At 40.2% G+C, this 72,089-nt stretch overlaps 2 protein-coding genes across 3 annotated transcripts; both read right to left on the bottom strand.

Moving 5' to 3' along the window:
- Nucleotides 1-9,095: 9,095 nt before the first annotated feature.
- LOC131251061 (co-chaperone protein p23-1-like) lies at nt 9,096-26,918 on the bottom strand. Of its 2 annotated transcripts, XM_058251541.1 has the most exons (6): nt 26,762-26,918; nt 13,211-13,391; nt 12,609-12,762; nt 12,227-12,264; nt 10,023-10,080; nt 9,096-9,296 (listed from the first exon to the last, which is right to left on the bottom strand). In XM_058251541.1, exons 1-6 carry the CDS (start codon nt 26,764-26,766, stop codon nt 9,214-9,216), a joined length of 519 nt encoding a protein of 172 aa, XP_058107524.1. In that variant the 5' UTR covers nt 26,767-26,918; the 3' UTR covers nt 9,096-9,213. The 2 variants fall into 2 exon arrangements, with proteins under 2 accessions (XP_058107524.1, XP_058107525.1); XM_058251542.1 differs by lacking the exon at nt 10,023-10,080.
- A 17,602-nt stretch (nt 26,919-44,520) lies between these two features.
- Nucleotides 44,521-70,932, bottom strand: LOC131251060 (uncharacterized). Its single transcript, XM_058251540.1, has 3 exons — nt 69,467-70,932; nt 44,728-48,170; nt 44,521-44,619 (listed from the first exon to the last, which is right to left on the bottom strand). The coding sequence occupies exons 1-2, from the start codon at nt 70,821-70,823 to the stop codon at nt 44,746-44,748; spliced, it is 4,782 nt and encodes a 1,593-aa protein (XP_058107523.1). The 5' UTR covers nt 70,824-70,932; the 3' UTR covers nt 44,521-44,619; nt 44,728-44,745.
- Nucleotides 70,933-72,089: the final 1,157 nt, after the last annotated feature.

Below are 72,089 nucleotides of genomic sequence, written 5' to 3'. Positions count from 1 at the left end.
GGATGAGGCCAGGGCTACACCTAAACCGCAATGCATGCCTCCAAAACGTGGCAAACTGACTTTGTTAAGTCCGAAGAAGATTTTATTTTGGCGGGTTATTCGATACTCTGTAAGCCCACCGTACTTGATACACAGGCACTAGGTGGCACATGTTAACTCATATCCAAACCGACGAAATTGTGTAACCTTCTTTCTATGAGGTATAAAATAAAAATCAGATTGTTTTGAATAGTCATGGACACTGATTTAGTGGAGACGTTTTTATTGAATAAGGACCATTGGATATTTTAATTTTTAACTCATGTCCCCAAATCCGATGGTTAATTTGCCGAATAAGCTTTGATTTTTAATACATGATACATATAAATTAAAAACCTTAATTTGAGCGGTTTAACTTGAATTAATTACATATTATCGTGTCGAGGCAGGATAGGCCATCTACCCGTCTATCTTGTGAAGAACATTGATGATGAGAAGGGGCCCACCCATTTCCAATATAACCATACAGCCAATTACTTGAGTTCGATCAACTCCATGAGATCAATGGCCAGATGCAACTCCAATGGCACGTGCATCCCGGGCAATCCCAAACTACCATTCTGTGAGATTGAACGGTGGATATCTCCCGTATGGCTCGGCTGGAGTGCTCGTGAGCCGTAAGCCATTCATATAAGAGTGTGGGGCCGGGTGTTTGTGCTCATCAAACTGCAGAAATAGAGTGGCCCAGAGTCCAGCTTGTGGGGACTCGGATTCGGTGGTTAATGCTAGAAAACACCTGCAGGCCCCACCATGATGTTTGTATTTTATCCACTCCGTCCATCCACTTTTCCAGCTCATATTAGTGCATGAGATAAATATGAGGATGATCCAAATATCAGGTGGTCCACACCATGAGAAATAGTTGTGATTAAATGCCCACTATTAAAAACTTTGATCGCCACCGTTTCTTGCGGTGTGGTCCACCTAAAATTTGGATCTTCCTCATTTTTGGGCCATACCCTTATATGAGCTCGCAAAATGGATGGATGGAGTGGATAAAACACATGAAGCATGGTGCGACCCGTGGAGCTTTTGCATTATTGACAATACTGAGGTGGGTACTGTGCACCGCACTGAATCCGAGTCTAGAATAGGAATGAATCCAAATGGGGCCCACACGACCATTTGCAGCCAATGCATCAATTAATGGTATTAACATGCATAGAACCACGAGGGACAGCTACGAGGACTAAGATTTCTTCAGCCGGACTGCAGGGGAATTCCTACAGCACTAAGCTATGTGGGGCCCACCATGAAATATGTGTTATATCCACTCTGTCCAATTGCTTGTGGTGCTTATTTTAAGACATGAGCCCAAGTGCGTAGATCCAAAGCTTAAGTAGACCACACCAACCAAGGAATAGTGAGGATAAAAGATGCCAGCATTTAAAAACTTTCATAGCCCACACATGATGCTCATGGACTTGGACTGTGATGACCCCAACACCACCATGTAGCAGGTGGAAAAGCTCCCATCACGACGCATGTGTTTTATCTACGCCGCCAATTCATTTTTTCCGGCTCATTTTAGGGCATGAGCTAAAAAATGATACAGATCCAAAGCTCTAAATAAACTACACCACGGGAAACAGTAGAGTTAATCCACTATACCTTCTTACCATGTTTGTATTTTCCATCCATCATATTCATAAGGTGATTACTGATTACATGCCTTTAATGAAGGGGCTCGCTATACCTTCTTACCATGATCGTATTTTCCATCCAACATATTCATAAGGTGATTACATGCCTTAAATGAAGGTGCTCACAAATAACAGCTTGATCTAAAACTTCTGTGGCCCTCTGGAAAGATTTCAATGGGCACATGATCCCCACCGTTTCCTTGGTTTGGTCCACTTGAGCTTTAGAGCTTCCTCATTTTTGGACTGATGCCCTAAATTAAGCTAGCAAAATGAATGGAGAGCGAATAAAACATATACATTATGGTGGAGCCCACGGATCATTTCCAATCCAATACAAGTTTACTTCAACCTGGATGAAAGGAAAACACAAGAAGTTTTCAACTGTGGGTGTTTAATCTTAAGCCATAGCTCGCTTTGAGCTTTGGGATATTTCTTATTTTTGGGGCCATGTCGTAAAATGAGTTGAGGAGTGGATATAGCACATACATCACACTAGGACCCACAGAGCTTAGGTTGAAGTGCCCCAGCAACTCTCAGTTGTTGGATAGCAATCATCGATCCTGACCATTTAAATCTTAAGGCGAGACTGTGGTTTGCTACTTCCACATGCAGCAGTCTCCACATGCACCTTCACATCTTACACGTGCCAACCTGCACGTGTATGGAACATCCAACCCATGAATAGTTTATTCATGATATTCTCTGCAGGGGCTGCCTCATGCAGTAACTAGGCCAGTCTGCTCATCAAGCCCCTTACATTTATTTTGAACAGCTGCAAGTCTTTCAATAGCCGTCCGTTGTTCCATTGATGGTATGCATGCAGTATGCCTTCTGATGGTTATACCACCCTCATTTCATGCAAGTTTGTCTTTTCAGTATAACCTAGACTGACTGTCATTGGCACGTGCAGAGCGTGCAAAATTATGTGTGTAAGGTTTATGTGGGTCCAGTATAACCTAGACTGACCGTCATTGCCACGTGTATGCTCGGAAGCGTATTGGCTGGTGTACCACACACCCCCTACCGGACTGGTGTGTCCACGTCACCAAGTTTTGTGGGTCCATCATAAGTTATATATTATATCCAAACCGTCCGTTCATTTGAGGCTTGAGCTTAAACACAGTACTACAAATCCAAAGATCAAGTGGACCACATTGCAAAGAGCAGTGGGATTGAATGTCTATCCTTTAAATTCTTTTGGGGTCATAGAAATTTTAGATTAATATGATATTTATTTTTCTTCTTCTTCCAAGTCTGTGTGACCTTATGAATAGATTGGACGTAAAATAAACATTATAGTGGTCCCTACGAATATTTTAACAGTGAGAATGAGTGTCCCCACTTCTATTTTTAGTGTAGTCTACCTGAGGTTTGGATATGACTCCTTTTTAGTTCATAAATGAAAAATGAACTCCCCAAATGGATGATCGGTATGGATATAATAAATAAATCATTGTGGGACTTATGTAACTTTGATATTCTTTGAACCATCAATGCAAGGGCTCGCCGTGATGTTTGTTAGAAATACATCACCTTCACCCGTTTTGCAAGCTCCTTTTAACTACATTTAACCAAAAATGAGGTGGATCCAGGGCCACACGAGAGGAAATTTTAGGGAAAGAAATTTCCACCGAAATCCATCACCTTCACCCGTTTTGCAAGCTCCTTTTAAATACATTTAACCAAAAATGAGGTGGATCCAAAACTAAGTGAACCACATGAGAGGAAAATTTAGGGAAAGAAATTCCCACCATTAAAATCCTCCTGAGCCCCACTTTAATATTTATATGCCTTCCAAACCCTTTATAAGGTCATTCCCACTGGGACAAAGTAAAAACACAAAAATTAAGCTTGATACAAAACTTTTGTGGTGATAATAATGTTTCAACAGTGCTAATTAAATCAACACTGTTTCCTCTCGTGTGGCCCACTTGAGTTTTGAATCCACCTCATTTTTTGGTTGAATGTTCTAAAGTGAGCACGCAAAACAGATGGACGTGGTGGATTTCTCACAAACATCGCGATAAGGCTTTGGCGGGGAATTTGCGTCCTTTAGCTGGTACCCCAGCTATTCGCATCCCTCTGCAATACAAAAGATTTTTTTTTGAAGGATTTGGCTTAAAATAGCAAAAGAAGTGGGGCCTACCTTTCTCGAGTGTGTTCGTCCAACTTGTAACGCTTGAACGCACTCGAGGAAGGTGTACTCCACTTTGATGCCACGACATTCTCTATTTTAGGCCTTATTTGAAAATAGGGGCCCACTAGTGTCAGCTGGAGAATCTATTAATTGGGAGAAGATTAGGTGATACGTGGATCCACCAAGGTGAATGCGATCCCTGACTGTGAGGGATGTATGTGACAACATCTATACCGTCCACCGGTATTAAAAGCTCATTTTAAGGCATGATAAAATTAAAAAATGAAATAGATCCAAATATCAGGTGAACCATAATACAGAAAAAGGTGGTAATCTACCATTAAATACTTCTCATGGGCCACAAAAGTTTTGGACCAAGCTGATATCTGTGTGGTCTCTTCATCCAGAACTTTGTGACCTTATCAACAGGTTGGATGGCCAACAAGCATTCCAGTGGCCCCATGAAGTTTTTAATGGTGGGGATTCGATCATTACTGTTTTCTGTATTATGTTCCCATAAGATTTAGATTTCTTCATTTTTTTAGATCATGCCATAAAATGAGCTTTGAAAACAGTTGGACGGTGGGGATTTAAGTCACATACATCATTGTGAGCCACGAAGTCAGGGTCCCACCTACCTTGGTGGACAGGAGTCTCACCCAACCTGTTCCTGAAAGTTTTTAAAAATATATATATAGAATATTTAGGCCTAAAATAGCGAATGACGTGGCATCAAAGTGGGGCCCACCTTTGGCACGTTTATGGAAGAATCATAACGCCTGTACGCACTTGAGAAAGGTGGACCACTTTGATGCCACGTCATTTGATATTTTAGGGAAGCGGATTGGCTTGTGTACCTGTCATCAGCTATATATAGCTGCTGTATGGACGTAAGCAAGTTCTGTGGATCTGATTATGATGTATGTGTTATATCCAAACCGTCCATCTATTTGGCGAGATCGTTTCAAGGGTTGAGACGAAAAATAAGACAGATCTAACAATCAAGTCAACCACACTACAAAAAGCAGTGGGGGGATTGAACGTCTACCATTGAAACCCTTTTTGGTATAGCAGAAGTTTTGGATCAATATGAAATTTGTTTTTCCTCTTCATTCAGGTCTTTGTGACCTTATGAACAGATTAAATGGAAAGTAAATGTTATGGTGGGCCCAACGAATTTTTTAACAGTGAAAATCACTATCCCTGCTGCTATTTGTGGTGTGGTCCAAATTATAGTTGGATATGATTCATTTTTTGGATAATGCTCTAAAGTGATCTCTAAAAATAGATGAAGGGTGTAGATATAATAAATACGTCACCGTGGGGCCATGTAACTTTGATCCCTTTGAACAGTTCGTACAACTGGGAGCTGGAGGAGCGTCAGTGCTCGTCTTCGCACGACACGTACCCACAGCAGCTATATTGTGTGGTACACTAGCCAATCCGCTTCCATATTTTAGGCCTTGTTTGGAAATATCCGGAGGCGGATTTCCTGCTAAAGCCTTTGGCATAAAATTCTGGCGAATGATGTTGGGTGGGGCCCATTGCAATGTAAGTGAGAAATCCATTCCGTCCATCTGTTTTGACAACTCATTTTAGGACGTACGAAAAAAAGTTAGTGGATAAAAAAAAAAACTCAAGTGTGTCACGCGAGAGAGAAAATTGGGGAACGAAATTGCAAAAGTTGAAACCTTCCTGCGTTTCATCTTGATGTTTATATGCTATCCAAACCGTTTATAAGGTCACTCTCAATTGGATTAAGTGAAAACACCGTAAGGATAGCCTGATACGAATCTTTTATTGCCATAAGAATGCTTCATCTATGCTCACTGAATTCCCATTGTTTCCTCTCGTGTGGCCCACTTAATTATTTGATACACCTCATTTATTTTTTACACGTCCTAAAATAAGCTCACAAAACATATGGACGGAGTGGATTTCTCACAAACATCTTGATGGCCCCCACCCAGCATCCTTGCGCATGAACTTCATGTGAAAGAGACTTTCACAGGAAATCCGCGTTGGAAATATCATATCCTCCAAGATATCTTTTATGGCGCTAGTGTCAGCTGGACCATTTATTAATTCACAGCGGACTGAGTGAGACCCGAAATCCATTAAGGTGGGCGGGACACCTATACTGTAGAGCCTACGGTGATGTTTGTGCCTTAAATCCACACTGTACAACCATTTTGAAAGCTGATTTGAAGGTATTATCGTATAAATGAAATTGACTCAAATCTTAGGTGGACCACTCCAAAGGAAACAGTCTTGATTGAATCCCCACCATTAAAACTTCATGGGTGGATCAATCGGAATGTTTATTTTCCATTCATCCTATTGATAAGGTCATGAACACCTAGATGAAGAGACCATACAATTATCATCTTGATTCAACACTTTTGTGGCCCACAAGAAGTTTTTAATGGTCCACTGTTTCCTGTACTATGGTCCATATGGGATTTGAAACTGCTTCATTTTTTAGATCATGACCTTTTAATAGGGATGGATGGCATGGATGTAGTCACATACATCATAGTGGGCCCCACAATCAGGGGTCCCACCCACCTCGGTGGATCCGGGGTCTCACCTAATCGTCTTCCCTATTAATTTATGATGTTTTGGTGGACCCACCTAAACCTTTACACGTTCTGCACGGGAGAATACACAATTCTCCATTGGAGTAGGTTAGGTGTGAGGCCCTGAATGTGGGGCCCACCTTAACATACATTTTATATATCCAATCTGTACATCCATTTTAAAAGCTCGTTTTAGGATATTATTCCAAAAATGAAGCACATCCAAATTTCGAGTGGACCATACCACAGGAAACAGTGGTGATTAACCGTTAAAAACTTATATAATGGCATTTATTTCTTTTAATACCTTGATTTTATTATTACCCACTTCACAAATAAGAGTGAAAATAAGTTGGGTGAGGTTGAAATCTTGATCCAATCCATTTAACCAGTTCTATATGTTGGGGTCATACCCAAACCTCTAACATTTGGGGCGGGTCCAAATCAAGACTAAGTCAAAATAGGCCGGCCCACTTAGCTAATGGTTTGGATTGAGAATTTGGGTCTGGCCAGGGCCAAGACACTCTCACATAATCTTAAATGGATGCATAGCACATATCTTATACAAGTATGCATTAGTGGGATGTATGACCAGAAGTTCCCACTCATGCAGGCAACTAGGCTAAGTAATATTGCTCATGGGGAAGTTTTTCTTTTATTTTCTTTTCTTTCTCCTTTCCTCATTTGATGAAGTAATCAGAAGCAACGGTTGTATGTGAATTTTTCACATTCATTTCATTTTTTAGTTTCCAGACGACACGTCACGTCCAAGAATATCTATTTAGATTATTTTCTAATTGACTAAATATAATTTCGTCTTATTTTTTATTAGACAATAATTATAGATAGCGTCTCCGCCGAGCCTATTTGATATGCATTGGCAATTACCATATAATTCATGAGAATTAGAATCACTAATTGTGCTAGGTAACCTACACTATCTGGAGTGGTAAATGCATGCAAATGGTGGTTAATAAGTAATAATGCATTTATTTGATATTTGTTGCAATAAAGATGTTGACCGGCATGGATTTTGGATCTATCCCACCAGGATCTGTGTTATATCTATGTCCATTCATTTTTTTCAGATTATTTTAGGGCATGAATCTAAAATTGAGGTATATCTTGAACTTTTGTAGACCCCAAGAAATTTTCAATGATAGGCATTCAATTTTTCAATGATAGGTGTTCAATATCTGCTTTTTTTTTTGTATTGTGGTCCACTTGTGATTTGGATATGCCTCATCTTTCAGCTCATGACCTAAAATGATCTGAAAAATGAAATGGCCGGCATGGATATAACACATACACTATGGTGGGGCCCACTTGTTATGAGGTTAAGTTTTGCCTAATTTTTATAGTGAAATTCAGACTTTTAAAAAAAAATGAAATAAAGGCAAGCATTTATCATAATTACCTATTTATCACTAGTTATATTCATTTACAGCTAACTAAATTAGCATAAATGTATTTAGTAAATTATATTTGGAATGCATTGGCCAGAGTGAGAGAGAGGGTGCAACTTGCAAATCTAATTAGAATCTATGTGAAATGGAAGCACTTGACTTTGTTGTGTTTTTTTTGTTTTTTTATTTTTAAGGCTTCTAGCATATTTTATATGAATTAGATTACAATTCATATGAAATACACTCCCAAATGCACCAGCTCCCAAAAGACTCCGAATTCTCATTGACCACAGGTTAACTACCTTTGTGTGTCTGGCTGGGTCTGGGCTACCATCAAGACCATTTCATGGTGGTCTAAACTGGTGGACCTATTTAAAAATTGAGTCCAGCTGAGCCAGACTGGGTAAATTCTGGGAGGTCCCATATATGGCTTAGACTCCTTTTAGTAATTGGGTCGAGTACGTCGCAAGCCTGTTTCAATTGGGTCCAATGACTCATACGGTCAACTGGACCCATATGGTTTGAATTGACTCGCAATTAGTTTAGTTTTGGGCGCGTTTGGTTGGCCCAAATATCATGAATTGGCTGCAAATTGCCATGGACACAAGGGAATCTCATTACAGTTTGGTCATTTCCTCTTTTTGAAAGTCTGTTGGACCACAAAATATATGGACCATGCCCCAAAAACCTTCTCCCTGGGAGAATCCTGACCATTCAATCTAACTGATATTACAAGCCAGGATCTTTCTATTGGAGGGATATTCAGGGCATGGTCCATCAAGACAAATTGATGGTCCAGATCAGGTTCTCATTCAAACCAGAGCCTTGAATATACTGGGCCCTTAGTGTATTTTGATCATTACCATTTTATATTATGTATGGGTTAAGATCTGTTGCAGTGTGATCCATCCAGACTAGGGCCCACCTGATCTCAGTGCATATTTTCTACTTGCAAAATAAACCAATCACAGACTGTGTCTGTCACCATCTTTACTAATAACCCAATCTTCACACATGTGGCAAACATGTAGAAGATCAGAGCCGTTCATCCGGTAGGCTCTACCTTGGATGGATCATAACACAAAAATTACACCAATCAAACAATCCTATCCCAACACTATTGTGGAAAGAAATGTTTAGGTACTGCAACTGCCCAATTTTTTCCTAATCCAAGGGTTAGGATTCACCCAGTCAGTCTGAAATTGCAACCCAACCATCCAAACAGGGCTTACCTGATGGATGGTTCTGATCTCATCAAAGTTTTGAGCCAATCTACGCATTGTGCACTATCTAATTCAAAGATGAACATAGACAAATGCATCATCTAATACAGACATTAGATTGAGCTTTCTTTATATCACAATTTCAGCTAAAGAGAAATCTCAAAACCTTATCTCTTGCAAATGCAATCAGGCCTTAATCTCATCAGCAACCGCCGAAGTGGGTTCTCCTTCCTTCTCGATCGCCGCCTCTTCTGCTCCTTCTTTCCCTTCTGCGGAACCAGTAGTAGCCCAATTGAAGGTTAGAGAACATCTAGGCCTGTTTGGATGCTCAATCAAACTGAATTGCAATAACCCAATTCTATATACAGGAAAATTCACAACCCCCCAAATCCAATACTCTTAAATCATGGTTTTAAGACTCGGACGAGTCTGAAGAGACTCGTTCAAGTAGACTCTGGCTCGGTCTGACCTGATCCTATTCAAGTACCACGAGCCACCCCCACCCAGCCCCAACTCGGGCGAGTAACGACTCAAAAGTCAGGGCTGAGCGAATTGGATCAAGTCACTGACTTCTTAAGCCATGCTCTGAATTCGAGCAGCTAGCTTTTAGTCCCTTGTTCTAGGGTTCTGATTATTGTCAAAAAACCAAATCAAGTCGGTTTCTATGGTCCTCAAAATGAGTCACCAGACGGATGAAACACGAGATAGAGATGGAGTGAGATTGGTGCAAACGAACACTTGCACTGAAATCGCTATTTAAAACCACTTTATGGTCATTTGCACTTCACTTTATTGAATTACAACAATTCAATTCAACCAAGCATCCAAAAAAAGCTTGAAAAACAATCAGGATTGCAATCTACTGATCAAAAGAACACAAGAAAATCCTATAGCTTCTCATCATGCAGCATTGCAATTCACAAACAGAAAAGACAGTATATTAGGAAACATAGAAGAGGTTTTTCATGCAAGTGTTATTTAATATGAGTTCTAACCTTGGTCTTCATTAGCATCATCATCCATATCAAAATCATCCCCACCCATGCCTAATTTCTGCACAATATCCATCTTCTCCCGTCAGCACTTAAAAAAGAAAACGATTTCAACTGAAGAGGAATGCTATTTCCAAAGGCCTGACTTCAAGTGGGAAACAAGAACGCCCTCCCACATGTCAACTTGACTCGGGTGCAAAAAACCCAGTCCACACATCATAATTTAAAAACTTGAAAACTCAAGTGGTGAGTCAGAGTTTAAAAACTCGACTCGACTCGATATCCAGGTTGTCTTAGAGACTCGTCTCAACTCAGAGACTCATCTAGACTTGATATTTAATAATTAAAATAGGAATTTAATTCCACTATTAAAATCGTATGAATATAAAAATATGCAGTTTAAAGCATGAAAGCAGCATATAGTCAGTTGGCAGATGTTGTTTGTTGCCTTGGTTGGGGTTTTGTCTCACCACCGCCACTTTCTTTTTACTTAAAAAAATCTTGATGCAAGCAAGCGTCTCCCTTTGAATCATGTTGAGTAGACCCATGTTGAGTTGACCAAGTAAGCCAACCAACTCAAAGAGTCAAGCCGACTTTGAACTGAGTCAAACCCATGAGTTCCACAGTAACTCGGTTCGATTTCTGGTCGAGGCAAGTTGACTCAGCTCTGAGTTTCAAGTCAAATCGCCGAGTATCAACTGGGAGCATGTCCTTTTACTCCCTCTGGAGAATGTCCTCAACCAATCATTAAAGGTGCGGCGGGGTGCATATGGAAGGTTAGGAAGTGACAACATACATCACTTCAAATAGGATGACGAGTGGCCAACGCCATTTTTAGGATATATAGGATGAATGCTCAAGATCACAGACGTGTGCCAAGTTGGCACTTGTAGAGGCACCAGTGGCTGGGATAGCATTCATCTTAAAACATCACTTCAGCGAGAGCCTTTAGTTGCAGAAATGTTAGATGGCATATGGGACAAAGAAAGCATTTCAAAGTGAAGTATGGCTATTGGACAAAGAAAGCATTTCAATGTGAAATACGGCCATTTTCCCCCTTCGATGAAGGCATTGAAAATTCATGAGGTAGGAGGAAGGGCTTGCTCAATGCGCATTCCAAAGTGAAAAAGGACCACTTTCATGTTTCTCAATGTGCATGCCATGGAGCAGCCCACCATACAACCTTCTACAATCTGATGAGTCTTGGTAGTGTGTCATGTCATTGCGGACCATTTTAAAATATAATCATGGAATTCAGATCCTAAAGACAGAACCTTATACTTGAGTTAAACAAGCTTGAGATATGTTTAGGATAGCATTGGGAATTGAGGTGAACGAAATGCAATTCTGTGTGTTTTTAAGTATTACTCAAAGCATAGACGACCCTGCCATTCAGTTCTGGTTTGTTTGCTGCACGAGACGATCAGCTCAAAACAGAGATGCCCCCACCAAGCAGAAGTCAATTTCAACACCAAACCATGAAGCAATCATACAATCCTCAGTCCAAGAATAACAGTAGAGTAATCTGGGTTGCACTATGTAGATGTAGGGACCACCGTTCTGATAGTTGTGATTTCTCCTCTCTAAGAATGGAAAGATTATATCAATCAGAACTATCACATTCAGTGATCAAGGCCAGTGGTCTACTTGGCCCCACCATGGGTTGTACCTGAAAAATATCATCAATACGGCAATGGTATCCTTTCACCTTGTGGATTGCAAATGGACGGCTAAAAAGAGAGTATGGCCAGTACATATATCCAATGCTAAGAAAAAAAAAAAAACTATATCGAGTAGTTAGGATCTTCCAATCTTAATGATTTGTTGCATATTATCCATCCACAACAGGCCAATGGTCTGCATCACTAAACCACTCAGTGCCCAAACTGAAATCCTAGTATGCTTCTAATCCCCCTCCCGAGGGACCTTTTGGATAAGAGTGAATCCAAAATATGGAAATGAAAAATCCCTATGGAATCCTCAGGAAATGGGAAACAGCAATCCAATAGTCATTCTGTTGTTTGGTTATGAGTGTTGTTTCCATGGAAATGTTAAAAGATCAACGGTCAAACAACAGGATCTGCCTTTCTTAACCATTGAAATTTACAATTAACATGTTTTTTTGGAAATGATCCATTTTTAAAGGAAAATCTAGGAAAAGGAAATCAATGAAACACCACACTTAAGTATCAGTGTTTATGGCGTACCGAGAAATCCATGTCGTCGAAATCCATCCCAGCTTTTTCTGTTCAGAAGAAAGATAATGCCATTTCAGTGAAACAGGGAAGTTATGGAAGTAAGAAACAGAAATCTTAATCATTTGAGTACAAGGAGTTGTTTGGCTGACATGTTAGGCTTAATGCCAATAGCAAGTGAGATATGCATGCTTGGGATCTTCACATACATATCTTACTCATCATTTGTGGTGGAAAAGGCAGGAAAATGGGACCCACTTAAGGCGGATTCTGTTTTCATACCACCCAAATGCCAAGTCCTCCTTGTTTTCTCCAAGTCCCACCAACAACAACTTGGTGATAGATCCAAATACACACCTGCAACTTTCCCATCAGATCTATTGCAGCCACTTACCGTTCTCATCCTCTTCATCAACCCATTTATCCCAGTCCACTTTCAGGAACACAGGCGGTTTTCCTTCCTGCTTGAGTAGCCTGCCCCACCATTTCTTCTCGGTCTTCTTTATAACATAGACGATGTGCCTCACACCAATACTAACCTTGCTTTCCTGAATCTCACTCGTGGTAATTCAATGCCCCAAAAAACAAAATTAAAAAAAAAAAAAAAAAAGACATATACACACAAAAGGAACACCACCATGATGCACACAATTCATGAAGTTCCCCCAAGTGCCACAACCAAAGCACCCACACAAGTTCATTGTATATGTGGCGTTTGTGCTCGCTGGTTGAGACCATTGATTCACCAGACTAAGATGTGGACGGGTAATGAACCAAAAGGCAATCATCATATAGTTGTCCAATCACAGTAATTTTCAGGCTTTCAGCCAATACTCAATCCATGTGGTGGCCTGCCACCAGCTGGATCAATAATTCCAATCACCATACAAGTTGGTTTGGTCATTGGTGGGAACAGAATTTCATAGAAGTTCCATGGAGCATGCATCATAATAGCATTTCTTATATGTGAAAAGCTTGATAACCAAATACACATACCTCAGTGTCGATTTTATCAAACAACTCAATGTCGACCTCATAGGGAACGCCATCCTTAGTAGCAGAAAAGATGAACTTGCCTTCAGGCTCAAGTTTGAGTTTTACATCCTTTGCATCAGGTAACTCAACTGTCAAGTAGATTTTGTCAGACCTCTGGGCCCACTTCAGCGTCGGATGTCGGCTGTAACACAAAGCAGGTTATCCAGTTACGTTACTTCCTAGCAATAGTTGCATCTCCATTTTGTATGAATACAGAATGAAATGCTTATGAAAATCCACAAAGACGGATTGAAGAGAATTGCAGCAGATCAAAAAGGATTTCTCTCACAAGATGTGATGATGGAAAGTTGATTCAAATCAAGATACCCATACAATTCACTGGTTGTAAGGTATCAATAGTGGATTTGTGTCCTTGGAATCTGATATTTGAATCCCTGAAGGTATACTATACTGAACTATTCTAACATGCATATGAATATAAATGATTCAAACATGTAACCATAATACTTATTCAACAAGGTAAATACTGCCTCATTGACGCAGATAGCAGAATAGCTGAACTTTATCTCTCCATATCAAGATGCTTGTTATCATTGAAAAGAAGACTTGTTTCTCTTGCTCCATGAAACTACATGGAGCTTTTCAACCAGAACTATGCCCATCTTCAGAATACGATTGACCCATATTTACCAATTTCCTGGCAATAGGTGGGCCTTGGGCCTGGATTGTGAACTGGTCGGGCACGCATGCGAGGCTGGGCCTATTCAAAAATATTGATTTGCCCAGGCTGGGACATTGCCAGCCTTATCTAACATTCTAAAGAAATGATGATCGATACTTCCAGTTGCAACTTCTCATCCATTAATGGGTCAGTGGATGAATGGTTCCAATCATGAAGTGTGAATTATTGTGGAGGGCACAAATTGCGATTACAAATTATGGTTGAAACCGAGAGGAGCTCAAAGCTTTTGTGTATTTGAGACAACCCAAAGGGGTTGAATATATAGAGATTACAACATCTATACAAGGAAAGCAATAAAATCAGAATCCTCTACCTATGGAAACCAATTATACAAGGTATGCTAGCTGTACAAGGTATATTTCAGTCTGTCTAACATCCCCCCTCAAACTAATATGGGTCATCGACAAGTAATAGTTTCCTAACGAGAAAAGAGTGACGTGCAGAAGTTATGGACTTTGTGAAAATGTCTGCAATCTGATCATGGGATGCAACATGTGGTAGAGAAATGAGCCTAGACTGAAATTTCGCGGATAAAGTGACAGTCAACTTCAACATGCTTCATCCGTTCATGAAAAACTAGGTTAGAGGCAATCTGAATGGCACTGAGATTATCAACATGGAGTAGAGTAGGATTCTGCACAGGAACGCCCAGGTCAGAAAGAAGTCCACGTAACCAAACAAGCTCACTACACGCAGCGGACATCGCCCGATACTCGGCTTTTGTGCTTGATTTGGAAACAGTGGCCTGCTTCTTACACTTCCAAGAAATGAGAGAAGTGCCGAGAAAAACACAGTAGTCAGTGGTAGATCTTCATGTGAGAGCGCAACCGGCCCAATTAGCATCCGAATAAGCACAAAGGTCCAGAGTCGCTGTGGAGGAGAAGAACAATGATCGATCTAGAGTTCCATGTAGGTACCGTAGGATGCGTAACACCGTAGTCATATGAAGAGTCCGTGGAGCAAAAACAAACTGACTGACGACTTAGACAGCGTAGGCAATATCAGGGCAAGTCATGGTTAAGTAAACCAGACTCCCAACCAAACGGCAGTATAAGTCGGGCTGTGCAAGTAGATCACCATTGTCACGGGCATAATAAACGTTAAGTTTTAAGGGAGTCTGAACTGTTTTATGATCCGTCAATGATGCCAAAGCGAGAAGATCCTTGGCATATTTACGCTGACTGACCAGGATCCCACGTTTAGAACGTGAAATTTCAAGCCCAAGAAAGTACGTGAGATGGCCGAGGTCTTTCATCTTGAAGGAGGATTGCAGAACTTCCTTTAAAGCCGAGATGTCAGTAGCATCGCTACCAGTCAGAAGTAGGTCATCAACATAGACGAGACCAATGACAATTCCGCGAGCAGTGGTGTGCAAAAATAAGGACGGGTCATGACTACTTTGAGTAAATCCAGCACCGGTAACAACATCGTGAAAGCATTGGAACCATGCCCGAGATGCTTGTTTGAGGCCATACAGGGCTTTCTTCATGCGACATACCTTATTGTCAGGGATTAAAGACCCAGGAGGAGGTTTCAAATATACTGTTTCTTGGAGGTCTGCATGAAGAAAAACATTTTTCACATCCATCTGAGCAAGTAGCCAAGAGCAAACGGAAGATATTGCCAGAAGAGTACGAACAGTTTTCATCTTGGCTATGGGAGCGAATGTCTCATCATAATCAATTCTGTATTCTTGTTTGTATCCCTGAGCGACAAGTCGAGCCTTGTATCGATCCAATGATCCATCAGACTTGAGCTTGACAGAATAAATCTATTTGCTACCAATTAGTTGTTGGTCAGCAGGTCGAGTGACAATGTCCCACGTATGATTATCATCCAATGCCGCAAGTTCTTCTGTCATAGCCTTCTTCCAACAATCATGAGTGGCTGCCTGAGAGTATGAAGTAGGAACAGAAACAGTATCTAGAGTAGCATTCATGGCAGACATAGAGCATATCAAGCGATCAGGCACTCGATGTACACGATCGAAATGGCGTATCGAGATAGGTTCAGGATCTGTAATAGGTACAGTAGGTTTGAGTTGAGTAATAGGTGGTAGAGCTGTACGTGATCGACGTGAGTAAACCTGCAACGGACGAGGGAGAGTACTCGAGGCAAAAGGAATATCAGGAAAGGTGGTTAGACCAGGAGATTTTGGGGCGTACGGATGAGAAAGAGATGAATGAAAGGCAATATGTTCAAAAAAACAACATGTCGTGAAACCCGAACACAACAAGAAACCGGATCATAACATCGAAAACCCTTCTGAGTTTCTCCAAATCCCAAGTACATACATTTGATCGATTTGGGAGATAGTTTGTTACGCTCACGTGAAGCCAAGTGAACATAACGGACACAACCAAGAACACGAAATGTGGAATATGCAAGAAGGACGCCGTGGAGAACAAAGTGTGGAGATTTACTGTTCAGAACGTTGGTTGACATCCGGTTAATCAAGTAGACTGAATGTAACATTGCTTCCACCCAGAAAGAACGAGGAACACTCATAGCTGTCATCAGGGTGTTGGCAGTTTCAACAATATGACGATTTTTTCGTTCAGCCACCCCGTTCTGTTGTGGAGTATCAGAACAGGTGGTCTGATGAATAATTCCATGACCCTGAAGAAATGTACGAAAATTGGTTGAGAGATATTCCCCTCTTAAGTCAGAGCGGAGAGTTTGAACTGGAACCCGAAATTGAGTCTCCACCATAGAGTGAAATATCTTGAATTTTTCAAAAACCTGTGACTTCGAGTGCAGAAAGTAAATCCAGGTGTAACGTGTGAAATCATCAATGAATATAACGTAGTAACGTAACCTAGAGAGTTACATAAGTGGTGAAGGACCCCAAACATCTGTATGTACTAGTTCAAACATAAAAGATGATTTTGTAATAGTTAGAGAAAAATGAATACATTTACTTTTTAAAAAACAACAAGATGAACAAGAATAATCCAAATCTTTCTTATTAAGAGAAACGTTCCCTAACATGCCAAAAGAAAATAACTGAATTAACCGATCAAAATGTTGATGACCGAGGCGAAAGTACCAAAGTTTTCACAATTTATTTGCCGAAGAAATATCTGATGAAGATGGAGAAAAGAAACAACGAGCTGGAATGACAGATAGAGCAAAGTCTAGCACGTACAGACGACCATGCCGCCTACCCATCCCAAGTACCTTCCCCGTCGCCAGATCCTGCACAAAACAAGAGTTGGGAAGAAATATGACTAAGCAGTTATTGGATGTGAGTTGACCAACTGAAATTAAGTTAGAGGAGAGGTTAGGGACATGAAACACATCACAAAGAGTGAACTGGCAATGAGCAGAATGAGAGAAAGTCAATGATCCAACGGACTGAATAAGTAGTCTAGTGTCATCTGCAGTAGAAATAACCTGATTACCGGTGTAGGGACGAATGTCACGAAGATGGGATACAGCACCAATTATATGATTAGAAGCACCCGAATCGAAGAACTATGGAGAAGATAAGGATATACCTAATATATCGGCCACAGAGAGGGCCTGAACAATTTGCTGGAGCATTGCAGGAGTCAAAGGTGATGAAAGACCTTCAGCAGAAGATGCAGAATCACTAACAGACGACTCAGAAGAAATAGTGGTAGTATAGCAGAAAGAGCACGACCACGGCCACGGCCATCACCACGACCACCACGGCCACAGCCGAAAGAAGATGCATAGGCACATGTACGGCAGTCCTGAATACCATGACCAGTTCGTCGACAATAAGCGTATCATTCTTTGCATTGAGCGACAACATGACCCACCTTGTTGCAGCCGCGACAAGTCAAAGGAGAAGAACCACATGTTGGTGTAGTGGTGGACACAGCAAGCACCATATCAGATGATCCTGGAGTTGAGGAAGGAAGAGAGAGAACTTTCAGTCGTTGTTCCTCAGCCAATAGATCATTAATAACTAAATTCAATGACGGAGTAGGGCTACGGTTTAAGAGAGCAGCCCGACAATGCTCGAATTCCGGATGCAGCTTCATAAGAAATTGGCAAACTTGCGCACTCTCGCGCATAGTTTGGAAAATCCTAAAGTCATGAGAAAATATTGAATCCATCAAGGCCATCTCAGTCCAAATTGTGACAATTTTAGAGTAAAATGATTAAATACCGTCCTCACCCTGAGTAAGGTTAACGAGATCCTGTTCCAGACGATATGACCAGGCCGCATTACTTTATTGATAAATTATCTGAAAATGCTCCCACATTGCCTTAGCCGTGCGATGAGGTGTGAGGCCAACAGCAATTGACCGATCAACCGAATCAAGAATCCAAGTAATAATCCGTCCATTATTCATTTTCCAATCAGCCAATTTATCGGCATCTGTGGAAGTGGGAATAATAACAAATCTATCAATTAGTCCCCACAAACCACGACCCTTGAGGAAGTTCTGAAAATGAATGGCCCATAGCGAATAGTTAGTACCATCAAAACTACACCGTGGGGCCTCTGTACGTGATGAGTTCTTGTCCATTGATCGAAAATAATGTAAAGCACACAGAGTTGCAGCAGAAGAATGTTTTAGAAGTACCGTACAGCAGGAGATACCCAAGGGGTAGCAGTATCTAGATCTGGCGGAATAGCAACAGCAACAAAAGCTTTGGATCTGGAAAATGTAGATATGGATCTGGCGGAATAGTGACAGCAACAGTGGATCTGGATCTGGAAAATGTAGATCTGGAAAAGCTAGATCTGGATCTGGAGGAACAGCAACCGCTATAGGGGCTCTGCATCTGGAAAATGTAGATCTGAATCTAGTGGAATAGCAACAACAATAGTGGATCTGGATCTGGATAATCGAGATCTGCCGCTAGATCGGGAATATCGAGATCTGGCGCTGGATGGGAGCAACAACAATAGGGGTTGCTGGAACTCGAACAGATCGAGCAATAAAGGTGACCGAGAGACGCTGGATGAGCAGAAGGGCAGTCGGACGAGTAAAGGGGCGGTTGGACAAGCAGGGGGTGGTTGGACAAAGCAACAGGGGGCGCGGGACAAGCAACAGGAGGGGCTGGACGAGCAGAGGGATGGTCGAACGACGCAGCAGGGGTGGACGCAGGGGTGGTCGGACGAGCAAGGATGGTGGCCGGACGCAGCAAGGATGGTCGGATCTGACAGGTGGTGCCGGATTTGAATCAGTAAAGCTTTGATACCATGAAACCGAGAGGAGCTGAAAGCTTTTGTGTATTTAAGACAACCCAAAGGGGTTGAATATATAGAGATTACAGCATTTATACAAGAAAAGTAATAAAATCAGAATCCTCTACCTATGGAAACCAACTATACAAGATATGCTAGCTATACAGGGTATATTTCAATCTGTCTAACAATGGTTAGCCAAACAAACCCTAAAAGTGAATTACGCTTTTAAGTCAGACTAGCCAAGTGGGCCGAAAGTCACATTATGATTTGCTTCAATTCAAACTGCCAAAATACTATTTAGAACTCAAATATCATTTGACAGAATCATATGCTGAAGCTAGCCATTGGAGATTGAGGTTTGCTCAAATACATCCCAAGGTATTGCAATACGATACATCAGGACATTAGCCTTTGAATCCGGGTCATCTTCCAACTAAAAATGAGTCTCACTTCGAATGATGGAAAGTCGACAAATAAAAGCTTTGAGTTCAATTACTTCAACCATTTCATAATTTAGCTCTTTAGCTTTGAACATGAATGGTCACCATAACCTTTATATAACCAAAGGGCGGAAACATTCACCCAAGAGTCTTTTCAGGCATCCCCCATCCAACAGGAGCTCCATCAAATAGACAGTTTTAGTTGTTGAAAAACAAAAAAAAAAAAATCCAACATCTGGAGCCCAGATGTATCTTATTGCAATACATCAGGATTAATTCGAGCAAACCTCTTGGAGATTTATAACAGGAAATAGAATTTTAATCACAGACCATGTTCAGAATGAAGACTAAGAAATGAAATATATAATACATCAGCAGGATAGCATTTAAACTAAGCATATGCAGACACCTATTTCTTCTACTTCTGGACTTAGAATACTATCAAAGCATACAATTCTAATACTAAAAATAGAAAAGAGAAGAACCCATTTTCATAAAAGAGAGAATCTAGACATCAGTTCTCATTAATTTAACTGCAAAATTAATATTTTGAAAAAGGTAATATTCGCAGGTTTTCATTGATTGGTAAAACAGCACGAAAAAACGGAACTTTAAGCATAGCCCATTTCAGAAAACAGGAAAGAATGTTCAAATTGCACACTCTTCATTGTTATAACAGCGCTTCGACCATAACCCATCTTCAAAAAGCAATTACAAGGGTAGAATTTGCAGACCTTTCAAAGACCCAACCCAGCCAAAATAGGCTATTTTCAATGTTGTCAAAATCATTATCATATCGCGAATCGTAATAGGGGTTGAATCGTATCAAATTGCAAATCGTATCGTAAATTGTAAGATTTTTTATGATTTTCCTAAAAATATAAATAAATAAAATAAAAACTCAGCAATCATCCGTTTGCCATCAATATGCACCAAGTAATACCATGTCATGATAGTGTTGAAGGATTCTTATCTTTCCTTTTTATTATATTTAATTTTTTGGTCTTTCAAAGAATTTTCCTTAAAAAACATACAATGATCCTTTAATAACATATTTTCTTGTTAACTTTCTTGAATGTAGAATCACGTTAGATAAGTGACGTTGTATTATGTAGACTGATCAAAAAAGATATTTGATTTCTAACCATCATGCCACAGTACATATAAGTAAATATAATCATAACATCCATAAAAACATTCCAAATAAGTCATACATCAATTTGGTGCTTCAACTAGTTAACAGGTAAGAATCATGAAGAAGGAAAAAAAAGCTTCATAACGTTGAAGAGAATATATATAATTTAATCTCATACCAAGAACAAAATAAAATATTACCTTCTAAACAATTTTATTTTATTTTTCAGAAAGGTTTTTTTTCTAAATGATTCTTAAAGCTTCCACCAACTTAAAAACATAAAATGAAAGCCAAGTGAAGCTTAAAATAGAAGAGAACATATAATTTGAATCCTAAATCATAGGATTCAAATCATAAAATTGTAGGATTCATATAAAAATGATTCAAAGGTGGGATTCAAATCGTTTTGCTTAAGATTCAACTCAAATTGTAAATTGTAAGTCATAGGATCCTGATAACACACACTAGGTATTTTAGGTATTTCCATGTAGGGGGTATTAATATTGTTTATAGGGATGAATTATCATTACACAAGAAACACCTTTCTAGTTTTGGGGGGTTAGAATATTGCTACGGTTGTAATCCTTTTGAGGATTAATGTTTTCAATAGGGGCTCATCCGTAGAGTACGCACAACACCAAACCACGCAAATCCTTCTATGTTTTTTATGTTTGGTTTTCTTTGTTGCATCAGTTCATTTTCTCGCATTTTCAACGATAAACAAGGTATTCCATAACGGTAACAGTGGTGGCCATTACACTTTTCTTTTCTTTTTCTTTTTTCTGTTTTTTTTTATTTTTTTTACAACCATTATGGGGCCATTACAACCGCATAACACATAACGGTTACATAATGGCCGTTACATAACCCTTTTAGGATAACCATTTTAGGTTACCTTCGACCATAAATCATTTTCAGAAAAGCATAAAATTAGTATATTTTGTTGATTAGCGCCAACAGAACAAGCATTTCAACTCAACAATGTTCAGTTAACAACAACAGAAATAGTGAATTTTGCAGATTTTTACTTCCTATAGCATCATTTTAACTAAGACCCATGATCAGATATGGATAGCAAATAGTTCAATTACAGAGTTACATTGATATAATAGTATTTCACCTAAAACCCATACAGAGGAATTAATAATAAAAAATAATAATAATAATGAGAAATATGCAGAGTTTTACATTCATATAGCAACATTTTAACTGGGCCCATGTTCAGAAATTAATAGAAAATGGTTAAATTTGAAGATTTACAGTGACAAAAAATCAGTATAATCTAAAACCAATGCACAATTCATAAAAGAAAAGGTGAAATCGCAAAATTTCGGCACATTTTCAATGTAAAACCAATGCCGGCTTTAATTTGAACGACGAAGGAAAGTGGCTTCAATTCATGTTATGAAGTTGCTTTCCTTAAAATAGTATTTGCCCCCACTGTGGACTGAATCCTAATCAGTGATCCAAGTTGGTGAGAGTCCATCCCCAGGATATAATGAAGCCCAAAACTCCTGTACCTTCTACAAGCAGGCGCTGGTCAATCGACCTTGAACACCTCAGCAACGAATGAAACTAGAAACTTAGAGTGTTATCTGTTTCTGTGTGGAAAGAATAACACCTGAATGCTATGGGAAAACGTGCACAGAAATTGTAGAAAAATGAGAATTTTTGAAAATTCAATTTGCATAGAGAAATTGGTTGCTAGAATGTGTAAAGCTCCCTCTTAGACCTTCTGTATCGATCACCAATGAAACCCATAAAGGTTTGCTTCTGTTTGGCTGGGTTCCTTGTCTATTCTGAACAGGCACATAATTGTTAAAGGCATCTTCTAGCACAAGCAATTGCTTTGACCAGTGTCAAACAATCAAATCTCCATGCCATGTCACCCAATCCGATGGTCTACACAATTGCCATCTAGGAACAAAGATTAAAAATCGGTTTCAGATACCATATGGGTCACCGCCAAAACTCATATGTATTGGATGAAACACATTTTTTTCTAGAAATCAGACAATTGGGGATATAATGTGGTAATCCAGACCATTGCTTTGTTGTATCTGGATGCATCGGAACCATTCCTCAGAAACCCCTCGAATTGGGAGCTCCTACCCACCAATGACAGGACTTTATTCAGCTGAATGTGGATCACCATCTATTTGTATCTCCTGATATATTGAGCGTACTTTCAAATCATTGTCCTTCCATAAAAGGCCACAACAAAGCAATGATTTGCAATACACACCTCATTGCCCCCTGTTCTAGGGCTTCGGAGGGGCAAGCAGATTGGTGGGGGCTGAAACTGGTATCTATCGTACTGTACTTCAAACAGTTCCCGGGAACCACCACATGCACTGAACCACTACAACTCCCACAGTACTTTCAGCTGCCACTGAAGCACACCATGTCACACAATGGTGAACTTGGTCAACCATCCACAGAGGTGCCATGTCACTAGGTCAGTCGACCCAGGTGCAGGTCAAGCCGCCCCCGCCCGAACCACTCAGAGCTGCAGGCAACCCAAATCGCCAACCCATGTTTCTGATCAAAACAGCCCATTTAAAAGGTGACCCTGTACATTCTGACGTTATGCCCTCAAATGATGTCATTTTTTTTGGAAAGAGGCGGTCACATAAGAGATAAGAGTCCATAAGGACTAATGACATATGGAAATCAGTTTACTTACCTCCTAAGACAAAAATATAAGGCCAGGCTATTAGCCATATGTTTTAGACAAAAGGAAGGTGTAGATCACTTTGATACATACTCCCATGTTTCAAAAATGACTTCAATTTGAATCTTGATTGTCATTGCTTCAATCAACAACCTTCTAATTCACCAAATGGACATAAAAACTACATTTTTAAATGATGAACTAGAAGAAGAAAAAGATTTTATATATATATATATATATAACAACCAGAAGGGCTTGTTCATTTAGGTCAAAAAAAAGTGTAGGCTTTTAAGGTCCTTATATGAACTTAAACAAGCCCCTGGGCAGTGGCATGAAAAAATCAACCACGTCATGATGACTAATAGGTTTATGTTCAATGAGGGAGAAAGGCTGCCTTTATTTAAAGGTGTTTGAGGATTCTGCGATTATGGTATGCTTACATGTAAATGATCTATTGATCTATGGTTCAAACCTAAAAATCATAAATGATACAAAAACTTTCTTATCTTCTCACTTTGATATGAATGAATTTGGAGATGCCGGTGTAATTTTAAGAATTAATATCATTTAAAGTGAGAGTGGTATATCTCTAACCTAATCCCATTACATAGAAAATATTTTTAGGAAATATAATCATTATGATTATAAACATGTGTGTACACCTTTCAACCCTAACATAAAACTAGAAAGGAATACTGGTGAAGAAGTATCCCGGACTGAATACACCAGTGTTACTGATAGTCTAACCTATGCTATGAACTGCACCAGACCAGACATTGCCTTCGCAGTAAGCAAACTAAGTAGATACTCTAACAATCTGAGTTTCATGCATTGGATTGTAATTTACAAAGTTTTAAAATATCTTAAGAGGATGTTGGATCTTGGCACTCATTACCAAAGTTCCCAACTACTGTTGAGGGCTACAATGATGCATATTTGAATTCAGGAACTAATGATTCCAAATCCACTAGTAGCTTCATCTTCAACATGGCAAACTTGTATAACTCATTCTAATATGGAATCCAAATTTTTTGCTTTGGCAGCAATTGGTGAAGAAGCAGAATGGATTGAAACTTTGTCGATCAATATACCTTTCTGAGTAAAACCGATTCCGCCCATATCCATTCACTGTGATAGCTTAGCAGCAATAGTAAAAGCTAATAACAAGTGTTATAATGAAAAATCTAGACAAATTCATCTAAATCATTGTTGTGTGAGATAATTGTTGAAAAATGGTGTTATAACTCTTAAACATTTTAAGATCTAATGAGAATATAGTGGATCCTTTAACAAAGGCTTAGATAGAAAAAAAAATTCTAGAAAACATCGAGGGAGATGAAACTAAGCCAATATGAAAATGAGTCACTGAAAATAGTAACCCAACCAAAGACTATATATTCCAAGAATTAGGTTCAATGAAAAAATAAGTTTTCATGTGATTCCTAATTGAAATGTATTACAAAATTGAAGAGAAATCACTTCTGCAGGTCCCTCTCTATGATGTAAGTAATGTTATTCTCTTAATGTTATTCTCTTTAATGTGTTAAGGTTGAGTTCAACCCTTAATGATTTTATAGCCTATAAGGTGGGATGATAATTGTTAAAAAGACACCCACGATGAGCTCACCTATATGGGTGTGGAAGTAAGGCCACTTCCTATAAGAATTGGGCTGATTCTCTAGAGCACTCATGAAAACATAATATTGCAAATACCATAAAGTGCAGCGCTGAACAGTGCAGCTTTGAACACCCTTTAAACTCTTTAACTACTGTGTGTCTCTTGTGTATGGTCTACGTTAAAAGGAATTTAGTCCAAACACGTTTCACTAAATGGGGTTCATGACAATTCATCACATTCATTTATGCACATTAATGCTCCATTATGCCAAAGCTTTTTTTATTTGAAATAAGTGGGGGATTATTAAAAACTTCTAAATACAAATAGTAAAAAAAAAAAAACCTTTGACTTTGGTTTTTTGTCTTGTAGTGTTTTGTGCTTTATCTCCTTTTGCAAAAACATAATCCCACATTGAAAAGTTTGAAAGAAAAAATGAGGTTATAAGATCTCTCCCCATATCCTACATGTGAATGTGCTCCCTTATGCGAAAACCCATATGCATGCACAACCCCAACCCCGTGGAGAAATCTAGCCCAAAAACCTTTCATCGGGTGTGTCCACCCATGCACACCTCCATGTACTCGCGGGTGATCCTTGGCTTGATCTAGACCCTTTATAGAGGTCTTGATAGGCTAGGCTTTGCTGAATTTTATAATTAATTTTTATTATTTATTTTTTCAAATTCAATTTTTTAATTCTTTTTTAATGGTTTGAACATTTCTAACAATTTTCTTGAGCACTTTGATGTGGGCCGTTAAATTGGACCGTTTCCATTGTGAGAAATGGGTCCATAATGCATGGCCCATCAAATGCTTCTGGTAAGAGTTAAAAACTCACAACCATTTCATGCTTAAGGCACACAACCGTTTCGTGCTTAAGGCTCTTGTGGAAATGGTCACTTCCTGGGTCTATAAAAGGAGCCTGCTTCATTTGTTTTCAACACAGTCCATTGCTACACAGCAGCCTCATTGTGTAAAAATAAAAATTTTAAAAATTTATAAATTTAAAATTTAAAAAAAAAAAAAAAAAGGCGACCTGTTTTTTCTTCCCTCGCTCTGGGAATACAGACTATTTTTTAGTGGTTGGGTGTTGGGTTCATCCCTGGAAAAAGGACCGCACTGAGCATTCTATCCTGGAGGTAGCTTACTGCACTGGTCATTCCAACCAAGGGGCACGAACTATCTCAAAGAAATAGACTGACTCGCAGCTCACCACGGCAGAAAATTTGGATTATTCTTCCTCCTTGCAGCTCTGTATTCAGGTTTCAGATTCCAAATTTCCCTCTCTCATTTTTACTCTTGAGTATTTTTTCCGGAAGTATTCCAACATGTTAACTAAGTCCCATGTTCAAAAAGGAAAACGTCATAAAATGGTGGAATTTGCATATTTACATTGATATAGCAGCATTTCAAGAAAACCCCATCTTTAAAAATCAAAGCAAATAGTGAATTTACAGAGTTTACATCGATATAACAGCATTTCAGCCAAACCCGCCCTCAGAAATCAATGAAATAAAGAAATTTGCAGATTCTAAAATCCCATTTTAAAAAAGAAAATCACTATAAAATGGTGAAATTTGCATATTTGCATTGATATAACAGCATTTCAACCAAAACCCATCTCCAAAAACAAAGAAGATAGTGAAATCTGCACATTTGATTTGGAAAATCCTACATGAAAATAAATCTTTTAACAGACAATCATTCTCAGAAATCAAAGATACATTGAAAATATCTAGAGATAAACACGAGATATTTAAAGCTTGTTACCTCATCTTTGAGTGAGAGAGAGAGGGATCCGTACAATTGGGAGAAGAAATCAAAGGAATTCTAGCTTGGATTGTAGGAGAAGAGTTCTGATATTTATGGAAGTAAACGGTTATTTGAGAAAAAGCTCGAATCTTCCAGAGAGAGCGGGAAGGAGTTTTTTTCAAGAGAAAAATTCGATACTCTGGCTGAGTGTATGGATGATACGCAGGTACACATTGATTACTTGGAAATTGCATACACGGGATACAATTAATTCAAATCATACCGTACAAGTTATATATATGCCAGTTTAGATGTATCATGAATTTTTAAAAAATATATATGCTTATTTGAATATTTTTAATATCAGATTTGTGGACATTTATTGGACGGTTAAGTGAAAATATCCAATGGTCTTATTTTAACAAATAAGTGTCTGAAATTCAGAGGCTAGGATTATTGAAATAATCTTATTTTATAAACGTATCTTGGGGTCAGTGGTTTCCAAAATTTAGACGGTTCATTTTGACTAATTGTAATCTACGTATACCATTTAGAAGTGCCTGAGTATCGAGTGTCATACGTAGACGGAGTATAAAATAGCACCACATTTTACAACTGGAAAGCGTCGTTGATGCGGAGCAGGTTCGGTGCGGCCGTCGTGAACGTGGGGCCCACCTTAATGTTCTTGGAATACATCCGGCCAGAGCTGGGCATCGAGCCAGACGGAGCTAGGCTTAACCCGACTCGATCCGGTTTTGAAATAAGCCTAATCGGACTCAACTCGATACCAAGTCTAGCATGCTTAAACATATGTGAATTCATGTCTGACCTAGGCTAATTCAGACCAAGTTTAGTACAGTGAAAAGTACCAAGTTAATTCGAGTTGACACCGATTCAGATCGAGAGATGAGGGAGAGAGTGACTGGAGAGGGGAGAGAAAGAGGGTAATGATGGTGGTGGGTTGATCTCGTGTGACTGTTGGGCTTGAAAGATGAGGTGGATGAGGGAGGACGAAAGAGTTTGAGATCGGGTCAAGATAGGATTGAGTGCAGCATATAGGGCTAGGGGTACTTAAAAATTAGAGTTTTTTATTTTATATATATTTGAATTTCAATTGAAACGGTTTTGAATCAAGTCGAGTATGACCACATTAAGTTTCGGGTCAATTTTAGTTGAGTTATTAGGCAAGTCAAACTCGACTCGGTTTGAATTCAGATTGGGCAAAGCCAACTCACCCATTCGGCTCGGGTCAAGTCGAACGAGTCGAGTTAAGCGAGCCGAGTAGTCCAATACCTAACTCTACATCCACGCTGTCCATCTGTTTTTACAAATCGGTTTATGCTATGGTGCCAAAGAAGCATATACCATTCTCATCTAAACAAACAACGGAAACAGTGGTAATTAACTATCAAAAACTTTGAGTGGGCCACAAAATTTTTGGGTCAAGATGATGCTTGTTTTGTTTTTTTTTTTATCATTTGTCCATGTCTGTATAACCTTTTCCGCGGGTTTGGTGGCAAATAAGCATTACGATAGGCCCTAGGATTTTTTTAATGGTAAGCATTCAATCACCACCGTATCCGGGTTTAGCTGGGTGTCCGGTTTGGATTCCTATTTGCGGGAAGACCGTGTGGGGCCCAAGTTACACGTGCGGGACCCTCCTCTCGTCCTCTTTATTTTAGCAGTGAGATGGCGTCTTCCATGTGTAGATCATGAGAGGGCCACCATATGTATGACCTCAACCAGTACGTGTGCTTTGACATTAGGCATTGTACCATGGCACTTCTATATGAGATCCAGACCGTTGATTGGCAGGCCTTTCTGCGATTGGATCAGGTGGGCCATACTGAATGACAGCAGGACTGCCGTGAATGGTAAATCGCAATCACCGATGGTTAAGATCATGTATGCGGTCAGTGTTTTGGGAATATGGCCCACCAATGGCAGTAGGGCCCACCGGAGAATGTTCTGTACGTGTGTGGATTCGTCTCATGAAAAAAAGAGTCCGACACAGGGCTCATTTTTTTCTAAGGAATTGGTTAAGTGATGCAGGGATGGATGTGATGAAGTCCAGCTCCGTCTCCCCCGAGGATAACTACTGCGAATCCATGTGGTTCCTCTGGACTCCTCGCGGAGATTTCGTGAATACGTGAGAAGAGTAGAAAATGGAAATAAATTATAAATTATAAATAAATTGATTGATAATTAATATTTTTTTTTTAAAGTAAGTTTACAATCCCTTAAATAGTGATATGAACCCTAGGTAGAAGTTTTGAAATCAAACTACGGCTCAAAATTCCTAAAATTATGACTTACTATAGATAGTAAACTTATTATTTATAAATTATCAAGATTCCTACTAGACTTCATGGTTTTTGATCAAAAATAGTAAGTGTCCTATTTGACCTAACCACTTTATTCTCCTAATTTTTTTAAAGCATGTTTCATGTTGGACACAGCTCCTAAAACTCAGTGGATCAAAAGTTATGATCGAACTAAAATTTAATATAAATAGTAAAAACAGAAATAAAATGGAATTTTGACCGTGAATATGATAGAATCTCATAAATTTGGCATGGGCAACCTAGCATAGCAAGGTTGGTTGGCAAAAGTAGCTTCCCCTGCCCAAAATTATATATGGGATGTCCAATAACTCATTCCAGTTTGCAAGATAGGTCTGTTTTAAGGTTTTGACGGTTTGGATCACTTCCGATCGGGCCTTCTCTAGTGCATCTTGGCAATGAAATTGTCCGCGACCTGTTCTACATCATGAAGACCCATGCACTCCACACGTTCGTGCTTGACATCGGGGGCCTCATAAAGATGGGCCACATCCCAAAAGTCATACCAGCCAGATGTTGTAGATTATTACTTCGTTGGGTCCCAACATAGATAGATCATGACCTAAAAATATCCTCAATGGGACGAATGGTCCATCCACAGTGGGACGTAACAGACCAATAGCGTAGATGACAAAACCATGGACCGCACCTACAAGGATCAAAATCAAAGACCCGTGCATGCTATTCTTGTGCATGTTTCAGATTGTCAGAATTGCAACATTAAGCATTCCGTTTTTTTTTTCTTGGAAATCATTTTTCCTCTCTAGGATATGTATATCATGGCCCACCCGTTTGCTGAAAATATACATAAATAGGACTTTCTAAGTATTATGAGCAAATGCTAGTTTTCCAGGTAGGTTGTTAGAAGCATGTCAAAGCATGCCATTTAGCAAGCTCAAGCCTCGCTTGGCCATGATGAGCCAAAATAATTCAGCCCGAAACCAACTTAGAATGTTTATATAAGGTTGGACCGAAACAGAAGCTTAAAATAATGCCATTTGAAATATCTCTGATAAAAGTGAAGAAGAAAACTAAGAAGACCTAATAACAAAGAGAGGGAGGGAGGGAGGGAGGGAGAGTTAGAGAGAGAGAGAGAGAGAGAGAGAGAGAGAGACCTGCTATTGACGGAAGTCTGACGGGCAACAGGGCCAACCTATGGGCATTGGATTGCAAGCGGATCGCGCTCACGGGTGTCCTTTTTCAAGGCTTTTGTGCATGTTTAAAGGTGTGGGGATATTCTATTTGACTGGAGTCACTACTAGCCAATAATTCAAATTTCTACGGTTAGTTAAACCAGGTAGAAACCTTACAAAAATGAATTATTAGATTCCCCGTGTAAAATGACTCTTTGATCTACGGCCGAAAATTCTAAGGCCACGGTTACAAAGAGAAAAGGTGTTAGACACCCTCTCTACTCGTACAAGTGTGCGGTCTCTACTTCACAGGATTAAATAGACTTTTAAGAATTAGGGTTAGTTCTCATGCATTGATGATATGAATGTGTGTGTGCAATGCAAAGTGACGATGCGATGCCTGCAATAAGCAGTGGCCTAGGTCAGATAAATCTACTCTGACTCACCCACTTGAAGAAGCGGTCAAAGCTTAGTCAATTCGAGTTTTTAATGGGCAAAAATCGATTTATCAGTGAGCCACAGAGCATATAGTTGAACCGACTAGACCAGCAGTGGGTTGGAGTGGAGGCAATGATGCACGATGTTATGTAGATATGAATGAAATTAATCAGAGTAAGGTAAGTGGGTGGACAAACTTGTCGCAAGGATAGATTGAACTTTCACAGACATAGGTGGCTAAAGTTTTAACTAGGCGAGGTTGACCTAAGGCCAAAAATATCAGGTTCAGGCATCTCCCGTGTTTGAATGAGGGGGAAGAGGAAGAGCAGGAGACCCCACCCCTGAATCCCCTAACTAGGAGTTGAGTACCTCAAGGGCCCTGGGTAAATTTGGGTCAACTGCATTAACTAGCCTAGGAGACTAATAAGAGTTTCTTCTTCCTAAAGAGTGACCACCACAAATGCCATTACTACTATATAATATAGGGGCTTCCCAACACTCGAAATGTAGGGTTAACAAAACCCTTCATGATATGTTAAGTTGGATCACAAGTGGAAGGATCGACTAAACTACATTGATTGAATTCAAAGGGTCTACCTCACTTGTCGTTTGGTGTGTGGGTAGCAGGTCTTCTGACTCAAGTAGAGTACATTGATTCAAGGGGCTTCTTAGCATATATGGCCAATTCCAATGTCAAAAGTTAGGGATAAGTCCCTAGTACTAACAAGTGATCCATACTTCAAGGTCGGGAAGAAGATAGCTTTTGAGATAAAGGTGAGATTAGTCATTATGCTAACTGTCAATTATCTGCCAACTAGATAGGAATGAACAAAAGACAACTAACCAATATCTATCTGGAACCAAATGCCCACAAAAAGGGAATATAGGAATGTTATTGAAGTTTTCATTGGGAGAGAGTTTAGCCTTCTTTTTCAAGAGTTAACAAGGAAATATAACTAGCAACTTTCATAAAAGTATGCAACGTCGAATCCAATCAAAATCTGGACAATAATGTCTCTGTTAGATTCTCCTATCGAAATACAGGAAAACCACATTCAATTCTCAATGGAAATGGGATTTTGCAAACTATCCCTAGAACTGGAAGATCATTTCGAGATCTTCAAGCATATTCAAGGGTTCAATATGACTAGGAATAACTTTGTTTCAATGACATATTTAATCAGACTTCAAAAGATTTAAAGTGCTATCATAATCATTTACATCAATTTAAGCAGGCTAGAAGGGCACGGAAACCGTAAAAGACCATAACTTAATGAAAATAGCTTTTTACTTATCACATCCTCCGATTCGCCTTCCGCACCACTCATCATTTTTCATAATCCCTGGCCCATCAAGAATCAATTATCGTCATTAAGTAGTGGCCACCTTAGTTGATAGAAACAAAGGAACATGATAGTGTGTCAATTCCTAGTCTATTAACTCAAAGTGATCCTGAAAGCCACCCTACTACTACCGGTGACGATAAGGTCATCGGCAGTGGCATAGGCCTCATAGCGATAGTCGAGTAATCATTTTAGCTTAGCGGAGATCTGATAAATCTTAAAGGAATACCCCTTCGAGGGATCTAAATTTCTCAAAGGCTTCAAGCCTCTAATCTTTCGGTGCAAGCACTAGAAAAGTAGAGTTTACTGCCCTATCATTTTACCTATTTGTCTTACTTCTTTGACGTGTGCTAAGATGTCATTTTTGCATTCACATAGGTTCAAGTAATGCTTAAATATTTGATTTTAAAATCCATCGAGCCTGGGGGCTTCCTCTGACTTTAATCTTAATTATTCTCCTACATCCCCAAAATTCAGGGATTCAAGTTCAGCAAGCACGTATATCCTTCAACTTGGCATCTCTATCTAGATAGTTCCGCATGCAGTGCTTTCTTTTATTTGGTCATCCCTATTTACCCATTTTCCATCACCCTGTACCACAATACCACTACAGGTAGCCGCCCGTCTTGTTGCAACTTTTTATCCATCCATAATAGCAACCTCGCATTTATTTGCTCTCTACATCATCAGAGTTCACCACCCCGGGACATTGGTTGTTGTGTACAAAGATTGGACTAGGCCCACACTTGTTCCATCCAACCCTGTAACGCCCTGAATTTTTGCCAACCTGCAGTTAGACGTCCTTAGGCAATGAGTCGATTATAACACCTTATTAACTTCTCAGAACTCAATCATAAAGTCTAAAAATCCTATTTTAACCCATTTCCTTCAAAATCTCACCTTTCACCACCATATTCTCTGAAGTTTTCCAAGTACTTTTATATTAGACACAAATCCTAAAGTTTAAATGATGAAAAACAATAATGAAATTAAAATTTACTATGAATAGTGAATATATAAATAAATTGGGTTTTTGACCATTAACCATTTAGAATCTCACGAAATAAATAGGTTATTTGGATAGAGCAGCTTCTCCTATTCCAAAATCATATATTGCATGTCGAATAACTCATTCCAGTTTGCAAGATATATTCATTTCAAAAATCACATGATAGAATCACCACTAGACAGGACAACGAGCGGCGATGCCATCGCCGCAATGGCGAGGCCTCGCCATCCAGCGGGCCGGGTGGCCCATTTTCTGGCGTTTTCTAAAATTTTTTAGACCGACTTCAAAAAGTCATATCTCCCTCAAAATAACTCCGATTTAGGTGATTCAAAAGCCAAATTGAAGCTTGATAAATATAGTTTCATATAAAAATAAGTAAAAAATATAATAAAAATTTTAATATAGTTAAATATAGGTCGTTGTGACAACTATCTGGAATTCATTAGTTTGGACAGTTGCTGCTTCTAGAATTTTTCTACAACACGAAATCTCATGAAATTTAGTAGAGATGAAGTAGACTTGACGACGAACTACTAGAAAAATAATTAAAATAATATACTAACTAAAAGTATTAGAAAGGGGCTTAGAACTGTCCTAGGACCATATTCTGTCATAATTATGGCATAATTTAGTTAAGTACTAAACTGAATAATCAGTAGAATTAGCTTGAACCACTTTCTATACAAACTAGAAGACCCAAAACCATTAAAATCACTAACCCAACATTACTTAAAAACTTAGGAAAAATCTCAAAACCCAGTTGCTCACGGGAGCACATTGGAATTTCGTATCAGACCTGGACCACGCATCGAAAGTCCGACGACCACGAAACTATATGGTTATGACCACCTTATTGGGCTTGATAACCATCCCGGAAATCAAGTCCAAATAGTATCCCGAAACGCATAACTTGAGCCCGGAGCGAAGTGTGTGAGAAACGTGAATATCTTTAGAAAATGAACTTAAACTTAAGTGATTTGAGTCGTTCGCTTGCAGGCCAAATTTAAGGTTTCAGACCGTCAGATTCTGACCCAATTATACCCTCGGATCAGGAAAAATTTTCAACACATGTCAGTGTACTTGTGGCCTGATCAAGTAGCGATGACTGTTGAACTGAAACAGGTCCTCCGCGGTCGATTCACTGATTTGATTGGACCGAAATCTTAACCTGACCTAGATCCAATGTCAGGGAACTTGCCCCTGACCGTGTGCAGGTAAAGGACCTCCAGATGAGCTCCGTTGGCCCGAAACAGATGCCTTTTGGCTATAACTTAAGTATACCATGGCCCTGAGGCCATTACCATCAGTTCTGGGCTTATATAAGGGCCTAAACCCACCTCTCTCTCTCCCATACGAATTTCTCCAAACCCTAGGAGAGAAAAGAGTGAGGAGAAGAGAGTGAGATCAGAGGATAATTGTTGGGATCCTTTCCCACGACTACACACACCGAATCGCCACCCCACCATCGTTGCACCGTTGATTCTGACTTCGATTTGGGTAAGAAATCCTAACCCTAATCTCGTTTTAGAAATCCAAATAGGTAGATCGGCGAAATAGCTAGCCTATTTCATGATTCAGGTAGCCGTTGTGCCGTAGACAAAGACGTAGTGTTGAAACAGAGCTCAGTACAGGTTTACCGGCGAAAGGTGTGAACTATAAACGCTTAGGTTATAGTTCTCAAGGCTTTTAATGTCAGCAATGATTCATGTCTGACTTAATTGCCATCATATGATCTTAGTTATGATGTATCTAATAAACTATACATGTGTGTGAACTATGTGAATGCATTATACATTCCATGTGTTTGTTGAAATGTTCGAATGAAAGTGAAATTATGATTTAGGCTTGCCATGACTATTAACTTAAAATACGAGGTTGTTGTATATATGACAATCCCCTTGTGAAAGGATTTGTCATAATATATGCCATAACTAATTTAGTCGATATATGTAGTAAAGTGTAGTTTAAGTATTAGTTGAAATGTTTTGAATGGACTTGGAATGATGATTTGTGCTTGCCATGATTGTTGTTGAGAACTTATGATTGTTATACGTGTGGCAACTCACTTGTGAAAGGATTTGCTATAATATACGTTATAACTGATTTATTACATGTATGTTGGTATGTGCAATCTAAGTGTTTGATAAAATATCTGAATGAGAAAATACTTGTTGAAATGTATTTAAAAGGGGCGTTGAGATGGGATTCTCAATTACCTTATCTATAGCTACAGTTTCCTTCATGTAACCTATCTTACTAATACGTGATTTATGAATGAAATGTCTAATTATGATAACATGTACACTATGTGTTTATGGAAATGCTCAAATGAGATTTATACCGCAATTGGTTGTCACATGCTGTTCGACTATCACATATGAATGCCTATTGTGTTTGAATATGATTGGGACTACTATGTAGTCCATGCAATCGGTAATGATTCCCGAATTAGTGGTCGAAGTCGTTTCGCCACACAAGACACGTTCGATGAATCCGAGTTGTACGTTGTTTATCGACAGTGGTTAGGCCACGTGGAGTACTTATGCTCTCCATATCGATTAATTCAACGTACGCTCGTACCAGTCGAGCTTGTCAAGTAACTCGATTGCCTCAATATATGTTCACCATGTATGGACGCTACTGCTTGAACCTAAGGTACCAAACTTACCAGTGAAAAATCCATTTAACCTTGGTACCTCGATCCGCTAAGACTCATGAGCCGGGCATAGTGGTATGGGACACCGTAGTTGAGTTGTCAGCATACGCTAAGGCGACGAGTCTCCCCGTAGTGACCAGTGAGCAACCTAAACTTGTGAGCTGAATACGGTGGTATGGGACACTGTATTCGAGCTGTCGGCCTACACTGGCACAGCCTGGCTATGGTCCCCAGTCGGGTTGGTGACGAGCCTTCGAAAATAGACTGTCAGTTGGTAGGGCGTTGGTGGAGTGATCTCAAGTATACACTAAGACTACGCTAAGGTGACAAGCCTTTCCGTAGTGACCTTGAGTATAACTAGGCCTACGTTGACGGTGACGACCTCTCCGTAGCGACCTAGAACTGCCATCGTATGTGATTAACTAGGACTGACGACCCTAGATGGATCATTGTTTGGGTAAATGATATAAAGGGAGGTATTTTAGCTTCTCAAACATGTTGTATGAATATGCTTAATTAAGAACTTGACTAATCATGCACATGCACCGCATTGTATGTGCCTTTGGCGTTGGAGCTGAGCATTGCGAGAGTGTTGCATGCCACGATCGTGAGATGATGTCATAGAGGAAGTGTAGGCGAGGGCATACATCATTATCGCATTTCATTCTTGCATTAACAAGAGTACTTAGGACATGATTGGTGTACTGCTTTATCATTACTGCTTGACTGAATTGATAACATGTTAACCTTTGCTTTATAGTTCCATTGAATTAGCTACTCATTCCCACCTGGGATGGTGTTTTAAAACACCACCCAGACTCTGGTTTAGATGTAGGTGATGGCGAGGTCTATACAGCACAGTTAGACTTCGTGGGCGAGAAGGAAGGATTTTCCTACGTTCAACTATCGGGCAGATCTATGTAGATCTCATACTAATGTGCAGGTACTACTAGGATACTTATTTATTTGAACACATTTACATCGTATATTTTTATGTGGTTAAAAACAACACATGTATATATTTAACCTGGTTCCATACTTATACTTCGAAATTTGTGAAACGTTTTCATAATTAAATGCATATCTTTCAGTCTTCCACTTGCCAAATTACATTAACTCTGGAGTATGATATGTTGTTTTAATATAATCTCACTCGTGTTTAAATGCACTAATATGGATAACATTCAATCATCATTATCTATGTTGCATAAGTGATGCGTTGAAACTTGGGAGTAGAGCTTTTCTCGACCCTCGATTTTCAAGGCGTTACAAACCCAGTCCGAAGTCATACGATTCTTGTTCAATTCGTAAACTGGTCCGAACTCCACCATGATGAACCTTCCAGGCCAAAGATGATTAATTGATGTTTTCATTCTATATTTCAATTCCCATATTATTTTGGCTTAACTCAAAAATCAATAACTCATTCGCTCTTATGGCTCATCTTGTGGCAAGGCCCTAGAAGTGTCACATGTATATCGTTAGAATAGTTGAGAGAATTAAGCAAGAAATATGTTATGTAAAAAACAATGAGAGCAAATGTCGGGTCTATTCTGGGAACTGAAAGTCATTGCCCTAACGTGTATCCAACAAGCAATAACTAAAAAGCCGTTGCGCACATATGCCTGATATCAATCCAATTCTCATACGAGATCGTATGCTTTTTCTCCAGAATGAGATACATTCTTTCGAAAATAGGAAGAGGGTGAGGTTCGAGGACCTTTGTCCTTTTTCTTGATGCCTGGTTGCCAGAGAAATTCAAGATGCCAGATCTTTCAAATACGATGGTATAAGAGACTCAATAGTGCATTTAAAGACATTGCGGTGCCCTTTATCATTTTGGTGTTGATGAAAGGCTTTTAATGCGTCTACTTCAGTGGAGCCTAAAGGCACTTTATATAGTTGATGGCTTGCTTTAGTGACTTTAGCAGTTGACCTTAGTAGGATTGTGTGTGCCAAAAATCTCACATCCAATGTAGTTTCCTCACCTCCTTCCAAAAGTAAATCAACTCCCCTATCCTACCGTTCCTGTGTTTGCACAACGGAACGACTGACCCTCGGAAAGAGAAACATACAAGAATGACCAACACCAACCTATCGAGCCCTAAATCTTTCTCACTACCGATACCTATATCTCCCATTTTATCTAAGACATCACTGTCTCTATTTATGCGCCCATTGATATGATGAGAAGAAGAAGGGCCACCCTCTTTTCTTTTCCGCAGCAATCCTTATTTACTATATTTTTTTAGGTTTATAACTCAGTTGGTAGAGCATTAGGCTTTTAACCTAATAATCATAGGTTTCCTGATGAAAGTTGAAAGCTTAGCTAAAATAGACTGAAAAATCCACACTCAACTATATGAACCCCATTAGAACAGCATTCGAACCAACAGGAAAAGGGACGCACAATGCCCTATATGTCTTCCTCATTTGTTAATACCATTGAGACCACTAAGTACATATTCAATTCAAAAAGTGGTGAGCATCCAAGAGAGGTCGGATTGTATAGTAATAAGAATGGATTTGTTATTTTGGGGTTAAAAAAGTTTGTCAGGGTCACAAACTCCTTTTTTATCCAGACAACTATATCTTCTTAAGCTAGTCGAGTACCTTATGCGCATCATGGATTTAACAACAAGGTGTAAGCTCCTGCTAGAGCGAGAAAAGTCGTAGCTTGTAGCTGAAGGAAGATAGGAAAGCGCTATTTAAAAATGAAGCATAAAGCAATAAGCCCCTTCAGGGGTGGGCGAATGGTATAAAAGAAAAGTTTCATCCTCCGTTATCATTCAAGCTAGCATGTCTTTATTAATCAAAACATCAGACCAGTCGTTCAGGATTTTTCCCTCTTGTTCAGATTTGGTAAGTTCGGCTTTCGTCTCTCTACGCTCTAGTTGGAAAAAGCTCTAGTTACGCCATAAGCTTCCGTTTGTAGACACAATACTCGTGTCATCATCCGCTTAAGCATCTCTGGATAAAGCAGCCTAGAAAGGCTCCCTCACTTGCACTTGCTCTTTCTTTGTTTGATGGGTGGGCTAGATCCCACTCTCCCTCTCTCACTCGTCTCTTCCTTAAACTCACTTGTGAGTGTTGGAAAGGTAGGAGATGGGTTGGTAATGAAAGGGCGAGGGTAATTTGTAGGGTCTTTGACTGATTTTCTAGTAATTCCCATGAAGTTCGGGGGTAAAAGGTGCTCCAAGGGTTAAGATTGGTTGTTGCCACGTGATATAAGCAGTTAAATTAAGTGATAAATGCATAATTTTGACCAAAAGTAGGGGTAACGAGGTCTTTTTCCCTTCCACTGCATTTACCAAGGAGCCCAACTAACGTCACCACCCCACCTAACCTTCTTGCGAAAGTTCCACGTGGTGGGTGGTATATTACCCCTATTTCTCCCGGATTTACACGTGGTGTGTGGTATCGAAGAAGTGAAAGATGGTTCATTGGAAAACCACGAACACTATATGAATTGGAGAGCATCTTCATCTTTTAAGCATGCACTCAAAACTCAGTTGTTGACGTCCACAATTTCAACCATAAGAGAAAATGGGTGATATGGTCATGGTAGATGATCATCTAACAATGAGGGAAAAGAAAATCAAAGTTCTAACTTATCAAGAGGTAGGGGAAGAGGTGACGCTCAAGGCAACATTCAAAAGTACGACAAATCTAATGTTCAATGTTATAACTGTGGTAAAAATTGTCATTACCAATCTGAATGTATAAATAAAAAGGCCGAAAACACTAATTTTGTTGAAAAATATGAAGATTTTGGTGTTGCTTTATTGTTATTGTGCAATGTTACAGAGTAGAGTAAAAGTTGAGTCTAGTACTCATAAACATGATGTAGTAATTACTTGTGTGAAAAGAAGGGGATGTTCATAGAATTGGATGAGTTAGTTCCATGGCTAAGTTTGATGACGATAAGAAGATACTGATAAAAGAAAAGGGTATGATTTTACTCCGTGCAAAGAATGATGATCATTGTTACATATCTTGTATGTTTTACATTTCTAGATTAGAATAAATTTTATTAAGCATTGGTCAGTTACAAGAAAATGGACATATTATGCATATTAAAAACAGTGTGTATGACATTAAAAATGCTCAAATTTAGTTGGTTCTAGAGTGCTTATGGCAAAAAAACACATTTTTCCTTGAAAATTCCAAATGATAGTGTGTCATATCTTCAAAGAATTGTGCGTTGTGCATGATGATTCCTAGCTATGACATATTCATTTTAGCCACTTGAGTTTTCATGGTTTGAAAAGGCTGACCAGCAAGAGTTGGTGATGAGACTATGCTCTTATCAATCAACCAAATCAGATTTGTGAGGATTACATCTATGAAAAGAAACAAGGAAATCATTTCCTAATTGAAAAGTCACAAAGAGCCACATCTCCGCTTTAGCTTGTGCATTCAAATATGTGTGAGATTGGTTGTCGTTCAAATAATAACAGTAGCAATTTCGCCATTTTCATCAATGATTTTAATAGAAGAGAGTTCACTTTTTAAAAGAAAAATATGAACTTTTGAACATCTTCCAAGAGTTCAACTTGTTTCTCTAAAATAACAGTAATTTCTCCTTTAAGGTTACTATAACCAATGGAGGTGGTGAATACACCTCCAACACATTTGAAAACTTTACGAGGAGAATGAAATTGAACATCAAATTACTACAAGTTACTCGAACAATCCCAATCAGTCCCTCTCATGGTGGAAGACCAGATAGTTACTATTTATACCTGAATGAATGGAATTAACTATATCTTCATTGGCTACTGTAACAAGTATTAAACTCTATAATCCAGTTATAAGGTAATCATTACTAGAGAACTGATATTAGATGGAGCCCGTGCTTAGAATTATACCAGGCCTTTCCAATAATTAGACAAGCCACAGCATAGAAGATAACAAACAACCACAAAATAATAATAATAATAATAATAATAATAAATAATCCAAATTCCCATGGGCACTCACCTAATAGCTGGATCATTCGAAGCGAAAACAATGAACAACCACACACAAACGAAAACCACCAAATTCATATAAAAGCGCACAAAAAACCTCCAAATTCACATAACAGTGCACATGATAGTTGGATAATTTGAAGCCTACAACTTTCATGGAACGACACCATTTGAAAGGTTGGATGCCATACGCTACAGCGGGGCCCATCATGGTGGGGCGACACTGTTCAAAAGGTTGGATGCCATACACTACAGCAGGGGTCATGCACAACCCTTGTATCCAAATGATAGTTGGATCATTCGAGGCCTACTACATTATGGTGGTGCGACCCTGTTCAAAAGGTTGGATGCCACTCACTACGGCAGGACCCACGCACAATCCTTGTAAAAGAAATTTACTATGAGAAGACTTGTAGCAGAACCGTTTTGCATTGTTTATGGAAAAAAAAAAAAGTCATTCTTGGGCAGGGCAGGCCGTGAAATTCCATCTAGCAGTAACCAGTCCATTTTAGCCCAAAAATTAGTTTCATCTAAAAATTTAAAGTACTAATAATAATAATAATAATAAAGGTTGATCTCTTGAGATCAAGAAGGTTAGACTATCTGTTTTCCAGTTGAAGTAGGGGTGGGTCAAGAGCTTTGACTAATGAACTTGGATTTTTCTTCAAACCTAGCAGAGTTGCACTTCACCGAGTTTTAAGGTGCGCCAGCCCATTTTGTAGCCTGGTTCCGGTTCAAACTGGTCCAACTAGACAGTTTTGGATGCAGGTTGCAGTCCAAACATGTCCAACCATCCAGTCCAGTCAAAATCTATAACATAAATAATGAGTCATTATGGGGCCTAGTCATTAGCAAAAGTACAGTTAGCTAATGCACATGACTCCTAGTGAGTGTGACCAAGGTTCAGTGATCCAAACCATTGATCTGATTAGGGGAACAACTGATGGGGACAGCCCCATAAATCTTCTAGAATGGAAGATCTTAAACCTTCAATCCATGGACCCTAAAGTTACAGTTAGAGAGAGTTCATAATCAAAAGAACATATATCAATCAACCAAGGACTAGGTATTCCAATTCCGGAGATATATCACTAATACCTAATCCATGATGAGGCCCATCTTAAAAATGATTTGGATCATTGAAGCATGCATGGAATCTAGTGCATCAAAAAACCCATCAAGTCCCATTGTAATACAATCATCAAAAGTCGGAACCCATAAGGCAGATTACGTCCTGCACCAACTTAGACGACAATCCGTCCAAGCAGGGCTCCTAGGGGCCCACCGTTATGTATGGATTTTATCCACACCATCCATCCATTTTGCCAGATCATTTTAGAGTATGAACCCAAAAATGAGGCTGATCCAAGGCTAAAGTAGACCACAAGGTGGGGATTAAATGCAAACCATTAAAAAATTCTTGGGAGCTGCTGAAGCTTTAGATCAAGTTGATATTTGTGTTTTACCTTCATCCAGGTCTATATGATCTTATAAACAGGTTAGATGGCAAATAAGCATCACGATGGCCCCTAGGAAGGTTTCAACAGTGGGCATCATTATCACCGCTGCTTCCTGTGGTGGGGTCCACTTGAGCTTTGGATCTGCATCATTTTTGGGCTGATACCCTAAAATGATCTAGAAAAATGGATAGGCCGCGTGCATAAAACCCATACATCACAGCAGGCCCCACAGATCCCTGCTTGGACAGATTATCATCCAGGCAGGGGGCAGGACTCAAATCTGCTTCCCTTGTCGATAGCAAGTATTTATGGCTCCGATACCGTGCTAAAATCAAAATGAACTTACCCATATATACCTGCACAATTACCATACATCCTGCAAATAAGACACCCCAACATAAGGGGTAACAAAATATAATTTACAATAAATAAGCAAAATATACAAATATATTCTACAAAATCAAGACAAATATCACTTGATCTTCCATTCTTGCAATTTGAACTTTCCGTGAATAGAATGCATCCTTTGTATATAGCCATTGTACAAAACTTGAATGCAACAAACACATCCTTTAGACTTGACACATCCCGACGAGTGGAGGACAGTGATAGAATGCACACGTGGAAAAAACAAGAACACAAGCTATCGCATCAAATCATGATAACAGATATGTCGTTTTCCTCCATCGTTGAAAAGTTCCAAAAAAGTCCATTGCTTAAAAGCAGAATCCCTCAAAATAGTATTGGCGCCAAAAGACCAGATGAGCTGCAACAAGTTCATTTATAGCACCTACAGAAATTTCTTCATTAGGCACCATATCTAGCAATTAAAGGAACACATCAGACAGTCCTAAAGAAGAAAATATGGAGCTAGACTCTTATGTTGAACGAAAAATCTCCCCTGCCAGCATGAAAAAAAAGGTGCTCGAGCCCACTTCAATGGTTCACATAGGCGGGTGGGACCCATGCATCCAACTAAGGTATGTGCGAGCACATTTTTCTATCATGCACCTGTCCAAACAATGTACTCATGCCCACTTTGATTGGTTCACATAGTCAGTGCCCACTTTCCTACTTGAGTGGAAACCACAGATTTCGATCATGCACATTTCCAAACACTTGAGTGGACACCACCTACGTGACCAGCATACCTTTTCCTTTTTCTGAAAAGTCTGGGAGAAGAGCATTCTCTTACTGGAGGAAGGAGAATAGTTGTGAGTAGAAGCAATTCGTCTGCGACACAAGTGGAATCCTACAAATAGATGTTCACTAAAAATGCAAAATATATAAAAGAAGAGGCCGGAAAGAGGGGGGGGGCGCAGGATCTCAACCTACCATTTTTTTTTTTTCATTTTTTTAATCAAAGTGTTTGTGCTTACTAAAGTACAAAATCTAAATTTAAAAAGTTATATATATATATAAAAACACTCTCACTCCTACCATTTTCTGAATCAAAGCAAGATGCCAATGGAAAAGGGCTGATGACGAACATCAACCATGGGGCACTAGGCCAAGAAGAAGAGCACTCGAATGCACACTCATGTTTCCCATCAAAACCAAAAGTCGAGATGCATTTTTGAAGGCATATTTGATGCACAGAGATCATGAAAATTATCTAAATCACCGCTTGTAATCACCAACGAACACTAATGGATGGTTTCATACCCATTCATATAATTTGCTCATGATCATGGCACATCCTCAAAAGCCGCCAACTTTACCTATACTAGTTTCCCTTCAACCATCATTTTCTCTTTTGGGTAGGGTGTCGGGTCCACTACCTCATCGAATGCCCAAGGCAATACCAGATAACAGGTCATGCCCCGGTAGAACACTAACCAACTCAGCTACCAAGCTAAGTGTGTCCTTCGAACATCACTTTCAAGCATCTCAGTATGCACCTGAAGTTCCAAAGTTGCCCAAAGGAGTTATCATCATCTTAACCTTTCTCCCAACAATTCATGGACAGCTTTTAAATGATGGATTATCAGAGGGGCTGTCTTAATGCTTTAACTAAACTAGGAATGGGAGTCTACATGAAAGAGAGGCTGTTTTAACACTTTGACTAAACTAGGAATAGGAGTCTGCATGAAAGATAAAACACAAAAATACATATACACAAAGGGTTTAGGGAATGATAACAAAAATAAAACTCATTTTTATATGTGACTCTCTTATATGGATATTGCCCATTCTTCTTCTTCTTTTTTGAATTGTAATTTTCTTGTATTTATATAGTTGTATTTCCCTCCCTTGATAATACAAATTCCCTACACATAAATCTCTATATTTTAATGAACATTGACAAGAATGAACAGTTTGTATTGTTAAATGTTGAGTCTTAGGAACCCTCACCTTAGTTACTTTCTTCAACAAACATGCTTCATTACTGGCCATTTTAGCATATGTCGCTTTGAAGTTGAGTGGACAAGCCGATCGGTGGAATTATGTGCAACGGGGGCTCCGAATGTCTATCAGGGGATCTATGCCCTCGCTCCTTTGGTGATGGAAATTCATCATGGCTGAAACATGCATTGGATGACCCAACAGGAAATATGAGGATTGAAGATAAGAATCCAAAATCAACAAAGGCCACAGATTGTCAAAGAACATGCGATGAACTGTCTCACCTTCACTCAAGTTCCACGTCACGATTCATTAGCCATGTCTGGAATATATGAATAACCATGTGAGAAAATTGAGTAATAAGATTCGAGGCCCAGACTGTTTCTAATTTTACAGACCATTTGATCACATTTCTCCAAAAGGAAAAGCATTTGAAGTGAAATGTCAGGTCCTATTTGGCTACTACAATCACAAGGCAGACCAGATAGAGTAACAAGTCTGTTCTTTGTCGCTATTGTTTCTGATAAAGAACTGTCCTGGTTTCCAGTCAAAAACTTCACACTGACTGGCTGTCTCTGATCCTTCTTCCCATGCACATCGGTTGTTTTAAGGCATGATTTGAGATTTAAAGCTGTCTGTCCTGCTGTCAATAAAGGTGAAGGATGAACACCATTTCCATTTCCCGACTTCGCATTTTGATGACCAAGCCAAAATCGAACATTGGCTCGACCAAATAAATTCTTCTTCCTTGCATATCGGCATGCAGCTTCTGCATCACGCTGGTGCAAGAAAACCACTTGCCCAGAGCCCGTGTAGAAGAATACCCGGGTGCTTGAAACATCCAGCGGCCCAAATGCAATGAACTTCTTCACCAACTCTTCTCTGGAAGGCAGACTGAAGTCCTTTGGGAATTTCATATGCAGGCACATGGGCCCTCCAGGGTCTCTCTCTGCCTTCAAAGTTTGGTGAGCACCCGAAGGGGAGTTCAAACCATCCTTCAACAAGGGACTTGCATATAATCGAGTTAATGGCGACTTGAATGAGTGATTGGAATTAACGTGTTGATTGTGTCTGCTCTTCCCATAGAGATCGTCCTTGGAATGCTCTGGAGGAGGACCCAGGGCACGAACTTCTGCACTAATTTTCTTGCTATCTTCACTAATTTGAGATAATAAGTGGGCATTCTTGGTTGCCTCAATCTCAATGCATACCTTATCACTGGAAGAAGCTTCATCGCCTTTGTTACTGAGATCCAACTTTCGAAGTGCAGAGGGTTCCTGCAAGTCACTTCTGCTGCAACTAACTCCCCTCCTGTCTCTTTCTACATCAAGTGTATGAACAGGAAAGTCAGCCTTGTCACTAGGTTTTTTGGTGCTATCATCTCCAACGTGAGAGGCTAATTTTGCTTCAATGATTACATCATCTGCAAGGCCCACCTTATCATCTGGATGAAGTTTGGCGACACCATTGCTGGAACGCAACAATGGTTTAAGACCAGACTTTTCCTGTTGTGCCTTGGTGGCTTCAGGAGCATGACCACCATTGGAAGTATATTTTAAAGAAGCGGGATTAGAGATATTTTGGTACACCAAAGTTTTATAATTCAAAAACTTGGCCTGCACAGACTTCAAGTCCTGTTCTCCAGAATAGAATGGATCTAATGCAAGGCAACGTAAGTGCCTCAACATTTCACGAACAGACAGTGATATGCTTTCATCAGCTGGGTAGGTGCAAGTCCCCAAACTTAACTGAGGCTCAATGGAAAAATCAACTGGAGTCGATTGTTCTATTTCTGATCTGGGTTTTAGAGAACAAGTTTCAGATTCACACGCAGAAGAAAAAGGCCAAGTTTTGAGCAACTTGAATGAGAGACCAGAAGCATCTGGTTCATCAACCCTCCTCTTTCCAAGGATACTGTCCCCAGATCTGTCCAAAGGGCAACTCAAGCTACAATCAACTTCATTTGTGTCACTTTCAAAGGCAACACCAACCTTGTCGCCACAATGAGTCATATTGATGTCATCACCAGCATCTGGAAATAACTGAGCTTCGTTATTGCCATCATTCGCAACACTGATCTCATCATCAGGACAGCTTTTGGCAGCACTGGTACTGAGATGTAAGGATGACCCATGTCCAGAGAGTTCCGGCAACTTGCTTGTTTTAAGTGCATGGCCACCATCAGATGTATGTCTTGAAGAAGCAAGATCACAGACATTCTGGGAAACCAAAGTCCTATACTTCAAAATCTTCCACCAAATAGACTTCACGTTCTCTTTTCTAGAATAAAACGGATCCAGCGCAAGGCAATACAGGTGTCTTAGCATGTCATGAAGAGACTGCATCGTGCCTTCGTGAGCAGGATCACTTTGAGCTGTTGATGGCAAAGACTTGGGTTCTGTTACCAGTGAACAAGCCCCATATTCGTGGACTGAGGGCGTAGGCTGAGTTTTCCGCAACTTGAAAGGGAGACCAGACACAACGGGTTCATCAAGCCTCCTCTTTCCGCTGGAACTGTCCTTGGAACTGTTCATATGACAGCTCGAGCTGCAGATGACTTTCTTGTCATCACTTTCATCTTCGATAACATTAGCTGCAGCACCAACTATATCACTAAGATGAATTTCAGTCCCGCCATCACTAACATGCAAAGACAACTGATCTTGGCTGGTCAAATCACTTGCAACACCAACCTTGCAAGCAGGTTGCACTTTGGTGGTTTCCATAGTGGGACACAAAAGGGGGTCAGCGCCACAAATTTCCTTCACCCTTAGATTATGACCATGATTAGGAATATACTTCAAGGAAGCAAGATTTGGGACGTTCTGGTAGACCAATCTCCGATACTTCAAAACATTTTGCGTCACGGACTTCAAGCCCCCTGCCCCTTTATAAAATGGATCCAATGCAAGGCAATGTATGTGTTTTAGCATTTCATGAAGGGATTGTACCTCGCTTTCGTCACTAGCATAGATCAGAGACTCTGTGGAAGGATAAGTAGGCAGCTGTTGTACAATTTCTGATCTGATTTTTGGCAAACACGTGTCAGGTTCATGGACTCCTACAGCAGTGTATGCATCATTCTGTTTTTCACGAGATGAATAAACTCGCTTTGTTAGAGAATTGTCGACTTTGTATTCTCTGCCAGCAATAGTCATATCATCCTGATGTATCTCCTTTTCGGATTCTAAAACAGTTGTTGAAGGGCTTTCAGAATCTGTATATGAGGATGAATAGAGCATAGAATCATTCCCACACAAATTTTCAATTTCCTTGCGGGCACAAGTAATATCACCGGCGAGTACAGAGACAGAATTTACATCAAATTCAGTCCCAAGGTCTGCATTGACATGAGCAGCTCTTGGACATCTGACACTCGAGTCGCTCATTTCCTCGGTGTCCAGTTGCTGTGATGCAAAAGCAGCAGCTGAGTTCTGCTCCATATGAACTTCTTTAATACTAGAATCCTCTTCCAAAGATAGACTTGAGTCATCAACATCATCTACTTGATCATCTTCCAGAGGTTTAAATTCTTCATTTGGAGAAAATAAACTAAAATTTTGACTGTTTGTCATGCAGATTTCCAAACCCCTTTTTTCTCGCCATGAAAATACCTCAGGCTCGTCTTCCTGTTCATCCACTTGAACATTGTCTTCTGCATCTTGAAACACATAATACGGCATCTCATTCTCAGAAGAGGCATGTGAAAGCGTCTCTAGATCGGTGCCTGGTGGAATAATTCAAAGCATTTGAATTCTATAAAGACAAAAGCTATAAACTGTTTTTGTTTCAGAAAAGCCAGGAATGAGCATAATAAAATTGCTACGGTAAGCCATCAAAAGAGATAGGTAAGGACCCATTTAGAAGCACCCCAGTTTCCAGCAAGACTGGATCCACCCAACCCATTAGGTTTAAGGACAGCTCTGAGCCATTCTTATCCCACTTGCAATTTAGAGTGGAGAAGGTAGGGAGAGGGAGAGAGAGAGAGAGAGAGAGAGAGAGGAACCCATCCTATGTTCAGGGGAGTTCGGCATCAGCCACAAGTAGATCATATACAGATCTAGTTGATATCGTAACCTACTTGAAGGAGCATATGACCAAAATATCAACTGCTAGAGTTCCCTTAAAGGGGCCATATTATTCAGCAAGATCAATGACTACTTGCTAACTAATGTTCGGATATTTGACATTGATGAGTTTTATCATGACTCTACTACTTGGCACCTCACTGCATACATAGTCACAATCAATGTATATTAGGAACTTTAGATGCAACCATCAATAGTTTGCATCCAGTTCATGAAACCATAGAGGTTAACTGACAACAACATCTAGAGTTTGTCTAATCTCCATTGATTCCTGTTTGCATCTTTGCATGCTGGTACAAGGAACATTAGGTCTACATAACATAGTAGCCTTGCGTGGGCATATTGTACGTGTAGCACATACTTGTGACAACTCCCTTCCTCCTGATCTCCATTGGATCCTGTTTGAGTGCTAGCACTAGGAACATTAGATCAACAAGACATAATAAACAACATGGTAGCCATGCATGGGTATATCGTACACGTGTGTAGGCACATACTTGTGACAAATCACCATTGAACTCATATCCTGGAAAACCAAAGTGTACCCTAAATCCACTGGCCATATGGATGTAAAAGAGACAATCTATGTTACAGATCATGATGGCCAAATGTCCTTGGTGGACATATTATGGTGCGTTAATTAATTAAGGATGTAACCTTAAACAGATATGAGTATGGGTTAAGCAGAGGATGGGTTCTTCAAGATGTTCTTAGAATCTTGAGATTGGACACATGGTCATTGACCAGGGAGAGTTGTGGTTCATGGATCTAAGTACCTTGATCCATCACGAGTACTTAGTACACACATGTTGACATCATGTTATGAGATGCACATTCATCCTGTGTGAAGGGACTGACTTGGGTCGAGATGGGGAGTCTCCATCATCAAATACTAACTTGGTGTTGGTGTCTTTTTTCCTTGCCCCACATAGAAGTATATGTGTGCCATGGATAGCAGGATTTGACATTTAGCCATTTACATTGATAAGATCGAGATCAAGTAAGTTAAATATTTGGAACCCATTAGCTTAGACAATGTGACCAAGGACTTGATGGTGCATGAAAGATTATCAATTTTTAGACCTGGGAGCGTGTAAGGGTCACAATTCTAACTGGTCGACTTCAGCTCTTCTTACGAAGTCAGCTTAGGAGCCATTGAAAGTAGACATAGTTGAGTTCTTCCATCATGAGTTGTTGATTCTTCCATGGGTAGATCTAATTAGATCGGGAGTCATCAAGTGGTTTTATCGTTAAACCCATCAGTTGAAAGGTTTTTAACTGGTTTTCACAGGTTTTCAACCTTTGATGTTTTATTTTAACTATTAAAAAAGCTTTCTTAATGGCACTTGATAATGATCTGATGGTTCACTATTTGATCAACATGGGAATATAGATATGTGGTAGATGACCATCATGGTAGAAAGATTAACTCATGAAAATATGCATGAATAGGTATTTTAACAGACTTCCTTCATAGTAGAGTACACCAATGTTCGTAGGGATCATGTTAATGATGAAAACCTTATTCATGTTGTTGTTAACATTGACAAGATGCTCCTTCATAATCTGAAGGAATAGGAAACTTCACAAACTAAAGACGAAGCTTATCCACAACAGACTGATAACCAGGACATGATGGCATCTCAAATCATGGCCTAGTTATCAGTCTGTTATGGATAATCTCCGCCTTCAGTTTGTCGAGTTTTCTACTGCTCATAAAGTTGGGACTACGGGACCTACTATGGGTGGGCGGTAAGATTGTTACGACCTCGTAATGTGTAACAGTTGCCACCGTCACCTTTAAGTAACGGCCTTTACAGGCCCGTAATGGCTGTTACAACCAACGTATTCCATATCGGTAACGGTGGCCATAACAGTCACCACCATTACTGATAAGGGTATCGGCCGTAACGGTTGATACAAGTGCATAACAACCGCTATGACCCCCATAACAGTTGGAAAAAAATTTGCCCGAAAAATATCAGAAAATAGAGAATAATGTAAATATTCCATATATATATATATATATTCATTTTTTGTTTTGAACATGTTTATGGTAGCATAACGGTCCACTCTTTGGTGAAAGTATTGTATCGGGCTATCTGGTGAATTTATGAATATGGTTATATAGCTCTAATGTTTACACATCACGACCAAGCATTAGAAGAAGAAATCAAAAAAAAAAAAAAAAAGAGAGAGAGGCATAAATACCACTTTTTTCAGTTTTTTTTTAATTACCCTCAGAGCTTCTATTCGCTCAAATCAATTCAATCTATAGATTTAATCCTAAAAACTATGGTAAGAGTAGTCAAAATCTGCTATAGAATTATCTAGAGGAGTTTTTTTAATGAGAAAAGTGCAAAAATGGATTTAAATAGGAAAAAAAGTGGTTGTTTTTCAACCGTTACAGGGTTAACAATCATTATGCCCCATAATGGTTGTTATGGCCCTCGTAACGGCCGATACGGTCCCAAAAAACTGTCCCATTTCACCCTCGTATCGCATTACGGTCAAGGTCGTTATCTATACATATCGACCTTTATGGTCGTATCGTAACAAATACGGAACACCTTCGTTACGACGCACCATGCCAATTAACCTCTCACAAGTCCAGTGTCATTGTTGCAACAAGAGGTGTCATTAAAATTAGCACTGCCTAAAGAAGAAGCCACAATAGTGTCAACAGTCACCGCAACCTGCCACAGTTGACACTCCTACAATAGTCATTGGCACTTCCAGTGCACTCCTCTCTGAGATAGATGATCAATTTCAATATATATCAATTCCACTTCAACATCAGTAGCTCATTTAGTCTCTTGTTGATTCCCCCTTTGCCAGTGGCCACCTCAAATACTTTAGTGTCCTCATGAGCCATTGATACTATAGCCTCCTTTCATCAAGGTACTCAAAAGTAGTTATGTAATGGTTGTTACAACCGTTACGTAACTGTGATAGTGGGAACCATTACACATTATGAGGCCATAACGATCATTACAAGACCAATACAAGGTTTTTTTTTGTATAAAATAATAATAATAATAATAAATAAATAAATGGTCATAACGGCCTTTAAGGGGGCACCAACAGCTGTTACGGCTCTATGTCAAGTAGTTTAGTCTCCTCATGGGTGATTGATACTAGAGTGGGAGCAAGGGCTGATTTGGGAGACCACCTGATGCCCCAAATTGAGCCCCAATTTCATGCAATCTATTGGCACTCATCCCACTAATGTAATTAGCCCCAGATCAGTGGACGTTTATTGGACGAGGAAGAATGAAAAATATCCAATGGTCCCAACTTATGCAATTGACCCTAACTTCTACTTATTTCATCATCCTATTACCATATCGTATGATATTTAGTGGGCAGGGAAGAATTAAAGATATCTAATGGTTCTATCTCAGTAGACAAGTGTCTATAAATCAATGATTAACATCATTCATACAATCTGATTTTAGGACTTTGATTGCAACATCATGCACACGCACCCTCTATGCACGTATTCGAGGAGGAGGCGGGCCACACTTTTGATTTAGATCGACGACGACATCTTTGGAGGACCCTATAATTAAGGGGCTGTGTTATGGAGCATTGGAGTGCACCCGATCATCACATAGATCCTACCATCGGATCTCATGATCGTGGCCCACTACTTTAGATGATTTAGGATTTTGAGTTTTGATTATTTTTATTATTAGAAACATCATGAACGGCTTTGATTGCTTAGATTAGTTATTTTGTTTGTTTTAGTTTTGGTATTAGTGCGCGCACATGGCGCAAAGGTAGTTTTGTCTTTTTGGATTTAGGGTTTTCTTATAAATAAAGCAATCTCATGTATGGACTCTCATGATATTATGAATATAAAAAAATGTTGCGTTTCTTCCTCTCTCTCACATTGAGTTGAAGGATCAGATTGGATGCGAAGCCCTCCCATCCTCGAAAGGTTAACTACCATGGTGCGAAGACACACCCGCCCCAAATCATCACCATCTTCCCCCGCATCTTATCCATCATCCTCAACACCCCACGCACCATCAAATTCACTAATTTTCGCATCAAAATCCTCCCCTACAGCGGTGCACAAAAAGATTTTCATATTCTAGCACATCTACGGGGCTAAAACTTTGGCGGAGTACTACGCACAAACCATGCGCTAGATCGAAGTGATTTTTTGTATGGAAACAACCCACCCCTAGCCGATCCTAGCCTATGAGTCCTTTCCCGATTTTTTGGGGGCCCCACACACGTACGGACGTCTAGTCACACGTGTATCCAGGCCAACCTGCTGTCTAGCGTGCGTGGCCCATCCCAGGTCCTCTTTTCCCCTCTATTTCTTTCCTTTTTCTTGCTTAAAACCTCCCCATTAATCCTCTATCTAAACCCCCTTAGATCTACCCCTAATATTCACTCTTAAACATGATCAACATGTGGTACAATGGAATCGTTAAATCTGAAAATTACTAAATTAGTCCCCGTACCCTCGAATACCTTGACCGACCCCTAACCGTCATCTAGAAAACCTCATAATCCGAAATCCATAACCCAAAGGGGTCCCAAATCTCAATTTTCCCCAATTTTCAAACCCTAGATTTTCCCCCAAATTGAAACTTAGTGAATCTCGAGTCGAGAACAATCCTAAGCAAGAATGGGTGATTCTTACGCTCTTTTGGGCTTGTTTGGCTTATAATTTTATTTGATCCAGCCCTAATGGTTGTGTAGGCTTGGACCCCCATAGATTCCCCTTCTTGAATGTCTGACAGTATGTAGGATGTGGAATTTTGTGACTGTTTAATATTGGCATGATCACAAACTTGATCTCTTGCACTCCACGGTCAATTTCATGTCCTGCATCAAATTTTAGTATCAAAGCCAAGTTTGTCATAAGGGAATACATTGCATGATTAGGGGTTAGTTCATATTCTTTTACTATGCACCACACCCATTCATTTAGGGCTGTTTAGAGATCCATAATTCATGATATAGGCTGCTGAAATTTCTACTATTAGAAAGTTAGCAATTCACATTGCTGAATTTTCTCTTGTCCATTTATTTTGACAACCATATTGCTGGATTTTTGTAGAGTTGTGTAATTTCGTTCATATAGCGTCCTATAGGTTCATCTAATGTCATTAGGGTGCATATAGTTGAGTCTATGCACATATAGTGGCATCTTAGGACCCCTTGAGTTGTGTAGTGCATGCCCACACGTACTAGACGCAGCTTTGGTTTGCACCCCATCATGAACACCGAGTAGCTTACCGAGTCTCTCAGGAAAATTACCCAAAAGTTGGACACCATGGATGCAAGCATCAAGATATCTTCGCAGCAGGTTAATACTCGCTTGGATCAATTAGATGCACATGTCCATCAAGTTGAGACCTCCACCCAGGCAAACCCTGCCATTTGAGAAGACGTCCAATCTCAGGCAGGTGGTCAAGATGATAGACAAGGGAATGTGAGTGGCCAAGGAAATGGCCATTGGCGCGCACCCGTGCACCCACCCTGTGAGGGGCATCGTGATCATTATAATCCAAATGCACAACTCCTCAAGGGAGTAGGGCAGAAGCCCCTATGTTTAATTGTCACTTGGACCCTAAAGCTTTTTAGATTGGTTGGCAGATATGGACCACTATTTTGAGTGGTACGACATATCGGATACTCGCAGAATCCAATTTGCTAAGATGAAAGCCAAGCAAAGAGGTTTTGGGCCACTGTGGAGAGAAAGAAAGAAAGGTTAAGAGAGCCCCCAATAGTCCATTAGGGGAAAATGAAAGAAATTCTAAAGGAGAAGTACCTCCCTTTCTCTTATCACTTGAGGCTGGTTGAAGATTAACAGTCTCTTCAACAGGGTTCCACGAGTGTGGCTGAATACATTAAGAAGTTCGAAGAGTACTTGACCCAGTGTGAGGTTAAAGAGGATCCCATGCTCACTCTTACTCGATTTAAGACGGATCTCACGTTAGGAGAGAGTTGCTTGCCAAAAACATAGACACCCTTGAACAGATGTATCAAGTGGTGTTGGAGGTCGACCAATTGATGCAGGACAATTAACCACTTGCTCTAAAAGCTCGAACTGTTAGAGTATGGCGAATTAATCCATTTATCTCATAGCTCAGGCCCCACATCTCATGGGTTTAGGACCTCGGCCGAACCCCCTTTGTGGGCCCCAAATCACATAAGTCGTCCACCCCGAGTGTGTCCCTGCATCTTACGGGCTACCCCACTTAAGCCCGGTGTGAAATGCGCATTAATCACCCCTGGTGAGGAGTCTCCAACACAAGACCTCACCCGTGGGCCCCAAATCACACGAGTCACCCACCTCAAGTGTGCCCTTGCATCCCACAGGCGACCCCACTCGAGCCCAGTGTGAAAATGCCCCTGCATTAGCAATACCTCAAGGTACCTATGGGAAGGCGGTTTGAGTCCCGTGATTCTAGCGCTGAGGCCAACCCTTCTGGGGCTAAGCTTGGCACTGGATATCAATACAAGCCTTCTAATAGTTCTCAGTCTAGACCCAAGGATGATAAGGGTAAAGGAGTTGTTGAGTCTAGCTCGCGTAGAGGCAATGCGACTGGGTGTTAGATGTCAGGGTTTGGTCACTTTGCCCACCAGTGTGGCACGAAAGAGGGCACCTAGGTGTTCTTTATTGATGGGCAAATAGAAGTAGTGCCCCCAGAAAGTAACGGTGAGGAGAAAGAATACGAGCCAGTGAAGAGCCCTAGTGATGAGGAAGAGAGAGATCAAGATACTGCGACACTTGTAGTTGTTCGTTGCGCCTTTGCACAAGCAAAGGATATTGACGATTGGCGCCACAACACGATCTTCTATACCTACGCAAAATGTGGTGATTAGAGTTGCAAAATGATCGTGGATAGTGGTAATTGTGTCAATGTGGCCTCAACTGGCACTGTGAGCCGTTTGAGCTTAAAGGTTAAAGCTCATCCTCAACCCTATAGAGCGTCTTGGGTTGATGAGACTTCCATTCCAATCTTGCACCATTCTCTTGTTCCTATTCAGTTTAGATCATATAAAGACACTCTGGTGTGATGTTGTTCCCATAGATGTTGGTCACATCATTTTGAGTAGGCCCTGGCTCTATGATAAGGATGTCACCATATTTGGTCATTCGAATATGTGTACATTCTGGTTTGAGGGCAAGAAAGTCGAGCTAAATGCTCTCCCACCCAAGAACACGACTGGAAAGGAGTCCACCACAAAGAGTGGTGTAAGTGGCTCGAAGAAATTAAAGGAATTGAAGTCCAAGTCTAAGCATGTCCATATTCTAAATGCCAAAGACTCTAAGAGACTGAGTCAGACTCGATGGTGTACGCCCTTGTGGCTAGAGAGAGTACACCAGAGGCTAGTGTAGAGTTACCCACTGAAGTCATTCCGGTAGTAGATGAGTTTCGTGATGTCTTTCCTGATAATCTACCAGATGAGCTTCCCCCTATGAGGGATATACAACACACCATTGATTTAGTCCGTAGGGCGACTCTACCAAACCTCCCTCATTACAGAATGAACCTAAAGGAGCATGCAGAGTTGAAGAGGCAATTTGATGAGCTCCTAAAAAAGAGTTTCATTCAAGAGAGCATGAGCCTGTGTGTCGTGCCCGCCCTTCTTACACCTAAGGAGGATGGCACATAAAGGATGTGTGTTGATAGTAGGGCCATTAATAAAATCACAATCAAGTATCGGTTTCCCATACCACGTCTTGATGATATGTTGGATATGATGGCCAACGTTACTATCTTCTCGAAAATTGACCTCAAAAGTCGTTATCACCAAATCCGTATACGCCCTGGCAATGAGTGGAAGACGGCCTTCAAGACGAATGATAGGCTATACAGGTAGCTAGTCATGCCTTTTGGGCTGACTAATGCCCCGAGTAACTTCATGCGTGTGATGACCCAGGTGTTAAGGCCCTAAGTTCCTGGTTGTCTACTTTGATGATATCCTGATTTATAGCATAACCAAGGAACAACACCTTAACCATTCGAGACAAGTTTGTGGGATCCTTAGAGTCGAAAAATTGTACGACAACCTAAAGAAGTGTGCGTTTATGTCTAATTGTGTTATCTTCTTAGGTTTTGTTGTGTCATCTGAGGGTGTATCAGCGGATCCCGAGAAGGTCAAGGACATTATCAATTGGCCTGAACCACGCAGTATTCACGAGGTGCGCAGCTTTCACAGCTTGGCCACCTTCTATAAGCAGTTCATTCACGGCTTTAGTTCCGTTATGGCTCCCGTCACAGATTGCATAAAAAAGGAGAGTTTCAATGGACGAAGGCAGCCTTGAAGGCCTTCGAGGAGACAAAGGCCAAGATGACCAAGGCTCCAATCACATGACTTCCGGATTTTTCGAAAGTTTTTGAGGTTGCATGCGACGCGTCAAGAGTTGACATAGGAGTACTTAGTCAGGAAGGGCACCATGTCACCTTTTTCAGTGAGAAACTGAATGAGACAAAGCAAAAATACTCCACCTATGACAAAATTCTATGCGGTAGTGCAGTCGTTACGCCACTAGCATCATTATCTATTGTCGTAAAAATTCGTCTTGTTCTCGGATCATGAGGCCATGAGATATCTGAACTCTCAAAAGAAATTAAACCATAGGCACGCCGAGTCCAGTTCCTTCAAGAGTACACTTTTATGCTTAAGCACAAGGCCGGTGTAAAGAATAAGCCTGCCGACACGTTGAGTCGTCGAGTCGCGTTGCTCAATTCCACGAGTGTCGAAGTCACGGAGCTCGAGCATGTCAGAGAGGATTATTCTGAGTGCCCGAATTTTGGAGTCGTGTACGCATCATTGTTAGAAAGCCCATCAGGAGCTAGCAATGAGTATTTGATATTGGACGGATATTTGTTTAGGAGCGACCGTTTGTGCATACCTCGCACCTCCCTCCATGATTTTCTTGTCTGAAGTTACATTTAGGAGGGGTCGCAGGTCGTTTTGGTCGAGACAAGACCATTGCCCTAGTGGAGGATAGATTCTATTGGTCAAGCCTCAAGCGAGACGTAGTCAAAATTATAGGGCAGTGTCGAACTTGTCAACTGGCAAAGCAAAAAAAAAGTAGAATACGGGGCTATACACACCTTTGTCAGTTCCATTCGCCCCTTGGCAGAACATCAGTACGGACTTCATGCTTGGGCTCCCCAAAAGACTATTCGAAAACACGATTATTTGTTGTTGTGGACCGTTTTTCTAAAATGGCCTACTTCATCCCTCAAAAACCTTTGACACATCCCATGTTGCCAAATTGTTCTTTAATGAGGTTGTCAAGCTTCATGTGTTACCCAAAACCATAGTGTCTGACCATGACATGCGGTTCATGAGTTATTTTTGGAAGACACTATGGCATATGATGAGTACTAGGCTCCAATTTTCTTCTGCCTACCACCCTCAAACTGATGGTCAAACTGAGGTGGTCAATAGGAGCCTAGGAAATAAGCTCAGGTGTTTAGTGAGGGAGCACACAAGGACGTGGGACACTGCACTACCTATCGCCGAATTTGCATATAATAGTTCTGTCAATAGATCCACAGGCTTAAGTCCTTTTGAAGTCGTTACTAGTTATAAACCTATAAAGCCTATTGATCTTGTCCCTATGTCCGTCCCATAGGCCATCAGAGTCTGCAGAGTCCTTTGCACTTCATATTCATTCATTGCATCAAGAAATCAAGCGAATGATCAATGCTAGTAAGGAACAATACAAATTTTCTACAGACCAACATAAATAATTCAAGAAATTCAATATAGGGGACTCTGTGATGGTCCGCATCAGGCCAAACCGGTATCCTCAAGGAACCTTTTGAAAATTACACTCACATAGCGTTGGACCATTCAAAATTATAAAACGAAACGGTCTCAATGCGTATATGTTGGATCTTCCACCTTTCATGGGAATTAGTTTCACATTCAATGTGGAGGATCTAGTTGCATTTCAGGGGACCACCGACACATTGTCCAGCCTTTCACCTAACCATCCTAGTTCCCCAGACATTTCCCTTAACTCATAGCCTCTTCCCGACCCATCTTCCTAGCCTGTACATCCTATACCTACCCTTCCCACATCCAGTGAGGAGATGGAGGATATTCTAGACCATCAAATTGTATCGATGCTGGACGGGGGTTTTCAAAATTTTCTTGTCAAGTGGAAGTCACGCCCAGCTTCAAACAGTACATGGCTCACTAAAGAGGAGTTTCAGAAACTTAATCCAGACATCTTGGAGCGGTTCAGAAGCTTTGTTTCGCCAGTGGCGAAACCTTCGCAACCGGGGAGAATTGATGGGGACATCTTGCACATGCCCCCTCTACACATATTCAAGAAGGCGGGCCCCACTTTCGATTTGGATCGACGGCGACATCTTTGGATGACCCCATAATTATGGGGCTGCATTATGGAGCATTGGAGTGCACCCGATCATCACATAGATCCCACCATCGGATCTCATGATCATGGCCCACTACTTTAGATGATTTAGGATTTTGAGTTTTGATTATTTTTATTATTAGAAACATCATGAACGGCTTTGATTGCTTAAATTAGTTGTTTTATTTTAGTTTTAGTATTAGTGCGCACACATGGCGCAATGGTAGTTGTCTTTTTTGGTTTTAAAGTTTTCTTATAAATAAAGCAATCCCATGTATGGACTATCATGATATTATGAATATTATTATATAAAAAAATCATGCGTTTCTTCCTCTCTCACACATTGAGTTGAAGGATCAAATTGGGTGCGAAGCTCTCCTTTCCTCAAAGGGTTAACTACCGTGGTGCGAAGCCACACCCGCTCCACATCATCACCATCTTCTTCCGCAGCTCATCCATCATCCTCAACACCCCATCCATCATCAAATTCACCAATTTTCGTATCAAAATCTTCTCCTACAGTGGTGTACAAGAAGGTTTTCAGATTCTGGTGCATCTAAGGGGCTGAAACTTCGGCGGAATAGTACGCACAAACCATGTGCTGGATCTAAGTGATTTTTGGTATGGAAACAACCCACCCCTGGCCGATCCTGGCGTAGGAGTCCTTTCCTGATTTTTTGGGCCCCACACACGTACGGACGTCCAATCACACACGTGCATCCAGGCCAACCCACTGTCCAGCATGCGTGGCCCATCTCAGGTCCTCTTTTCCCTTTGTTTCTTTCCTTTTTTTGGCTTAAAACGTCCCCATAGGATCCCCTATTAATCCTCTATCTAAACTCCCTTAAATCCACCCCTAATATTCACTCCTAAACATAATCAACATGTGGTACAACAGAATTGTTAAATCTGGAAATTGTTAAATCAGTCCATGTACCCTCGAATACCTTGACCGACCCTTAACCGTCATCTAGAAAACCTCATAATCCGAAATCCATAACCCGAAGGGGTCCCAAATCTCAATTTTTCCCAATTTTCAAACCCTAGATTTTCCCCCAAATTAAAACTTAGTGAATCTCTTGAGTCGAGAACAATCCTATGCAAGAATGGGTGATTCCCACGCTCCTTCGAGCTTGTTTGGCTTATAATTTTATTTGATCCAGCCCTAATGGTTGTGTAGGCTTGGACCCCCATAGATTCCCCTTCTTGAATGTCTGATAGTATGTAAGATGTGGAATTTTGTGACTGTTTAATATTAGCATAATTACAAACTTGATTTCTTGCACTCCCTGGTTAATTTCATGTCCTGCATCAGACTTTGACTTAGCAACAGCAGGCCCCACATTTTAATAGCTTTAGTTTAATTTAATATGTGCCAAGTGGACATATTTCATGTGTATAAGCTTCATACGTGTTTCCCTGACTGTGTAGCCCACCTTGATGTATGTGCTGTATATCCATGCCATCCATCAATTTTTCCAGCTCATTTTAGGGCATAATCCAAAAATTGAAGCAGATCCAAATCTCAAGTGGACCACACAATAGGGATTGAATGCACCATTAAAAACTTCTTGGGGACACCAGTTTTGGATCAAGCTGATATTTGTGTTTTCCCTTCATCCAAGTCGGCATGACCTTATCAACAGGTTGGATGGAAAATAAACATCAAGGAACATAAACATTAAGGTGGGCCCTAAGAAGTTTTCAATGGTGGGCATTCGATGACCACTTTTTCCTATGGTGTGGTCCACTTGAGATTTGGATCTGCTTCATTTTAGGGACCATGCCCTAAGATGAGTTGGAAAAACTTATGGACGACATGGATATACAACACATACATCAAGGTGGGCCCAACGGTCAGGGAAACAGTGCAAGTGCAGTTAGTGTCATACACCACCAGAGTATTTAACAAAAAGCTTTTAATATTTGGTCTTAAAAGGGCCATGTATGCCACTCTTGTTCAAGGACTAGAGAGAGAGGGCAGCCCAACCGTAGCAGTTGCCGCATTAGAGGGGGGAAAAGGAAAGAAGAAGAAAAAGAGCAACACCAGCAGGAGAAAAAAGGGGTGTGTGTGTGTGTGTCAACTGTTACCGTTATGTATTCGTCGTCACGTAACCGATATGATATACCTTGGTCCTAACACACCACAGCAAAATATGTTCCTAAAAGGAAGCATCGACACCGCATTAAGACCTCCCGATCTCTTCTTTTCTATGCCTCTTTAGTTTTGAAAGTAGCCATTCTCACATGTCTATCTCATTAACCATACTCCCTCTTCAGTTCTTTCTAGTCTCCCTATGAGCGACTCTACAAAGTTGCTCATGATTACTTTGATATGTGTCTCTAGCTGTACTTGCCTTGTTCTTATTCCTCCTAAGGAGCAAACCAAATTTTCTACCTCGTTTGCCATCTCTTTTTACTTGGATATGATATTGCCCAGAAGATCTATTAGTGTTATGACTTTAAGTTCAAAGACTTGGGAAGCCAAGTTTATGTAGGACTTTGCCACTCTCTCTCTCTCTCTCCCTCTCTCTCTCTCTCTCTCCCTCTCTCTCTCTCTCTCCCCTACACGGCTGCGGTAATTTCAAAATAAAGCCTACAAGTCTTTAATGCTCCGAGCACCAGGTGTGTCACCCCATGTTAGGCAAGCAAAGGGGTTAGCGGCTCAAGTGGACCCCACCGTGATGTTTGCTTACCATCAAGTGTGTCACCCAATGTTCGGCCCAAGGCCCAAAAATCAGCTCCTCCATGATTCAAGTGGACCACATATTGGAAACAGTGTACAGGGTTGTGCTCACCCTCCAAACTATTTTCCTTAAGTGTGGCCCACCTAAATCACAAATGGACCTGATTTGGGCCCCATGCCTAAATTTTGTTGTAGCATAAAATGGTAGGAATGCATTCCGTATAATCATCACAATGAACCTGTAAAAATCAAGGGTTGAAATCTCTCTACCAACTTTTTCCTTTGGTGTGGCCCACCTGAATCACAAGTCAGCCTAATTTTTCGGCCCTAGACCTAACATGGGATTACACATATAATGCTCGAAGTGGATCTCACATACATTTCAAGGTGGGCCATAAAAAATCAAGGGTGTCAGTCCAACAAGATTTTTTTAAATATATTAGTCGAAATCAAGGTAGCCTACCCTTTATTTTTAACAAGGCCCACCGTGATGCGATATATGAAATCCACTCTGACCATTAGATGTGTAATCTTACGTTAGGCCCAGGGCCAAAAACTCAGTATGACCTGTGATGCATGTGGGCCACACTAAAAGGAAACAATTTGGAGAGAGACGTCCACCCTTGATTTTTATAAGGCTCGCCATGATGATTATATGAAATCCACTCCAACCATTAAATGCCACACCGAAATTTATGCATGGGTCCCAAAAATCAGGCCCATCCCTAATTTAGGAGGGCCACACCAAGGGAAATAGTTTGGAGGGTGAGCGTGTCCCTTTACATTGTTTCCAATCATGTGGTCCACCTAAATCATAGATGGAACTGATTTTTTAGCCTTGGGCCTAGCATGGGGTGATGCACCCAATGGTTGGAGTGGATTTCACCTAAGCATCACAGTGGGGCCCATCTTAGCTTCCAACTCCTTTGATTGCCAATTGAAAACCTTTTTCAAAAAGGTACCGGAATCCCTGATCCTTGTTTAAAAGGGGGAGTTGTATGATAGTCGGGCAATGCACAACACTTGATATGCATGCACTCATAAATTGTATGTGTCATACATTAACTCAAATTAAACCAATTTAATTGTCGAACCCACCATCGCTAAGTCACAGTCCCAAAGTTAGATTGTTTGAATGATCTTGACCTTTGATTCACAAACACCTGTTTGTTGAAACAGGACCATTGGATCTTTCTCATTCTTAGTTGTCCAAGAAATGTCCACCAATCTCATCTTCAAATGAGGAAATAAACCTAATTTTTGGGTTATGAACATAATATGGACATTTTAATTTCAATTACGTGTACATTACATGTGCAATTTTTAAAAATAATTAAGTAGTTGTGTTTCATTCATGTCTTCTATGATTAGTGATTTTGAATATAGTTCATACACATCTTCTATGGTTTATAAATTATATTATTAGATTTCAAAACTAGTTGCATCACTCTGTCAAACAGCACATAGTTTAGGACCCTACAAAGGAAACTTATAATGAGCACTTATTTTTTGTGAATCTTTTGATTTCTAAGTGCGTAATGATGTCTTTTTTAACATCCCCTGAAGTTTCATTGAGAAATTCAACCAATTTTCTAGTGTTTCACAAAAACAACGAAACATTATGTGATATATCCAATATTTCCCATGCGATAACCGATATGTTCATGTATACCAAGGGTGCAATACATCCATTGATACTAATATTGAAAACATTGGCCCTTACTAGACTCATATGACTTATTTTGACTCCTCCTGGTCAACCAAGTTACGCAAACTTGGGAAGAAACCAAGCCAGAAGTCTAGTACAGCCCTGGTTCTCCTGAATCAGCAACTAGGTCAATGATCAAGCCAACTTGACTCAGCCGGGTCCAAGATCTACTTGCCTGGTTTGCAAACTATGCTCCTCATCTTATCATTCTTCCATTTCCTTTCTTTTACTCATTCCCACTTTCCATCCCCTACTCTCCCCTAATTGCCCAGCCCTCTTCCAGTCGCTCATCATACAATGTGCCTCTTTTTTGGTAGTTTGTTCCCACTTCCTCTATCCATCCTTAATGATGCAGGAACAATGCGGACATCATTTAACCTCTGCCCCCTCTCCGGCCCTTCTCCCCTTCATCCTCCTACCACTCATGTTTATGTCTGTCAAATGCTGCCCTCTCCATCCGATCCTCACCTCTCATCCAACCCCCTCGGTGGTTGATGTTAGCATGCCCATTCAGCCTCATCTTAGATGCAATCCCCATTGTGAGCGATGTGCTCCTGCCAGATATATCTATGTTGCTTTTGACCGATAACCTGTGCAGTTCCACCCTTTCTTGCAGTCATCCACTCACAATATAAACCTCAAAGTTACTGAGAGGCTGCCATGCTTCCCCATTGGCAGCAACCCATTATAGAGGAGCCTGTTACCCTGGACCATACCCATACATGGAACTTAAGTTTGGTCCGCTGTCCTCAGATCCTTCAATACCTCTTGGTGCTTTCCTTGCTCTGCTGAGGATCTTTTCAAAGCCTGGCTTGGTTCTAATTTAGGAATCCAAAGAAATAAGATATGGAAAATTTGTCTCATGGCGGTTTGGTGGTCGGTCTGGGAAGTAAGAAATGGGAGATGCTTCAATGATATCAATATTTCGGCAGAAGTAACCGTTCAGTAAGTGCAGCAGCACATTGCAGAATGGGCCTATAATTTTGCTTATATTAAGGATTGTATTTTTCTGTCTACCGGAGGCATCTCTTCTCGCTAACTCAGCGGGATTAGCCTCCTTCTTTGTACCCTGTTTTGTCTTAATATAAATCTCGTTACCTTTTTTAAAAATTTAAAATATATATATATGGAACTTAAGTCCCTTCCTGTGGGAAAGAAACTTATCAGTTGTAAGTGGTCTAGAAGGTTAGGATTCACTCTGATGGGTCATTGAACCAAAGGGTTGTCTTGTTGCACGCAGTTTTGCTCAAAGGTGTTCCATTAATTATTAGAATATTTCTCGATATTTGTATCCAATCCGCCAATACAGCCATATCAGCCTGATACGATATGTGATATGAGACCGAAGTGGCCTAGCCGTGAAAAAATGGGCCATGAGCCGTATCAACACCGATACGGATCTAATATGAATCGATACCGGCTGACACACCCATAAAAGCAGATTTTCTTTTTCCAAAATTTTGCTTATGCTTCATCTTCTTTTTTCATTTAAACAATTGACGAAGCTTAGGAAGTCATTTTAGGCCAGATCTAGACCTATTTTAGGATCAAACAAATTATTTGAGTGGGATTTGACAAATCAAAGGAAGGTGAACCATTATGGGAAAAATAAAAAAGAAGGGTAAACCTTCACTTTCTTTTTTATGTTTTCATCTTCTTCTTGTTGTATTTCATTGTAATCAGACCTAACTCACCAAATCATGCTTAATTTGTGTTCAATCAAGGCCTAATTCACCAAATCATGCTTGAAACTGTTTTGTCATTTGTCAAAAAAAAAAAAAAAGGGTCAAACTGACAAACAACATTCCTATCAAGGAATAGTTTGACACACCATTATATGCATGTCCAAAATACAAAAAATAAAGGATGGATTCTTAAATATCTCATTATCTCTTCTTTTTTTCCTGATATTTTCATTAACTCTTTGGCTTTAAGAAAAAATCGACCGCTATGGTCCAATACGGCCCGATACCAATACACGACGCCCTTATCATATCATTTTTTGCTAGGCCGATGCACCCCCCGATACTCAAGGTATTCCGTATCGGTATCGGTGGGCATAACGGTGCCCGCCGTTACCTATACGAATATGCCCCATATCGGCCGATATGGGGTGTGTAACGATGCTTTTTTTTTTTGTTGAAAATTTATGAAAAAATATCCATTAAATCCGAAATATTCTAAATATTCCATATGCATTCATTTATAATTTGGAACATGTTTATGGTGGTGTAACAGTCCACTCTTTGGTGAGAATGTTATATCAGGTTGTCCGATGGATTTATGAACCTGACAACTTGAAATTAATTGCAACCCTTTTATATTTAGTTTTCTAACTATATAATATCTATATAAATTTACCATAATGAATGTAATACCAAAACATCTTATATTTTCAAGTTTTCCTTTTATTTATAGTACTAGTGCATTACATACTTTGTGACTCACATGCATTTTATTTCAATATATAGAGTTTAGGGACTTTTGTATACTGTTATGTAATTCATATACCTAACAATTTAATATCATTTTTCCCCATAAATCTTTAAAAAAATTAAAATTAAATTAAGGTAAATATTGTTGTCAATTCAGGGCTGGTTTGGGGACCATTTGATGCCCCAAATTAGCCTCAAATTAATGCAATCTATTGGCACTTATCCCACTAATGGATTGGTGGACATTTATTGGACAGTGAAAAATGAAAAATATCAAATGGTCCTATTTCAAAAAACAAGTGTCTGCAAACTAATGATGAAAATTGTAAGAGTTATTTAATTTTGGGATTGTGACTTAGCAACAATGGCCCCAAAATTTAATTGGTTAATTTTGAGTTAATACATACGTCATGTATAAATTTTTAGGGCCATGTACTGGGGTCCACTCAATTATGTATTATATATCCATGTCATCCGTTTTGGCAACTCATTTAAGGGCATTGGAAAAAATAACGTAAATCCAAATCTCAGGTGGACCACTACTTGGGCCAAGTGGGCCACCTCGATGTATTTGTATATCAATGCCATCAATCGGTTTTGCCAACTCATTTTAAGGCATGGTCCAAAAATTCAGGTAGATCTAAATCTTCGGTGGACCACTAGTGAGTATCCCTTTAAAATTGGGGCCCACCTCAATGCATTTGTTGTATATCCATGTGGTCCATCCTTTTGCCAACTCATTTTAGGGCATGGTCCAAAAAATGAGGCTGATCCAAATCTTAGGTGAACCACAAAATAAGGGTTTAATTCCCCACCATTAAAATTTTCTTAAGATATATATATATATATATATATATATATATATCAAGCTACTATTTGTGACCTTATCAACGGGTTCAATGGAAAATAAACATTATAGTGGACGACATGGATGTACTACACATAAATCAAGGTGGGCCCACGTAACAAAACAGTTCAAGTGCACTATGCAGCGTGCACCGCGGAGCATTTTTAAAAATAAATTTGAAGTTTACAGCCACGCAGTCCATTCCTTTTTCCAAGACCCAAATGAAAAGAAGAGATAGAGGGAAACCGAAAAGAAACGAGGGAAAGAAGAGGGGGACAGAGAGAGAGAGAGAGAAGAAGAAGAAGAAGGGCCGCAGCCGCAGCCGCAGCCCAAGAAGAAGAAGAAGGGCCGCTGCAGCCACAGCCACAACAACAGCCCGAGAAGAAGAAGAAGAATGAGAAGAATGAGAAGAAGAAGAAGAAAAGAAAGGGGAAAAAAAAAGAAAAAGGACAAAAAAAAAAAAAATGTATGTACGTTTTTCTTTTCCTTTTTTTTTTTCATTTTTTCTTATTTTCTTTAGGCCCGTAACAGTTGTTACAGTACCGTAATGGCCGTTATGGGCTATAACAGCCGTTACAGGCAAAAAAAAAGAGGGGGTGGCCATTACGACCCCGTAACGCGTAACGGTCACGGCCGTTACAGTTACGTATCGGCCGTTACGGGCGTATCGTAACGGATACGGAACACCTTGCCCGATACCGATATTCAAAACCATGATTATGAGGAACCTTTGCCCCTGACACTACCATGACCACTATTCGGACTTTTAACTGCAAGTGTTGTTTGGCCATTCTATCAGATGGATGTCACCAATGCCTTTTTGCATGGGATTCTCTATGAGAATGGCTATTGACACCTCTCAGCCTACCATATCTATCGGGTAATGTTTGTCGCCTGCATTGTGCCCTGCATGATCTTAAACAGGTTCCTCATGGAATATCCCCTCCAGATGTATATAGAAAGGCAAGAGGTTGCTGGTGAGCTAGCCAACTCATAAAAACAACATTCTACCAATTGTATCTTCTCTAAAGAATGTAGATGGGGGTTGTATATCCCATGATCACTGAAGATTATCAAAGTCTCTGCAAGGATATCAAAGTTCTTTGGGTTCAGGTTTGTAGAGAAACAATATTTGTGGAACCTAGGGGTACTGTGCAAATCAAACCTCAAATCGCTAAAAACACAAGAGAAAGGGCATATCCATAAATTAAATTGAATCATTTCAACAAACAAGAGAAATACTTCCAGAACTTGAAATTGTATCTTCAAGAATGGGTAAAACAGCCATCCAAGGAAAAATGATCCCTAACATGGTTTCCTCCCATTCATACAGGTTTCAGTTTGCAATACAACAAGTCACCACACACTGTCATAGGACCAAAACCAACCGCGATAGACCAAGTATGAACATGGCCGAGCTGTACCTGTTTCGATCTCCAAGCAGGCCATGATCTCAAATCGATATTTCATTTCATGGTCTCTAAACAACCAAACTGATTTCTGTAACTAATTTAGAAAGAATAACAATCCTAAATCTGTCCTAAAATCTTCCACTTGTACTCCTACTCAAACAGAAAGAAAAGACAAACTTTTAGTACAAATTGGGTGTCTCCAAAAGGCTGCCAAAAATATGCCCAAAAGTCAAACAAAGTCAACTAAGAACCACTAAATTGAAAAGGCAGAGTGAGGACCCATGAGTCGCATTGATGATGCCATCTTGACATAAGGATGACAACATCATACACCATTAAAACTGACCAAGCCTAATCCCCTAATCCCATCAAACTCTGCACCCTATTGATGATTGTATCACAACTCATTCAATTCTTCCCAATCAGCCAGTCTTGGTCCACTGAAAAGATAAAACCAATAGGTATCCCAACACTACCAACTTTGAGGTAATAAGCAAACTGCCCTAAATAATACACAGGACCTACATAAGTTATGATTATTTTTTTTGAAAAGGACATGAATTATGATTATCAAGATTAAAAACAGGGAGAAGGTCAATTGGGGTGAGCTCGGCATTTAGGATCTTCCTCTGACTGGTGTTCAGAAGGTCAATCATGATGGTCAATGGTGGGGAAATGTGGCCATCGGGTTTTGATTTGCAAATCATTGCATGATGAAAATTGTTCTGTTGGCTATTGCAATGTGCAGATAGCAGGCTCCATCATCATGAATGTGAAGGTACCAAGCCATTCTGATGTTGCTGATTATTCAGTGTTGTGCATTGCGATTCTGCTAATGTGATTGTGAGTCATGTGATAGTTTAGTCATATCCCTTCTTCACATTATCACATTGGCCATATTCCATTTATGAAAATCTTGAGCCATGCTAGATTTTGCTATGTTCAAGAATATAGAAGCAAAGGTTGTAGCAAGCAGTTGAGATAAGCATACATGGAGGCCTAATCTATTTGTCAAAACTTGTTAACCTTAGCTTTTATTCTTTCTTGGGTCTTTATGATTAGTGAACTTTATAAAGATTAGGAAACAAGAAAAAGGAATCTTCCCAATAGAGAATGCTAATTCAAGTCTTCTATGTTATGAAAAGCTTACATACAATTCACAATCCATCCATTTAGGTTGTAATTAATGAGTAATAACAGCCACATATTCACTGATTAGAACCGTTTCATCACACAGGAGATTGAGACAATTGTACTTTGTGAGATGAAACAGTTCTAATCAGTGAATATGTGGCTACGTCATCACAATTTCTCCTACACAAATAAAATGAGGAACAGTAGGACAAATGATAAATATATACTTTGCAAGCTCCACCACCACAATTTCTCCTACATAAACAGCAAAAAAGAAGAAAAGAAAAAGGAAAAAAACATGCAGAAAATGATGAAAGGGTTGCTTGTATTTCTCAAAATACCTTGTGAATCATCCATGACTGCACTGCTTCCTGAGATCCTCATTGTTTCATAATACATCCAATCTGGCCTGATTGAAACATACCGCCGAAAGGCATTAAGTTGTCCAGCTGCCCTAGCTTTGCTGACAGCTTCTGCACTTTTAACCTGCGCACAAACAGCCATCTTAAGAACAAAACCCAACATCTTCACTGGCTGAAATCCCTTCTTTGCTTCAACAAATTCACTTGAATGATCTCCAACATCGATTAATCTCTCGCTTTCCATATCCTCCATCCGACTCTCGCAAGGACAAGTCAACTCCAAATCTGCTCTCCGGCCCAACTCCTCCAAAGCACAACCAATCACATCCAACAACTTCCCTCCAGCCATCCTCGACAATGCTAAATAATTCTCCTCAAAACCACGGACTTCTGATTCAAGAAACAGACCACTTTTCTCACCCCCAAAAAACGACACTAGCGCCCGACAACCAACCTTTCTGAGAATCCTGCCAGGCCACCATGTGTGTGGGAATGCCTTTGCCCAAACCATATCTCCGATTCCAAACCTCCGGAACCCAAAATCCCCACTCCCAACCTCTTTCGAAACCCTAAAATCATTCTCTTCTTCAAAACTACAAGAGTCCTTGTCAGCATTGAAACCAGTTCCATTTTCTCTAACATCCTCTTCAAAACTCTGACAATTCTTCTCCTTGTCGGAAATCCTTGGATCTCCCTTCTTGCCTGGTACCCTGGAATCATTCTTCTTCTTCAAATCCCCAAAACCCTTTCCCTTTATTCTAAAAAGTGAAGAGATCATGAGATTATCACATTCATTGCCGCTTTCATCACCACTGCCATCTATCCTCCCATTCGATTCAAATATTCCAAAATCCTCCTCATTACTCGTCTCTTCTTCCAATTTTCCAGCTCTAGGAGCATCCGAAGACCGTAAATGACCAACATCTCCATGGTCACATCTCGAAGCGAGATTCGAAGCCCCAGAGGTTCCCTCCCCGCCCTTCTTCTCTGAAACCCCAACCCTGACATCGGATTTCCTTCCTGGAACCCTCAAATCCTTCGCGTCTACACTTGATCTCTCTCGCAGAGAGATTCTGCGAAACGCAGAGAGCGGAAGATCGTCAGTGTCATCACCAGTCGGCGCAGGAACCGTGAAATCCTCCGAAACTACACTCGATTTCTCGCGCTTAGAGATTCTGCGTAATGCAGAGATCGGAAGGTCCTCGTCGTCCTCGTCGCCTTCGCCCGAGACCGAATTCGACGCAGAAACCCTAGAATTTTTCCTACCGTTCTTCTTCTTCTCCTCCTCTGAAACCCTAACCCTCGAATCGCTTTCTGGAGCGATTTTGAGTTCCATGGAAGGAATCTGATGAAAATTGAAATTGGGAGAAAGTTCTGATAGTTTTTGGGGGAGAGAGAAGGGAGAAAGGTAAAAAGAAATGGAGATGGTTCGCGGGACCACTTGAAGTGGTGGTTTGCAGCTAAAGGGTCTCAGATTACGTAGTGTTGCACCGAGGTGGAGCGGATTGGGTGAGACCCGGACTCACCCCTGGCTGATGTGTTGACGTCACCAAGTTCTGTGGGTCCCATAGTGAGGTATGTGTTATATCCAAACCGTCCGTCCACTTGGCAAGCTCGTTTTAATGCTTGAGTAGAAAATTAAAAAAGATCCAAGAATCAACTAGACCACACTACAAAAGGCATTTGAGGGTTGAACGCCTACCATTGAAACCCATTTAGGGGTCACAGAAATTTTGTATCAATGTGATATTTGTTTTTCCTCTTCATCCAGGTCTGTTTGTAGTTGTATGGACAATAAACGTTATGGTAGGCCCTACGACTGTTTTAACGGTACAATCATTGCCCCACTGCTATTTGTTGTGTGGTCCATTTTATCCTTTGAAATAATTCATTTTTTGGATAAAGATCTAAAATGACCTCACCAAATGAATGAACGGTGTGGATATGACAAATACATCATTGAGGGGTCACGTAACTTTGATCTCCTTTGAACGTTCGTACAACTCCAAAGAGCGTCAGCGCTCGTCTTCGCACTACACGTACCACACCAGCTATGTTGGCGGTGTGTGGTACACCAGCGAATCCGCTTCTAGTGCGGCCCTAACCGTGGGCCCACCTTGATATATGTATTCTTTATCCACAACGTTCATCCGTTTTTTCAGGTCATTTTAGGCATTAACAAAAAAATGAAGCAGATGCAATTATTAGGTGGACCATATCATAGGAAACTGTGGTGATTGAACGCCCTACTGCTAAAAACTTCTTAAGCGGCACTTTTACGTGTCCATTGTGTTTATTTTCCATCCAATCCATTGATAAGGTCACATGAGCCTAGATTAAGAAAAAAAAAACGAATATCAGCTTGATCCAAAACTTTTGTGGCTCATTTATGATCAATCACCACTATTTCTCATGATATAGTCCATTTGATAATTGATAATTGGATCTGTTTCCTTTTTTGGATAATAACTTAAAATGATCTAAGAAAACTAATGAACGGTGTGGATAGAGAATAAATACATCAAGGTGGGCCCACAGTAAGGGTTGTACCATCTTGGGTAAGTCCACGGTCTCACCTAATTAGTTGGGGCACCCACGTCCC

This window comes from Magnolia sinica, chromosome 7, assembly GCF_029962835.1.
Source record: "Magnolia sinica isolate HGM2019 chromosome 7, MsV1, whole genome shotgun sequence".
Classification (NCBI taxonomy): Eukaryota; Viridiplantae; Streptophyta; class Magnoliopsida; order Magnoliales; family Magnoliaceae; genus Magnolia; species Magnolia sinica.
This window is presented reverse-complemented; position numbering and strand designations above follow the sequence as displayed.

Bases quoted from the DNA above. Each gene is read 5' to 3' on its own strand.
- LOC131251061 (XM_058251541.1), bottom strand. The intron at 12,763-13,210 runs GTATGTGTATTT...AGTGAGATTCAG, and splicing joins TTGATAAAATCGACACTGAG to GAAAGCAAGGTTAGTATTGG. The intron at 9,297-10,022 runs GTTAGAACTCAT...CTGGTTCCGCAG, and splicing joins TGATGCTAATGAAGACCAAG to AAGGGAAAGAAGGAGCAGAA.
- LOC131251060 (XM_058251540.1), bottom strand. From the start codon at position 70,823: ATGGAACTCAAAATCGCTCCAGAAAGCGATTCGAGGGTTAGGGTTTCA. The intron at 48,171-69,466 runs GTATTTTGAGAA...TTATTCCACCAG, and splicing joins AGTCATGGATGATTCACAAG to GCACCGATCTAGAGACGCTT.